The sequence below is a fragment of the Phaseolus vulgaris genome, chromosome 6, assembly GCF_000499845.2.
Source record: "Phaseolus vulgaris cultivar G19833 chromosome 6, P. vulgaris v2.0, whole genome shotgun sequence".
Classification (NCBI taxonomy): Eukaryota; Viridiplantae; Streptophyta; class Magnoliopsida; order Fabales; family Fabaceae; genus Phaseolus; species Phaseolus vulgaris.
In genome coordinates this window covers 17,678,727-17,748,747 of record NC_023754.2, presented here as the reverse complement: position 1 = coordinate 17,748,747, position 70,021 = coordinate 17,678,727, and the positions used below count along the sequence as shown (strand labels likewise).

The window sequence follows — 70,021 nt, the reverse complement described above, 5'->3', positions numbered from 1 at the left end:
CTTTTAGGCTGGCCCAGAAATTTGCTATTTGCCCTCACTCTTTTAGAGCAAATTCTCCTTGCACCTCAATGCTATTTGCTATTTGAGGGTTTTGGCCTTGTTTGGGTCACTTCTTTTTAATTTTGAGCTTTCTCTGTCACTGTTTGTTTTGCAAAGAAAACAATTCAAACAGGATTTGAAAATATGATAATTAATCACATTTAATCATACGCATGTAGATTTATTTGTTTCCTTAATCATAAGATAATTTGATCATTTAATATAAATCATTTCTAAACATGGATAATATAGTCATTGAAGAAAACGTTTTGAACACTTGTTATTATCTAAAAAAATCTTTGATTGCTACTTCTTGATAATGGCTTAAAACTAAGTTAATGGTTTAAAACTAAGTTAATAAAACAATCTATCATGAGACTTGTTCTACGCACTTTTAAATAATCTCAAAAAAAAATTAAACCTCCAATATATAATTGTTATAAAATAGAAAAGAAAAATTAATCATTTTAAAAAATTGAAGTGAAAAAAAAAACTAAAATTTGTAACTTTTAATAGATTTTTGGTAATAGACAAAGAATATAAAAAAGAGAGTATTAGTGGTAATAGATAAAGAATATAAAAAAAGAGTATCAGTGCTAGGATTCCTCTTTAAAAACAGTTTACATGAATACAGTAAAATTCTTTTCAATTAAGAACAATCAACCACTATAATGGTGATGAATAACTGACTGTTCAAGATGAACAAAATCAATCAATTATCTGGTTAATTGTTCTTGAACTGAAAATACTTCTAATAATTTCAATATTGTTTTTCTTATACATTATATTGAATATGCTAAATATATATACTATATTTACAGAGGTGTGTGAGAATCAGTATGATTCTACATGTTTTTGGTCATCTCCCACTGCAACTCTGCTTGTAAGAGAAGGCCTCATTGTGACAATTGCTGATTCATTAGCCCCAGCTTTAAGAGCAGCTTTTGCAGCTTCCAGGAACCTCTTCACTGCATCTTCTGCATACCTGTTTGCTTCTTTCACAGTCATACTTTTACCAATGTTTGGGTAAGAGTTGAGTACATAATCACCATTGAGCTGGGATGCAAGCTGGATCAATTCCACTTGGAATTCTGAAAGACTTGAGTTTTCTCTTGGTCCATGATCCCTTAGGGTCTTCATCTCCGGAAGAGTTTCTACATAAATAACCATAATGCATGAATTAAATAAATCACTTGCATCAAACAATTCTTAATACGAAATGACAGATGAAAAGCTTTGTGTGCTCTATTTTGGATGCACACTGTTGGTGTTTCAATATACTTCCAAATCTGGTTTACATATAGACAAAAGTGGCAACTTACTAGTTTTTTCTCAATGCAGCTACATAGGAAATTTCCAAGACTGCATTCAAGCATGGCTTGCCTAGCACTAGACTATTGTCTATATTAGGTTTACTACAATGGATGGAAATTTCAGAGTGTATTACAAGTATCTTGAGTTTGCCAAAAGAACAACAAATTGTGAAGTTTTTGAGCTTGTAAAGTTATGAAGCTAGCTTTTGAAGATAGACCAGATTTTCACACACAATCATTTCTGGTCAGGAAAGGGTTGCTTTAATTGGATGCTTGGATAAGAGACTAACAAATGAATTCAACAAAGCATGTAGTAGTTCAAAAGGCATTGATTGCTACCATAACAGAGTACCAAGAATGCTGGAATCAGATGTAAATATCAAAGAAGTAGATGCAAACCTGGACAATCGTCACGAGGAGTATCTCGAAAGTGAAAGTACTTTTCAAAGGTACCAGCCCATGCATCTCTCTTCGTCAAGAAATTGGATTTTAAATTGAAAAGCTTCTTTACTGTGGCTGGAATTGACGAATGCTCGTACTGAGAATATGGGGTTGGACCCTCTGCTTCATGAATCACTGCAAAAAAATAAAAAAATAGCATCTCAGAATCAACCTTTTTTAAGTGGCTATGGATCCTTGACCAAGAGACTTATTATTTTTATAACAACATGAAGAAAACCAAGACTGATGAATCATCCTTTTTTAAGCTAATTAGCATCATCAATGGTCTCACATGCTCTGAGTTATGCAGTTTATAAAGAAAACATTTCATCCAGCGATAGATCAAACTTAGATTCCTTTAGCACAATATGATAAGGAGCTTCTGGTTCAGATCACATAACAAATTCATTTCATGCCTTTTTTGAGGATTTTTGTATGTTGCGTGGAGTAGAACTATTTCTCATCATTATCACATATTCCATATTTGGCCTCAAGCAATAAGCTACTATCTTACAACTCACAAACCTACGAGCATATGAGAAGTGAGAACTACAGTATACACAAAGATTATCAAAGCTTGTTCTCAGCATATTACGCAAGTACACAGGAGCATAAAATTCAGTACATCATTTTGAAGTAATACAAAAAAATTCCCATTGATACTTATAAAATGGTACACACACATAACTCCATCAAGTGCAAAAGTGAGTAGATTCATAAAATAATATCTCAAAACTCCAATATCAGTACCCACATACAAGCCAATTAACTCTATGTCAAGACCCAAAATGACATCAACATAGGCATGTACTGTACAAATCCAACTAAAGCAATCAGATATTAATTAATTGATGTCCTTAAAACTCCATCACGAACCAAATAAACCTAAACTTCATGCACGAGTATACTTGAACCAAGCCGAAATGTACAATACAATTCAACTACCCAAAACAAACCAAACTGCATCACAATTCCAAGACCAACAACAAAACACACTCAGCAGCACGAAGTCAAAAATCCCCGAGCAACCCAACAAAGCCAAAACGCATCAACAAACTGAATCAATAAACCAAAACAGAACTATCAAGAGCCCAAGACCTTGTTTGATTACTGATTTCTAAAATTTGTTGTCTCAACACATCTGCCATGAAATTTGTCCAACATTTTAATATAAAATTAATTAAATTAAAAACATGACTGAAATTTCATCTAGTTTTGAGTTAAATCAGATCCACATCTGAAAGTGTTTGTCCCACGATCACATCTCTATTTTCTAAACATTTGTTCCCTGAAAACAAGACGAAAAAATCTACCTATTTCCGTTCTTAGGATTTTAAAACACTCCTTCTAGAAATAATATTCAAATATCATTCAAATAACAGTTTTTTAAAATCAGACAAAACCAAATCATCTCAATTATCCAATACACCACAAAAGCTCAAATACTTATATAAAAGTTGTCCCAAACACTAGAACAGGTAAAAAAACAGTTTTTCAAACAAAAGGCAAGATTCAGTTCACCACCACAACCTCTGGATGAGAACACTACAGATATCAAAGTTCATTAAAACAGCTGATTTACAAGCAATTTCAAATTGCATAAAAATCATCATAAAAAAAACAGTTTTTTAAGCAAAACCCAAATCATCTGAAATCGGAATTAACGAACTAAACTGAAAAGCTCAAAACTTTCCACCACATACCAGTACCCTTCTCGATCCAAGGTGAGATAAGAAAAGTGGGACCCTGACCCCCAACCTATCAAACCCAAAGTAATAGGGGGAGTCCAATGATCCCATCAGGGTTAGGCACACCCTCCACCGCGTAGCCACATGATCGTAAAACCCTCCATGCTCATCATACGTAATCAACACTGCCATCTCCTTCCACTGAGGACTCTTCCTCAAAATCTATACACCTCCTTAACAAACATCTGCCCCTCCGCCACGTCATGGGAGGGGTGGTCGTCGTTGGCCGGAAAAACCTCCACATCGAAGTACCTCTGTTCCACCACCACATAGTTCGGGAGATTCCCCCTCTGGGCGTGCTTCCTGAACTGAGAGCGGTAGTCATGGAACTGACCGCGTTCTTGAGCTTGCGGAGGCTCTTGAAGAAGAGCGTGGCGGGGATGTTCTGGTAGTAGATGCCGAAGGTGAGGCCGTTCTCATTGAGGGAGTCGAAGATGGTTTTCTGGGGGAAGCCAAGGACGAGGTTCTTGCGGACGTTGCTCATGGCGCCGTGGGAGGTGGCGGAGTGGACGTAGAACCGGTCGGTTGGGTCGAAGCCGGAACCGAAGCGAACCACTTGTCGAAAACGGCGAAGTGGGTGGCGAGTTGGTGTAGACGGGGAGGGTTTCGGGTTTGAAGCCGCTCATGACGGTTTTGCCCATGCCAGGGAGGATGGACCGGCTTGCTGCGCGAAGCCGTTCATTGGGGCCGGATTAGTGTCGTCTCGTTGGATCCGAAGATTTGCTCGCGGATGGCTTGGAACGAATGGCCGGGGTCGGCGTCGATGAAGAGGGCGTCGTCGGAGACGGTGACGGCGGGGGAGGCGGCGTCCTCGACGGAGAGAGGGTTCGATTCGGAACCGGTGAGGCCGTCGATGTCGGGGCGCGAGGGTTTGAGCCAGCCGAGGACGTGGTCAAAGGAGCGGTTCTCCATCACTATCACCACCACGGTTTTGATCGGACTGGAGAATTTGTGCTTCTTTCCGACACTGACGGAGACTAGGAGGAAGAGAAGGAAAATAGATACGAAAACTTGCCGGAGATCCATCTCCGGTGACCGGAATTAGAGAAACAGTGAAGAAAAAGTTTTAGTAATAAGTTAAAGTTGCTTGGTTGAGGTGATAAAGGAGTTGCAGTTAAGTTACTTAATTAAGAGGCGGGTGAGAGTGAGGGGTAATAATGGAAAACACGACACTGCATTGGATATGCTTTCAAATTAAGGATCTTTTGTTCCTGTCTTTGTCTTTTGCTTTTCTACGAAACACCCAAGAATCTGGACCTTTTATTAATTTTAATATCTTTTTATATATAAATTATGACAAATGTTTAAACATATACTCTCTGCTTGTTTGTAATTGGATATGCAATTTTGTGTGAACAAAAACAATATATTCTTGGAATAATTCTAATTATAACCATCACAGTTTTGTTGTTTGTGAAAAAAAAAATATTTTACTCAAGTCTTACTTGAAAGTCAAGAGAAAAAACAAAAAAAAAGGAGGATGACCATGATGTACTTTTTCAATCATTTTGAAATTAAAATCATGTCTTATGGGTGTATAAATAAATAATCTGTAAAATGAAATGAAGTGTGGATGTAGAAAAAAAGTATTCAAATTTCATTGAGAAAAGGTGTTGTTAGGGTTTGGTAGAAAGGGACCTATATATTGCAATAAATAAAAGTTGAAATTTCTGGTAAACAATAATTTGATCATGTTTGATATTGTGGTGTAATGTTAAAATAGGCATTTGTGTAAAATAAGAGGAATAGTTGGACCAATAAAAACTTAAGATTTCAATAAATGTTAAAAAAATCTTAGTTTAATCTTCCAAATTTACATCATTAGCTCTTTAAAAAGTCTCGTACTAAATTAATTATCTAAAACTAATTATCATTTCAAAGGGATTGTAAATGGAAATTTAACTTAGACTAGATTGAGTTTTATGAAATTATATATCACACTACAGGTTAAGTCTAATTGATGTGTATCCTTTTTAGAGGCTTAAACCTAGACTTTTAGTAAAGCTTTCTAAATAAGTCAACAATAAATTAATTAATCTAATATATATATATATAAGTATTTCAATATTTTTAAGTTGTTAAATAAAATACGTAAATATATAATTTCAAATTATTATATCTTAAAAAAAGTGATACAATGATACTTAAATACGTTGATAACTATTTGTTATTAGCAAACTGACCTAAGTATAGTCTTTTTTTTTATTAGAATAATATATATATTTGTTAAAAATTTCACATCAATAAATGAAAACATTTTATATAATTGGGTATAAACCTTAGCTTATCAACTTTGTAAGGTTGAGTTATGTTTAAAGTCTATTTCTTAAGATATCATAACCATTCAGAATTTATCATAGTGAGAGTTTCTTGGACTTATCCGATCATTCGTTATCGAGTCACTATTATCCATTTTTAAGTATATGGTTTCGCACACAAATTTGAAGATTTTGGTGTGTGTTAGAGATCTCACACCTACGTAAGGACATTCCACAATATATAAGTGGATGCAAATTTTACTTTATAAACTAGTTTTGTAAGGTTAAATTAGACTTAAAATTTACTTCTTAATATAATATATAAAAATATTTCATTTAAAAAATTACTATTGAATAATTTGTTAACTTTTTATTAACACTATTTGCTTTTAATTCTTTAAATAAATCAGATTTAAAGAATGAACCTTGATTATTTGGTAAATGAGTTTAATATTGTTTACGAACTAAGTATGTGAAACACCTTTAAAATATGAGAGTTAATGAAAATTATAGGTATAAATACCGACAATCATATTTATAAAATAAGATACGTATATTTATTATTTATTTGCGAATCATGAGAGTAAAGCTCAAATCTAAATTTAGAATATTATCCCAATGAATTAAGTGTTAAGAGAATATGACCATTTGGTAAAAACCAATGAAATTTTAAATTGATATAAAGTTAAAATAAATTTGAATATTATCCAATGGATTAAGTGAATTATAAATTGATATAAAGTTCAAATCTAATTTAGATATTAATCCCAATGGATTAAGTGTTCAGATAAAATGACCATTTGCTAAAAAACCTATGAAATTTATAAATTGATATAAAGTTCAAAATCTAATTTAGAATATTAATCCCAATGGATTAGTGTTAAGAGAATAATGACCGTTTGCTAAAAAACCTGTGAAGTTATAAATTGATATATTTTTTCTCTCTTTACTACTCAACAACAAATAATTCAACCATTTAACATTTTATAATACTGTCAATATATTGGTGGGGAAACTAATGGTTCCTTAATCAACCATAATATAAATAATCCAAAATTAGAAAAAATTATTAACATTAGATTATTCATACATTTGCAAGAAAAATACCAAAATATTTGTAAATAACATATCATTATAGTTTTTTATAATAGGTATACAACTTCATATTGCATAAAATATCTGATTCAAATTAACTTTGTTGTATGAGTAAAGTCATTTTGTATTTGAAAGAATACTTTTAACCTATTATATAAATAAATCTTCTTAATCTAAGTCTTGTTTGGGTTAAACATATGAGAATTGGATTTAATTATTTGAAATGAAAGTGTAAAAAATTAATTTTATTAAGATATTTAGAGTGGATTTGTAGAAAAAAATTATTAAGTTGGTGAGTAACATAATGGATATGATTGATTTTTAAGTTTTTTAAATATTAAATTTATAATTTATAATTTATTATGTGTTTTAAAATAATTATAAATAAATATGAGATAATTCAATTATTATAAAATCAGTCAAGATATATTGTATGAGAAAATTAATATTAAATATATATAATTAGAATAAATAGTATTTTTATGAGTATATATTAATTAGTCCAAAAAACAGTAAAACAATGAGTGTGCTAAAAGGAAGGATAGAAAGGTAAAACCAAATTTATGTGACTTTCACTAAGGGTGTGTTTGGATTAGGGGTGTGGGGGAGAGGTAGTTGAGGTGAGTGAGAGTGGAGTGTGAAGAAGTGGGAAAAGTTGAGGTTGTTTGGATTGGGGTATGTCAGAGGGGATGTGTGAGGAAGTTTATTGAAATTGTGAGTGAAGTGATAGTTGTAGAATATTATAAATTATTTTGATAGTAAAGTTTGTGAGTTACAATTTTTACCTTGTATATAAAAAGATAAATATGATTAATCATATTTCATATTTTAGTTATTTATAATTTAAAATTAAGTATTAATTATATTATTTAACATTTTATTAATTAAGTATTTTATTTAAGTTAATTTATTTACATATTTTAATATTATAATGATTTTATAAATTATGTTATGTTATATATATACAAATATATAAATTAATTTTATAATAATTTTCATTATTTATGAATAGCAAATGAATATATTTTAAAAGGAAATAGAAATTTAGATATAACATGAATATTAGTAGGTGTCAAATATATATATAAAGTCATTACATGAAGAACATAATGTTGATTTGGCTTAATCCCAAGTCCATCGGTGGGTTCATTGTTTGGGAAGGAGGTTTGAGGGTTATAAATTAAACTCTCCTCCTTCACTGATATATATCCCAATTTGTAATATTCTCTCTCATAGTAATAAAGTGAGCTGTTTTGCTATGCTCGGAGATTAGGCTAACAGGCGAACTCCGTTACAATTTTCGGGTGTGTTCTTTCCTCTTTTCTCTTTTATTATTCCGCTTTATTTATTAATTTATTTGTCGGGTAGCTCTGTTAGGGTTTGTTTTAGTGGGAAAATTACCCGTTTTTCCAACAAGTGGTATCAGAGCCGAAGGTTCGCCTTGGGTTGTTTGAATTATTTGTAATATTGATATTATATTGTGAGTCTGTAATGGCAAATTCGGATCAAGAAGGGAGGCTCTGCAAGATGCAATGTTGCAGAAAGCAAAAGTGATGTGTTGATTGTTCGCTTTCAGCATCATTGCATCCGATGAGTGGATATTGGTTCAGGTTGTACCTATCATATGTGTCCCATTCGGGAATGGTTCTTTGATTTTAAGAACTTGATGGCGGGGTTATTTACATGGGTAATGATAATCCATGTAGACAGTCGGGATAGGTTCATAAGTTGCGGAATCACGATGGATCCACCAGAATTTTGCGGGATGTACGGTACGTGCCAAGTTGAAGAAGAATCTCATCTCATTGGGGGGTTTAGATCTAAAGGCTAGTTGTGACGATGCGAGATGGATTTCTAAAGCAACTTCAGGAGCACTGGTGATGTTGAAAGGCGTGAGGAAGAACAATTTGTATTACTACCAAGTAGTACAGTGGTGGGACAGTAGCGGCAACAACTTCTAGCACTAAGAAGGATGCTGAGGCAACGAAGTTGTGGCATATGAGGTTGGGACATGCTAGAGAGAAATCCTTGCAAATTCTTACCAAGCAAGGATTGTTGAAAGGTACGAAGGCTTGCAAACTTGAATTTTGTGAGCATTGTGTTCTGGGAAAACAACGAAGAGTGAAGTTTGGCACTGCAATTCACAATACCAAGGGTATTCTGGATTATGTGCATTCAGATGTGTGGGGACTGCCAAGACTCCGTCAATCGGAGGTAGGCATTATTTTGTCACTTTTGTTGATGATTTTTCCAGGAGAGTTTGGGTGTTTACTATGAAGAACAAAAATGATGTGCTTGGAATTTTCCTTAAGTGGAAAGCTCAAGTTGAAAACCAGACAGGAAGGAAGATTAAGGTTCTCCGAACAGATAATGGAGGAGAATACAAGAGTGATCCGTTCCTGAAGGTATGCCAAGATTGTGGCATAGTTCGGCACTTCACTGTTAGAAAAACACCACAGCAGAATGGGGTTTCGGAGCGTATGAACAAGACACTTGTGGAGAAAGTTCGTTGTATGTTGTCTAATGCTGAGTTAGGCAGAGAGTTTTGGGCTGAGGCTGTGACATACGTTCAACATCTCGTCAATCATTTGCCATCATCTGCTATAGATGGCAAAACCCCGTTAGAGGTATGGTCTGGAAAACCTGCAACTGATTATGATTCTTTGCATGTTTTTGGTTCTATTGCATATTATCATGTGATTGAATCAAAGTTGGATCCACGGGCAAAGAAAGCTCTTTTCATGGGCTTTAGTCCTGGAGTGAAGGGATACCGTTTGTGGTGTCTAGAGGCAAAGAAGACGATTATCAGCAGGGATGTTACCTTTGATGAATCTGCCATGTTAAAGAAGGTAAATCCAGAAGGAGCTGATAGTACTCCGCAACAGGTGGAGTGTGCCCGGAAGCAGGTGGAGTTTGAGCCGACAGTGGTGATCCCAACACGAAATACCACAAGTGACTCTCCTATGGCAGAAGAAGAGTCAGATGAGGAAGAGGTTCCTACCCAAGAATCTCAACAGCAATCAGTGCCAATTGCAGTTAGAAGACAGAGACGAGATATTCAGAAGCCTGCTCGTTTCATGGATATGGTTGCCTATGCACTTCCAGTTGTTGATGACATTCCATCCACTTACCCAGAAGCCATTTTGAGTTCAGAGAGTGGTAATTGGGCAGGTGCGATGGAAGAGGAGATGCAATCTTTGAATAAGAACAAGACGTGGAAGCTGGCACAATTACCAAAAGGTAAAAAGGCAATTGGGTGCAAATGGGTATTTGCAAAGAAAGAAGGATTTCCTAATAAAGAAGATGTTCGCTACAAGGCAAGGTTGGTTGCTAAAGGTTTTGCTCAGAGGGAGGGAATTGATTATAATGAGGTATTTTCTCCAGTTGTTAAACATTCCTCCATTCGAATTTTGTTGGCCTTGGTAGCACAGTTGAATTTGGAGCTTGCTCAACTTGATGTAAAGACCGCGTTCCTACACGGTGATTTGGAGGAGGAAATCTATATGACTCAACCAGAAGGATACAAGGTTGATGGTAAAGAAGATTGGGTTTGTAAACTTAGCAAATCGTTGTACGGTCTGAAACAATCTCCGAGACAGTGGTACAAACGATTTGATAAGTTCATGAAGGATCAGAAGTACAAGAGAAGCAAATATGATCACTGTGTGTATTTGCGCAGACTTGAAGATGGTTCCTACATTTACTTACTCTTATATGTTGATGATATGCTGATTGCAGCAAAGAGCCAAGTTGAGATTGACAGGTTAAAGGCTCAGTTGAGTAAAGAGTTCGAGATGAAGGATTTGGGGGAAGCCAAGAAGATTCTCGGCATGGAGATAAACAGGGACAGAGAGAGGGGAAAACTTTGGCTGTCACAGAAGCAGTATTTGCAGAAGGTACTACAACGTTTTGGTATACACGAAGATACAAAACCTGTAAGTACCCCACTTGCTCCTCATTTGAAATTGAGTAGCCGTTTATCTCCGACGACTAATGAAGAACGAGAATACATGGCGAAAGTCCCATATGCAAATGCAGTTGGAAGCTTGATGTATGCAATGGTGTGTACAAGACCAGATATTTCACAGGCTGTGAGTGTTGTTAGCAGGTACATGCATGATCCGGGCAAGGGTCATTGGCAAGCTGTGAGATGGATTCTACGGTACCTCCAAAATACCTTAGATGTTGGATTGACATTTGAGCAAGATGAATCACTTGGTCAATGCATAGTTGGATATTGTGATTCTGATTATGCAGGTGATTTGGATAAGCGACGGTCTACAACTGGCTATTTGTTCACTTTAGCAAAAGCGCCAGTTAGTTGGAAGTCTACCTTGCAGTCTACGGTGGCTTTGTCTACGACAGAGGCAGAGTATATGGCGATTACAGAGGCTGTGAAGGAAGCAATTTGGCTTCATGGGTTGCTTAAAGACTTGGGAGTTGGTCAGAAACAACTTGAGTTATATTCTGACAGTCAGAGTGCTATTCATTTAGCAAAGAATCAAGTCTTTCATGCACGGACGAAGCACATTGATGTTCGCTATCACTTTGTGCGTGAGATTCTCGAAGAAGAGGAGATTGTTCTCCAGAAGATTCACACTACAGAGAATCCTGCAGATATGCTCACCAAGGTGGTTACAAGGACCAAGTTTGAACACTGTTTAGACTTGGTTAATATCTTGCACATTTGAAGTTGGCGCCCGGAGGCGCAAATTTGAAGCACTGTAAAGTTTGTTTTTGTTATGGTTTGAGAAGATTTGTTTTAGGTGGGACTTGAAATTAAGCCAAGGTGGAGATTTGTTGATTTTGGCTTAATCCCAAGTCCCACATCGGTGGGTTCATTGTTTGGGAAGGAGGTTTGAGGGTTATAAATTAAACTCTCCTCCTTCACTGATATATATCCCAATTTGTAATATCTTCTCTCATAGTAATAAAAGTGAGCTGTTTTTGCTGTGCTCGGAGATTAGGCTAAACAGGCCGAACTCCGTTAACAATTTTCGGGTGTGTTCTTTCCTCTTTATCTCTTTTATTATTCCGCTTTATTTATTCAATATTATTTGTCGGGTAGCTCTGTTAGGGTTTTGTTTTAGTGGGAAAATTACCCGTTTTTCCCAACACATAATAATGTTAATTAGAAAATATTATGTTAGTAGGCAAAAAACAAGCATAATCGATTATGACAATAAATAATCGATTATGACCCTTTTTCCACACTTCAGATAATCGATTATGGGTTGAAATTTTTACAGATAATCGATTACTAACTTTGCTTAATCGATTATCTTCACCATAATCGATTATGTGACCAGTTCTAATTCAGCCATAATCGATTAAGCACCATTCAAAGACATGGTCTCACCTCAGAGGAACCCACAGATGAACCCAGATGAACCACGGAGATGAACCCAGGACGTGAGATGAACAAGCTATACGTAACTTAAGCCCCTACCACAAACTATGATGGCTTACGAATCTTTCCAACCACACTACACTACACTCTCTAATGGCTCGCTTTTTCTTTGCTTTTCTGTGAATGGAGGAACCACCTTCATGCTTCGCTTAATATAGCCAGCTTCATTCCACACCCACCTACCTCACCCACTGCATTCACTCACCTTTCACACTTTCACACGGTCAAACGATTCCTGAGCCAAGTCAGGAATCTGATGCTTTCATGTGGCATGCATGCAGGGGCACTGTTCAGCACAAAAGCAAGGGCACCAAAGTAACTTACTATGAATGACGTGGCACTCCCTCTCCTCAGCTCAACTTTCTCTTCATCTTTGGAGAGAACCGAAATTCACTCCCATTTCTCTTTCCTTCCACCCTCACTCGCAACAATTCATGGATCCAAATGGGGTGGTGTTGTGACTTCCGTCGTCGACAACAGGACCACCCCTGGAAGCAAACAAGCCCTAAATTACTAATACTTCGTGTATGTGTGAGAGAGGAGTCCATTTACTCACAACCTCTTTTTTCAAGCTCACACTCTCTCTAAGCAAACACACAGTGTAAATGTTCCTTTGAAAACATGCATTTTATTATCAATTAAAAGTTAAAAAAAATACAAATTTGAAGTGATCTCATGAGTTTCTATACGATTTTATGATTTAATGAGAAAGAGTGAGTTAGATAGTGATATTTATATCTATTTTTTTGTTTTTTAATTAGTCAAATATGAATTAAATTTGGTGGGATGGTAGTGGCATTTGAGATAATAACTACCCATACACTAGAATTTTTTCTAATATTTTATATATAAATATTAATATTAAAATTAATAATTTTATTTATATATAAAAATTATAAAATTGATGAAATGAAATTAAATATAGTGCATAAGCTTAAAAGTATATTAATGAATTTAATATAAAATAACATAAATAAATAAAAATTAATGAATAAATTTTTGTGATAATAAATATATTACAATACAATAACAATACAATACAATAATTTGAACAAATATATTATATAAACAATTATCTAATACTATGTTCCCATAATGTATTTATAGTGAAAATGAAGTCCTCTTCACTAACCTCATGTTATCTTCATGCTGTAGTTTAATCCGCAAAAAAACTCTCAGAAAAATTATTACAATTAAAAAACAAATTCATTATACTATACCAAGTACAACTATTGCAAAAAACTATCAATGTGTGTTTCTTCCATAAACATATTGTAAGCAAAATCATATTATAAGAAAGAGTGCGGTGATATTTATATCTATTTTTTGTTTTTTAATTAGTTAAATATGAATTAAATTTGGTGGGATGGTAGTGGCATTTGTGATAATAATACTGTGAAAGTTTGTTTGCACATGAATAACCCATCAACCAATTGGCCATTGATGAATATCCCATTATGAGGAGGTGGATTTAGATATGAGGTGACTTCTTCAATAAAACAAAAAAAATTCTTTAATAATTTTTCTTTTATATTTCAAAGAATGGAACACTTTCTTGTTCATTCTCTTGTCCAATAGCATATTCCTTCTTTGGATTTTGGTGGGGGAGATGTCACTTCATCAACCCTTACCTCAACATTTTAATATAAATGCAAAAGGTTATCCTCATTTCATTAATATATATATATATATAAACTTTTATTTGTGTATATTTTAAATTGTTCATTGATATTTAAATTTTTGTCACTACTTGATTTTATGTTATTTTAACATCAAATATCGTTTTGTGTAATTTCAGTCTCTTTAATATATGATATTTTATTTTAATCTTAATCTTAATATAGGTCAATAATGATAGGTTTAACCAAAATAATTAAAATTAGCAATGAATTTTTTTTTATATTTTTTGGAAAAATATTATAATAAAAATTATATTAAAAAAATTTAAAACATATTTAAAGCCTTAAAAAAATTATAAATTTATATATTTAACTATGGATAAATGTATGTCATATTAGGGAAGAGTATGAAAAGGATGTTGATAAGTCCTTAAAGTTTTCTCAACAAAATGAAAAATCTATGATTGGAATATATTATTGTCTTTATGATTGTTGTTTAAATCATATGTGATCTTAGGTAGATACGTGATAAAGTGTTTATCTTTGATATAGTGTTATAGAATCTTGACATGACATGGAGAAATATTAGACATTTCAATTATGTTACCAATAACAACAAATCTTGAAGAAGGGGTGAACGATCATTTAGAGAAGATGTACATAAAGTTGGTGAACAAAAATTTGAAAAATCATGTGTATGATGCTTTTAAGTCTGAGCAACAATTATACCTAAGATGTAGTAACTTACACTATTATTAGCAACTTTAAGATTGTTTATTTTAAAAAAGAAAGAAATAGATCGATTCACATCTAAATTTTTATTATTAAAGGTTTAAAGAATCACTAGCTTACCCTACTTTCTACTTTTTGTTGTTTTTTTTATAGATTTAATTACCTTATTTATTCCTACATTTAGGGTCAATATTCAATTTTGTACAGTGGTTTTAAAAAAAATCAATTTGGTCTCTATGTTTTTTAAAATATATCCAAAATGGTCATTTTCGTTAAGTCTCCAAAATGACGTACATAATTCTTGAAATATGTGTTATTTATATTACCTTCGTGGACTTTCCTTAATGGGCCAGATTTAGGAAGTTGGACCGCGTTTAGGGCTACATTACCTAACTCTTAGTCGCAGATTAGTTTCATTAACTTGGTTTAAGCGTAACTGAATTTCAAATGTCGTCGACCCACTTCAGTGAATCATGATATCGATCGGCTCATTAGTGAAAAACAAGACATGAAATCAGTCGTACAGTTCTCACCAATACAAAAATTAATTATAAGACTCGTAAAAAGTAAAGATTCATTCAGTGTAGCTCCATTATCTAGTTTCAAAATTTAAACATTTTCTATCTTATTAAGACCACTTGAAACATATACGGGTGATAATGATGGTGAATCAACAAGGCATTGGCATGGAATTTGGTACTAAAATTCAAACTCATCATTTTTTTAAATTGAACCACAAATAAATAAACTCCATGTTAATCATAATAACTTCCTCAAAACTACAATCATATTATTGAAGTCAAATAATAGATTCTCGCTTTTATAATATAAAAAAATAAATTTTCACTGTTTATTGTTTACAACAGACTTTACAAAACACCCCAAGCTATCATATTATACAGAATAGAAGACAAAACTAGCATACCCTGAAATTCAAGCTGTGAGTTTCTCTTAACTTGGCAATCTCACCCATTTGGGTTGCAAGCAAATCACACCTTTCCGTCTCAACAATCTAAAACCTTGAGAATTTCAAAATGGAAGAGGGAAAACATTGTGAAACTAACAGCTTCAAGAAATTAACATGATACAAACAAGAGTTGTAGTGGACATGTGTTCACTATTTGAACAATCAATGAACAAACTTTCAATGTGAAATTGGTTATGCAGATACAAATTTATAGCCTTTACCATCTTGAATACCATATGTCTTATGCCTATTCTTCCTGCCATCTCTTCGAGGGAAATCTGCAGAATGGTGAGAACCATTATGAGTACGAGAAGATGCTCTATCTGTAAAATCTTTGCGGATTTCCCACAGAACCTCTACACAACTCTGCATAGATGGCCGTGATCGCCTCACTGGTGCAAGGCATTGGAAAGCTAGCTTGAGAACCTTTTGTACTGCTTTGTTTGAGGCTGGATTTCTCTTTAGTCTTTGATCCATGGCAATCACAATTTCTCCTTCTTTCAGCATCTGCATTGCCTGCATTGCATGTAAACTATATCAGCTCAAGGTTCATTGAAGTGTATTATATTCTCACAATTTCAATGCAATGATCACTATAAAACACAAAGCAAGTGGCATGCTGTGGTCTGCTTTCTATGTTGTTTGCCCATCTAATTCAATTTCATAAACAAACAAACTAATAGCTTCGCAGAAACATGAGGTTAGCTGATCAAATTTAGCAAGGATCTATGGATCTAATATACTCTTTGTTCAACAAACATTGCTCTACCATAATTTCTTTCCATATCTTCAATGATGATGCCTCTGCCTTGATGAATATTATATATTTTACAAGATGGATTCTGGTTCAAATTGAGGATAAGATTAAACTTAATTATCAAAACTAGAAAGGTATACCCAGTCATGGCCAATACCCAGTAGAATGATTGCATAATCAGACTCCCATGTAGGACTTCAAAACACAAAACTTGTGCCTTAAACTTTCTTGAAGAGAATAATTATCAAAACATCAATAAATGAAAATATAAGTCCACTGATAGGGTAATCACAGTAAGAAACTTGCTGTGAACAGAGATACTAATTCAACTTCTTTGGCATTAGATTAGTTTATCTCTATGCTTTTCATTAATTAACTGCACACTTACAAACAAAATCAACAATGCTTTTAATAGTTCAAAATGCTTCCTGGGACAACTTAGTTACTTGATACATACTTCAAAACAAAAAGAAAAGCAAATGTCAATCACAAGCTCTAACATCTATTTCTTGAATAATCCACTAACCACACTGTGCGTGCTTAGAATAGGGAGGATGTGCAAAAAAAAATTATGTCTTCTAAACTCGCATGACACATGTTCTTATAACTTGGTCTTTTTGCAATGCATTTGGTAGATTGGACCAACTTACCCATTTAATTGTAACTCTCTCACTAAGAGGTTTCTTTGGTTCAACTGGATATCGTCCTGTCATCATTTCAACAAGCAACACACCAAAAGAATAGACATCACTCTTTTCAGATAGATGTTGCGTTCGCATGTAGTCAGGATCTAAGTAGCCAGCTGTTCCTTTGATTTGAGTTGAAATATGGGTTGCAGCAGGGTCTTCTGCACCCTTCCGAGCAAAACCAAAGTCTGCTACTTTGGCCCTTAGTTTATCAGTGATTAAGATATTTGATGCTTTGATGTCCCTATGAATAATTGGATGATCTGTCAATCAAACACATACATTCAGGCATTAAGAGCACAAACAAGGCTAAATTATTACTTTATCAGGAATACATGTAGATACAGTGCAATAATTAAGCCATCCAAATTTGTTGTGACATATTTCTTATTTTGTAATCTAATTCCAATGATACATACCTGTGTACATGTGAAGGTAAGTAATTCCATGAGCTACATCAATGGCTATGTCCAGACGCTCACCAATTTCTAGTCCATTTCCCCGAATACCTGCATTAACAAGTGACAATTTATTTGTATGTCAATATTGGCCACATATTAAGTTCATGTTTTGCAAAAACAACCAGTATCTTGCTTCTACAAAAACTAAGTTTTTAGACAAAATTTGACTTTTGAAGACAGCCAAACATGTCACAAAGTTGAGTTTATTCTTCAAACTGGTTTGGAACATCCACACCGAAAACCAAAAATTGCTTATAGTATTTGATAACTGTACCACATGGCAGTATATAGACTATGAGGAGGGATTTCTGAAATCATTAGAGTTCCTTTATAAACTGGGCTTACCATCTAAATGGTCTCGAAGAGTTCCATTACTAACATATTCAAGAACAATAATCTTTTCATCTCCATGCTCCAAATACCCACGCCACCTTACAAGGTTCCTGTGCTCAATATTTGACAAGGTTTTTATTTCATTCTTGAACTCAGCTACGTTCTTGTTCTGTAAATCCTGCCAAAAGAACTTCCCTACATAAGGCTCATTGATGAAAGCTAAAAAAAAAAATATGATCAGTCCTACATATGATGAATATGCTTCTCTTACATCAACTTCAATCACAATTGAAAAAGGTTTAGAAATGTGAAATAAGAAGAAGATGAACATCATTATGTCATACCTTATTGGCACGCTTCACAGCCACGAGGGATCCATCGTAAAGCCTTCCCTTATACACTGTACCAAACGCGCCTTCCCCAATCTTATTGTCTGGAGAGAACTTTGCTGTTGCCTTGTAAATTTCCTCAAAGGTGAAGTTCCCAATTCCAAGGTGACTACTTGAAGTGCCAGATGATGGAGAGGATTGAGATAATACCCCTTTTGATGAACTCCTAGAACTATCAGAGGATACATCTGTGGAAGCTGCAAATTTCAATAAATTTTAGTTTTGGAAAAACACATCAGAACGCAATCTCACAAACACATGATCATGCCCTAACCTAAATAGAATACCCTAAAGCATTTTTCAATTTTTAGATAAATAAAGGGTTGACTTGACCATGAACAAAAACACGGTGAAATCAATTCACATAACCAAATTGCAGAAAAGAAAGCACAAATCTTCATTCTTCAAACTTACACGATACCCCTCCAACTTTGTGTGTACCCTTTCTGTCATCACTTTGGGGGGCTTCTGGGGCAGATTTTCTTTTCCCAGATAGAAAAGATGAAAAAAAATTCTTGAAATATGTCAGAAAAGTATGGTTCTCAACACTGTGCCTCTGTGTGCCATTTCCTGCCCCTCTCTCTTGGACACCAACATTCCTTTTTCTTTTATCAGATTGATGCAAACTGTGGCCTGGTGTTTTCTTCATTTGCAGAAGCTAATGCTATTCCATATCAGCTCTTATAACCAAATATTAAAAGGAATATGATCTCATTGGCTTCCCTTTCAGGCATTTTGTTCTTCCGATGTGAATTTCCTTTCTGCAACTTGAAGTTATTATTATAATAAAAAAACCTACCTTTTTACATCCCACTAGTCAAAGGATCACCTGCCAAGAAAAAAAAAACCATTAAAACCATTCTAAGTCCATGGCTAGCTGGAGTTTGACCGGAATGTGCCAGTCAGAGTCACCACGCGGTTTTTCTTTGATCCTTCCTAATGAACAAATTGTTATAAACTATTGCAATGTTTCTCATATTATGTGTCTTTTAGAGGTAACATGACCATGAAAGATTCAAGTTACTGACTATCATCAAACGAATTTTTGTTATTAAAAAAATCTTTAACAGTGAATCTGGTTTTTTTATTCTGAAAAGTGGTTCTGTTTAAGTATTTGGATGAGATTTTAGTAATTGAGAAATGAATAATCAACATTTCTTTATTTCTAATGTGCAAATATTTTGAAATGAATACTTATATACGTATGAACAAAACAAATTACCAATTAGGTCACTGTTTATACAGATGGGTCCAGTCTGCAAAAGTTAGAAGTAGTAGTAGCAGATGTTACATGACTAAGTATTATTATTGGTGTTTTGTTATTGGTATTCATAATTTTGTTGATTTGAAAAGAATGATTCTTTTTTCAGAAAGAAAAAACTGAGACCAAGAAACTATTGATGCACAAGATGAGTTGTTAGTCAGAAAGTATGACCATGGTTGTTCTTTGTCTTGTAGTGGAAGAAAAGATGTTGTTTGAGGATTCCAGGAAATTGACAGACAATTTCTAGGTACGAGGAAGGACAAAAACATTGACGGAAGTGAATCTTAAGACCCCAAGAATGACATGTGATTGATTTACAATATCACTATACAAAAGAGCCTCATCTAAACAGTGACTAAGTAACTAGATCATCACCAGTTTTGAATTGCAGCGTTGAATATGCTTCTGATTCAAACAAAACGAGAGAGTTATAAAACAGAAAAAGTCACTTACGAAATTCAATCAGAAAAAGTCACTAGAGAAATTCAAACAGAAAAAAGTGAATAAGATAAACAATATTTAAAGATAAACAATGTTTGAAGTTAGAGTCTTAAAGTTTATTCACTATCGGTGTCGAATTATCAGTGTAATTAAATATTGGAAACTAGTAAAATACAATATTTTTTCTTCCTTCATGTTTTTTTAATACCAGTAATAAAAGAAACTATTGTTAATTGTGTGAATTAGTTAACGGAAGTATACTAAATTAAAAGTTTTGAAGTTAAATTCTAGATAATGAAGAAGAGTTTTATGGTTTATAATAATAATCCTATGTGATTTCTTTTTTTTAATAATGGGATACCTGCAAAATTATTATGAAGTTTAAGTTAATCTGATAATGATCTGAAAGTTAAAAAAAAATTGTGATTGTTTCCCTTATTTATATTTTTTGATTGAATCTTTAGTGTCATAAGTCTGATGTAGAGTCAAAAAAAGACTCAATCATGCTTTAATCATCTTTTACAAATAATATGACATACTATGACTAATGATGTTTTATGATCTTTTGTAATTTATGTTAGTTATTTCAAAAGATCGATGGTGTTATCGACTTATCAGTCTTTCATAACTTAACAAAAATATTTCTTATAAAAAAATACATTTAATTGTGTGATTAAAGAATTCATTTTTCTTGAAACTAATTTACACACATAATTGCATACAATATGATATAAAATTAATTTTATAAAAATCGATTCTATAAACAAATTAATTAAATTGTTAATCCACAAGAAAAATCTTGATTGTTAGCTTTGAGTTAAGGTATCATAATATCTATGACAACAAAATTCTTAAACACTTGTTGAATCTATGAAGCGCGACAGTTTGAAAGCCCATGGGAGGGGGTTGAACTTAAGTTATGGATTGTTCATTAGAACAAGTGTCACTTCAATAGAAAAAAAATCGAAACTATGTTATTGGCATGACTCACCTATGACCATGTGTGAACCCTACTCACTAATTTAAAGAAAAATTCATTAATACTATATTTTGTAACATTTTTATAAGTATGTTTCTTATTATTCAAAATTATTAAAATTACAGAAAACATGAGAAAGACACGAATTTGATTTAGACCTATCTATTCTCTTCATTAACTTCAACGTAACGTTTGGGGATAATTGAACCGCTTTGGTTGACATTTTTTTGCTTAGACCACTATATGAGTAGTTATAATTTTTTAATTAATAGGCCATTTATTTAATTTAGTCTTATAGCCAAGCAACTTTGTTCATTGTTGAACATTCAGATAGTTTATAAGTAAAAAATAATATTACTTTTCTAAATCGATTTTCTTGAGTTAAATTATATCCAAATTCGTATTTAGTATAGGTAATAATAAATATTAGTTCACAATTTTTTTAATCTATAGTTAATATATATATTTATTCAAAACAGACCAACTTTATTGTGGTCCAACGGGCCAGAAGGACAAACTGAACCATAAAATAGATGTGGCTTCTTCCTGCACATCCATAGGTTCTTACTGTACCCATAAAATTTGTAATTCTTCCAAAAGTATTCTTATGTAACAAAATTGAAGTGTTTAAAGGTTTGGTTATGGCGATTTTTTTTTATATTTTTAATTATATAATTCAATTATTTTTTAGATTAAAAATTCTGGAATTAATTAAAATATATGTGCATCTTATAGATTAGTCAATTTAAAACTTGTTCCGAACCCAGTAAAATATTATGGATTAATATATTATAAATTGCATAATTCTAAAACTAATTTATGATTGTTTTGTAGATTGTGTTTTCCAGATTACATATCCATAATCTTTAAGTATTTTTAGAATAATTTTTAAATTATGTAATTTAAATTGTGTTTAAAAATAAATCACGTTCAAATGAATGACAAATGCAAAAAAGCTGTAAAATACAAATGAAAAACCAATATTTTCTACAAATGCAATATTACTGCACCACAAACGGTATAAAGAACCACTTAAAAAAACCTTCAACGAACACAAATGGAGTGCTAAAGACTGAGGGGTGCTGTGGAGAAAAAAATTTAGGATTTTTTAATATTTTTACTAAAAAATAACGTAGTTTCATTTGACGTATGCGATGCTAGAAATTATGGAGGTGTAGAAAGAAACAGTCTAAAACAGATAGGGACAAAAGAAATTTGGACCGATCCAACAACTCTTTAAACCCAAATCTAATTTAAGATTAATCAAATACTCCTGAATCATTTATCTATTATGGTTTTTTTTCTAAAACTGGTCAATTTTTTTATTTTCCCAAAATGGAAAAAAAAATTCTTAAAAGGAGTAATTAAAAAAAAATAAAAAATCACATAAACAATTTCTAATATTATAATTTAGAAATAAAATAAATAAAATCTTATTTCTGAAATACGATTTCATTATAAATGTTTTCTGTATTTTAATAAAAAATAATATATATTTTCCTATATTATAATATAAATATTAAAAATATATATAATAACTAATTTTTATATATGTGATATGTTTATAATATTTAAATATATATATTTTTAGTATTTAAAATTAAAAATAATATAAAAATAAATAAATTTAATTTATTATATAACAATTTTTATATATAATTAAAGAAAATTAAGTTTTTATTAAATATTTTTTAAACTAAATAAGTTTTCATAAAATATTTCATATATTTTAAATACTGTTGAATTTTATCCTATCTAAAATTAAGATTATTAGCCTATTTATGTAACATCGAATTTCATTCAAAATCTTACATAAAAAATCAAACTAACTAACAATTAATTATATACATAAAAAAATTAATTAACCTTTTTAAATAAAATTGAGCATATGAGTAATAATAGAATATAAACTTTTGAACATATCAAATAATAATAATAATAGAATATAAACATTTGAATTATTTTTGAACTTTTATGACAATAAGTTTTCAATTAGCATTCTCCATCTTAACTTTCCATTCCGTTGAGTTACTGGTTTACTTTAACATTTCAAATTTAGAATTTTACTAACTTAATTTTTCATTATAAATTAAATTTACTTTATCTAATTTCTTAAAATTATTACTTATATTATTTTATAATATTTTTTAATTTAAATAATAATAATAAATATTATAAATATATCACACATACGAATTCACGAATTCAGTTCATTATAATTTATATTATATCAGAAAACGTAATGTATATTAATTTATATTATAATATAAGAAAGATGAAATCTTATTTCACAAATACAATCTTAATTTTACTATTTTTTTAAACTTTATATATTAAAATATATTATGATATTAAGAAACGTAAAATACGATTTCTTTTTTATATTGTATTTCATATATACGATTTTTAAACTTTGATACAATTTTAATTTTAGTACTTTTTAAACTTTATATATTAAAATATATTACAATATTAGAAAACGTAAAATACGATTTCTTTTTTAAATTGTATTTCATATATACAATTTTTTAAATATGTGTATACAGTTGGCGATTTCTCTTTATTAATATCCTAGTTTCATTCCATGTTGTCGATTTACTAATTTCGAATATAATTTTGTTTTCCTATTTTTTGTAAAATAAAAACAAATTTACAGCAGTTTTGTAAAAAAACCTCTATTGTGCATCACCGCACCATAAACAACATAGCAAGCATAATCGGAATAAAAATAGTTCAATATTATACTTTCATTCTTGACAACTAAATCTAGAGAATAAATCTTTACGCCACAACATGAACAAAACAATACCCTTCGTTTAACTTCAATTGAACTTGCACAGGTCTCGTTCATACCTGCACAGAATATGACCAAAGTTTACAGGTATCCATGAAGTAAACATCACATGAAATTAGCAGAACAAGAAGTTTTACTCTAAAACACAATGTAATAGATCTAACAATTCTTCATCCTCCGAAACCGTAGAGAGTCCTTCCTTGTCTTTTGAGTGCATAAACAACATCCATAGCAGTAACAGTCTTCCTCCTAGCATGCTCAGTGTAGGTAACTGCATCACGAATTACATTCTCCAAGAAGATTTTGAGAACACCTCTGGTCTCCTCATATATCAAACCGCTGATCCTCTTGACGCCACCTCTTCTTGCCAACCTACGAATGGCAGGCTTGGTTATTCCCTGGATGTTATCGCGAAGCACCTTCCTGTGCCTCTTGGCACCTCCCTTGCCCAAACCCTTTCCACCTTTTCCACGACCTGACATTTTCTCAGTACAGTTTGGCTACTAACTCAGATTTAGGGATTTGTAGTTTTGAATTCAATTGCAATGATCATGGAGAGGAAATTGGGGGTATTTATTGGAGCGGGAAGAGAGAGCTGGCGTGCTTTTTGAAATCTAATCTCTGACGTTGGATTTTGAATTGATCGACGGTTACACTTTGTGATCCGTGGGACGATAACTCCACAAATAAGGACCGTCGATAAGTTATTTCAACGGTCAGATATTGTTTTATAACGCGTATGCGGATTGCGACTTTATTTTGGCGGAGTTTTGGTGGCGGCACTTTTTAGAACTTTTTAAAATAAAACAGAGTAGAAACTACCTTTATTCTGTATTTAATCAGTAATTATTACTCAGAAAATAAAAACTATTTTTTAGATTAAATTGTTTTCTTATAATGTTATAAATCTATTAAGTATATATGTAATAAATTATTTAATATTCTCTCAAAATGGGTTAATTGCACTCAATAAAACCAGCCCCACTTATAAATAATTTGGTCTTACCTTTGTTCACTTAATATTTAATTTTAAAAATATTAGTTCGTTCAATCTAACCCACCTTAAATAAGATAAATGAGTAAAATAACTTAAATTTAAAAGAATTATTTTGAAAAAACATTTTTAATATACTTAATAAATTGCAATATATAAAATTAAAACTCCATAATTAAAAATAGTATAATACATAATTCATAATAAATTATAAGTAAACATATCAGTTCACTTTTTAATTTTTAAAAACATCAAAATTTTAAGATTTCAACATTAATTTTATTAATCTTTTCACATAACATATATACATAATAGAATAAAGAATAAAATTTTTAAGTTAGTTTTATTTTTATAATGACATATTCATTATAAAAGTTCAATCTCCAGAAAATGAAAGAAATGACACTCACTAGCTCTTCACCTTCCTGCTTATATCTTCCATAACTTGGAAGGCAGACTTTTATTATTCTCTAATGGAGACTTCTGTGAATTTTAAATGAAATTATTTCTTAATTTTTATTTATAGTTATTTTTGTCTTTATATTTATATTTTAATTAGTTAACAATATAAATTACAAAAGTTTATTTAGTTTAGTAGTTTGATTCTATTTTTCATATAGTACAACTAAAAAGATATTTTTGTAAAATGCAAAGAACATTGTTTTAGAAACAGGCCTTTAGGAATATAAATTATTCATGTCATTTATTTATAGATTATAAATAGGTGTAATTTAAAGGTCTCGAAGAAAAGATTAAAGAATTCTGTGAACTTTTAATGATATTATTTCCTTAATTTTTATTTATTTTTGTCTTTATATTAAATTAGTTAACAATTTGAATTAGAAAAGTTTATTTAGTTTAGAAGTTTGAATATTTTTTCATAGAGTAGAACTAAAAAATTATTTTTGTAAAATGGAAAGAAAAACAATACTTTTGAAACAAGCCTTTAAGAATATATATTATTCATGTCATTTATTTATAGATTATAAATGGGTAATTTAATGGATCCTAACAAAGGTCTCAAAGAAAAGATTAAAGAATCCAATCCATGGCGTAAATATGAATTGGTGATATCATTGCACAAAATTCAAGTTCAGCCTTAGAATGCAGTCTAATGTATAAATGTATTCAGTTTCTTCTTTAGGAGTAGATTTTGTGTTCTCCACTATCAATTAAAGAAAGGTTGCAACAGTAATTCCAACAAAGAGAATGTTAATCCATATAATTTCAAAAGTTTCACATTATGTATCAGACGTAGTAAAACCAAACAAGTCCCTATTACAAAAATAGAACCCTAGAACTAGAAACATTCATAAGAATGGAACCATAGAAAAACAAAAGAAAGAACTGTTCAGCCTCCAAATCCGTAGAGAGTCCTTCCCTGCCTCTTGAGCGCATAAACAACATCCATTGCAGTTACAGTCTTCCTCCTTGCGTGCTCGGTGTAAGTCACTGCATCTCGAATCACATTCTCCAAGAATATCTTGAGCACACCTCTAGTTTCCTCATAGATCAAACCGCTGATTCTCTTGACGCCTCCTCTTCTAGCCAATCTACGAATTGCAGGTTTTGTGATGCCCTGAATGTTATCGCGGAGCACCTTTCTGTGCCTCTTGGCGCCTCCCTTTCCCAAACCCTTACCACCTTTTCCACGGCCAGACATTTTTCAAAGAACTTTCCAACAAACTCGAATTTAGGGATTTGAGGTTTCAGATTCAAAATGCAATGAAAGAGAAGAGGAAGATTGGGGTATTTATTGGAGCGGGAAGAGGGTGCTGGCGTGTTTTTGAAATCAGATCTCTACCGTTGGATTTAGGAGTAATCGACGGTTGTTCTTCATGATCCGTGGACTAATAAATGAACATTTAAGAAACGTTGATGAGAAAGTTTCTACGGTCAGATATTGTTTTGTAACCAGGTGCGGATTAGGACTAGTTTCGGTTGCTGCTCCTTTCTCTTATGTAACAAGGGTAGTTTTGCCATTTACTACTCGATGTAAGAGAAAATAAGTTTGGTATAAGAAAAAAAAAACCTCGACACATTTGTTAAAGAAATTGAATAAACCTAAGAAAAAAATCCTCATAAATCTAATTTAAAACAAAACAATTGAAATATTAATTTATTTTATATCAATAAATTTCTGAAATTCCATAATTGTTCTTCATTACAGAAAATCTGGAATTGAAAAAAAAATAGAAAAAGAAATCCATGATAAAGTTTCTGTAGTACAAAATTTAGTACAAATTCATTCTTATATTTTAAAAAATTAATCAATTTACCTTTTATTTTGTTATAATTAATAATAATATTTTTATATAAAATAATTATTTTATATAAATAATTCTATTTATTTTTATTATAAATATTTTTATTTATGTATTTTTAATAATATTATTAACTATTTGATATAAATAAAATAAAATAAAAATAATAATTAATAATAATATTATTATATAATAAGTTTATTTAATTATTATTAATTCATTTGATTTATATTCATTATTTTTATTCCTAAAATTGTTTAAATTAATATTATTATTTTATAAATTAATTCTAAATATTATTCTTATTTTAATATTTAAATATTCATATTATCAATATTAATATATTTTTTATTACTATAACATATATATAAATATATTTCTAATATTGTTATATTATATAATTAAATTATATTATTATAATTAATTACTTTAATAACTATTATAAAATTTAAATATCATAATCGATTAAGTTAACATATGTATGACATAGAATTTATATCCATAACCGAATATTTTAATTTTATAATAATTGTATTTATACTTTTATAATTTAATTGTATTTTTTATGTTTTATTATATGTGTAGTATAATTTTAAAAAATATAAATATGAAATGTGAATAATTTATATTAAATATTGTGAATAAAATATGAGGGTATATAAGTCATATTATATATTTATATATTTGTGTAAGATTTTTTCTCGTTTCTTCTTCATTTATCTACAACTTCTCCCGCACTTTTTCGCCCTCCCACCCTTTCCCATCTCCTAATTCAAATAGGGGGTGCACCCTTGCTTCCATATGTATGAACAGTGTACCCCATAATCCAAACATGTTGTTATTATCCTTTCAAGGATTGTTCGGTTTGTCGGGGAAAGGTTGTGACCAATGTTGAGTGTCACTATTGTCATAGGCTATTTTGTGCAAGTACTTGGCATGGAACTATGAGGAATTTCAAATGAATAGAGATCATAGAGATTGGATAACATGTTTTTCAAGTTGCACAAAGAGAAAAATTGCCAAAAATGACAGAATTATATGAGAATAAAATATCGATGTATAAACGAATCTCTTATGCTTTGTTTGGATTAAGAGGGAATTTGTGGAAAGAGAATGATGTAAATTTGTGAGAATTATAGATGATGTGTGATGATGTATGAGATTGTTTAGATTGATTGATGATAAACTGGATTTGTGATGATACTTTATTGAAATTTGTGAGTGATGTGGTAGTTGAAAGGAAATTTATAAATTATTTTAAATGTGTAAAATGTAAGTTTACAAATTTATATTTCTTATTAAAAAATATTTGAATAATGAATTATGATATTTTTTTTATATTTGACTTAATTAAATTTTTTTAATATATAATATTCATAATTTTGTGTTAAATTGAAAAAAAATATTAAATATATTAAAATCAGTGAAAATAATATTTATTATTGTATATTTTTGTTATTTTATATAACTATATATGTTTTGTTGATATTATAATTTTATTTTACTATTTTCATTATTTATAATTACATGTTGTTACTAATGGTATAATTAATTATTTTTAAATTTGATAAATAAATTTATTTAATGTTTATTTTTGTATATTGTATATATATATATATATAATTATGTTTTTGGAAATGCATGCACATGGATATTTTGGTCAAATACAGTAAACTTACGTGAAATTATTGTCAATCTCTTCATTTGTGTGAATAATAAAAAAAATGGTCTCACTCTCTCCCTCGTCCTCTCTCTCACTCTCAAAATCACTGAAACAAACATAAAAAGTTCTCACTCGTCTCTCCCTCCTCATTACACTGGAAACAAACACAGTAATACTTGACTTCTCAGACAATAATAGAGTTAACGTTACCCATAACTTCTCATGCAACAACAAAGCTTAAGTTCCATGTACATGAAAAAGCAGAACTATGAAATTTGTTATAGAGAATTTCTATGAGACATATAGGTTTGTGATTCAAGATACCTGGTGATCTCGTCTACTAATAATACATTTTGGCCAAACTATTTGTCAATAGAGAGAAAAGGAAGGCAAGTCATTCTTAAGGTGAAGATAAATCAACATTATTGAAATAAGTATTTTTGAATTGTACTATCAAATATAAATTAAAAATCATATTATCATTTGTATATTTTAGTTTAGAGATATTCCTTTAGGTTAGTTTAGCCAGAAACAGTGGTTTCTAGTTTAGTTGTTGTTCTTCCTTGATCAAGTCATATTCTTTCTCTTATATACAATAGTGTTCTCCCCCCTTCTCCTTGTATTTGTTATTGTTTTGAGTTTTATTTCCAAATTAATTATTGTCCCACATATACAATCAGTCTTCGTAACGCCCTGTCATCTTTATGAAAAGTAGATAAGATATTTTTTCATTACTCTAAAGATCAACATTAAGATCGTTTCGCCACATGATTTAGGTCGATCCATGACCTCACAGCTCCCTAGCCTCAGGTGTAAGCCAAAGAGGCTAATAAGTTCACAACCATTAACTCCAGAGATCAACAATAAGAATGTTTTACTACATGATTGGGCTCAGTCCATGACCTCACAACCCCCTAGCCTTAGGCATAAGCCAATGAGGCTAATTAGTTCATAAATATTAACTCCATAGATCAACATTAAAACTATTTCACCACATGATTAGGCTCGGTCCATGACCTCACAGTCTCCTAACCTCAGGCGTAAGCCAATGAGACCAATAAGTTCATAATCATTAACTCCAAAGATCAATATTAAGACCATTTCACCACATGATTAGGCTTGCCCCATGACCTCACAGACCCCAAGCCTCTGGCATAAGCCAATGAGGTTGATAAGTTCATAAACCATTAACTTCAGAAATTGATATTAGAGTTTATGGTGGAGATAATACTCTCAAGATTCAAAGTCTTGCCCAAAATTTTTCATGGTCCGATGTCTTATTCGGGTTGGAACAAGTTATCCATTTTGCTCGGTCCGAAGTAGATTGTGATAAGAAGCGAATGAAAGAAATGCAACAAGAGTTAGAACAAGTTTGTCAACAACTTGGCAATTGGAATCCAAACTATATGAGACATCTCAAGATCAAGACGATGTATATTTTAAACTTCAATGTACTTAGAAGACTATACGAAGCACCAAAATGAGCATCGAGCATATAAAGTTGCTTAGGATACTATTGAGAGCATGCTTCACAACAAAGTTCATACTTCACAACAAAGTTCATACTTTGTGCTTTAGAGGCTGCTAAAGATGAGATCGTCTGAGGCTTTGTGGATGGTTTTAGTGTTGTACTTGAACAATTTCAAGCAATTTATCCAGACCTCGATACTTCTTTTTTCGATCCTTTCAAAATTGTGGTGGATGGTAAAATCATTGATGAATAGCCGAAACATGTCCCTATTTTGTTTACTTTCCTAACTTATTCTAGTATTTTGATAAACTCACACTATTATTGAACTGGAGTTTTACTTATATTTTGAAAATGCATTATGTAAGATTGAACTAATAATTATATTTCTCTTCATATATTAACTAGTTTCTATTTATGTAGATTTTGAATGTATTAGCATTTATCTGTCACATATTGACTAGTCTATACATCATTCTCCCTTGTATACTTTCCCAGTACTCCATACAAACATCTATCACATGATGCTTAAATAATTAAACAATCATAATAAAAACCAAAATAAAATGAAACAACATTTTCTAATATAATGTGCTTCTTATTCATCAAACGACCTCTTTAACATTCAAACGTAAATATAGATTTAAATCCTACATGTAGATTCAATTGTATCAATTTTTCGTATGAAATTAGGTATAAAAATCCTAAAGTTTTATGAAGCACCAATATCAAATCACAATATCAATTAAAATGAAACATATTCTTATGTATGTACAATTTTAACAATTATCACATGACTTTGACTTTCGATAGTGGATCGAGCTTAGGCTCGACATTTTTTTTAATTGCAATGTATGTTAATTTTAGACCGAGTAAGATCTTGCTCGATACCATGTCAAGTTAAGACTTGTTCATGGTTTTTATTTCTCTGATAATGGAACAAGTTTGAGCTCGACATTTCCTTCACCTACAATGTATGTCTTAATTTAAAACTCACAAATTGAACCGAGCAAGAACTTTACACCATGCCAAGTTAAAACTTGTGCATGGTTTTTATTTATCTAATAATGGAACAAGTTTGAGTTTGGCATTTCCTTCACCTGCAATTTATGTGTTAATTTAAATTAAACACTGTATCGCGCAAGAGCTCGACACCATGCCAAGTTAAGACTTATGCATGGTTTTTCTTCACGTCAAGTTAAGACTTGTAAGTGACCTTCAATAAATTGGACCGAATGAAATCGCCATCATACCAAGTTAAGACTTGTGCATGATTTTTCTTCACATCAAGTTAAGACTTGTACGTGACCTTCAATAAATTTGATCAAATGAGGTTGACACCATACCAAGTTAAGACTCGTGCATGGTTTTTCTTGACGTCAAATTAAGATTTATATGTGGTCTTCAATAAAATGGATCGAACGAGGTCGACATCATACCAAGTTAAGACTTGTGCATGATTTTTCTCCACGTCAAGTTAAGAAATGTAAGTGACCTTCAATAAATTGGACCGAACGAGGTTGGCAACATACCAAGTTAAGACTTGTGCATAGTTTTTCTTCACGTCAAGTTAAGAACTGTACGTGACCTTCAACAAATTGAACCGAACAAGGTCGACATCATACCAAGTTAAGACTTGTGCACGGTTTTTCTTCACGTCAAGTTAAGACATGTGTGTAGTCTTCAATAAATTGGACCGAACGAGGTCGACACCATATCAAGTTAAGACTCATGCATGGTTTTTCTTCTAATATGTAATTGATAACTTTAACATAATATGTTAAGATGCATAAAAATATACTGTAATTCATAAAAAACAATCGTTGATTACAACTTATAAACAAACTGAAATAATAAGTTTCGAAATTAATTACAATTTCAACTATAATAAAAATGAAGGTTAATTATATTTCATGTTCTCGGTATAAAACTTTTATCTAAAGTTTTACTTGCTTTTCAATGTTTGAAAAGACCTTGATTGCAGCGAGTCGTGATGGAAGCCAAACTGACCAAATTGAGATGAAGATGTTTGGGCGAAAAAGTTGTTTGTAAAATCACAACAACATTTACAATGGAAATGGACATGCTACCAATATTATCGAGATTAGTCTTTCCATTTTATAGTGTAGAGTATATTCACTTTTACTTTTACATATTATTATTTTGTTAAAAATTTATATATTTTAAATATTCACTCAAATAAAGAAATACATTATGCACAATAACTATATATAATCATGCCATGTTGTTGGTACTGTGGTTGGAGACATGTGGTTTTTTTTTTTTTTTTTTTTTTTATCTTAGTACATTGCATTTATCTTACTAAATTTTTGGCTTAAGGGGAATGTAAAGTACTTTGAGTGAGATAGATTTAATGATGAATGATTCATTTGCAACTTAAAGGTAAATGGTGAACAATGATGGAGCATTAAAGTTCCAATTCTATTATCGTCAAGAACTTTATACCAATGTCAATTTCCCAAGATATTTCATTTTTATTTTAAGCAATGGTAGATTTACCCCCTGTTTGCTTCCATGGATGTACTATTCAAGAGGAAGGATGTGAGTGGATATCCATGGTTTGGATCAAGGGATGTGCAGGGAAGTGAAGGAGAGGATATACCTGTGAATAGTAAATATCATCTCCCCTCAAAATGAAAAGATGTAGAGGAAAAGTCATGTCAGCATCCCTTATTTCCAAATTTACCCTCATTTGAATGTATCACAATGCTTCATTTGAATGTATTAGTATTTTAAAAAAGTTATTGTACAATGTTTAAATATATATATATATATATATATATAATATTTTGTACCGGTAGACACCGGACGGACTTGGCCGACCGACTGAATGCATAATAAATGCAGGGGCATTTATGTGACAAGCTAAGGTGGTTAAGATATACCTCCGAAAAATAAGGAATACATGTTTAGAGAAGATATGTTCTCCGGGTATTCCGGGGCACGACTGACAAGACTCATCCATAACCATTCTGAGCCCAAGGGACAGAAAGCCCATTAGACAATTCTATAAATACTGTACTCAAGCCAAAGAAAGGTACGCTTTCATCCACTTACTGAATCACACTTAGAATCTCTCACTTACTTGAGCGTCGGAGTGCCTTCGCAGGTACCCTCCCCCGCCCGACCGAAGGAGACACCAAGAAGGAACGACCGACGAAGGAGAAGAAGATCGACACGTCAGCAATTATACTACGTCAACCGATCAATTTTTGAGGTATAATGGTTGCAACGAGGAACAACAACGACGCTATGGCAGAACAGATGACTATGATTCAAACCCTCTAAACTCAGATGGAGGAATTGCGGCAAAAGGAGATTGAAGATCATCGCCAACACGAAGAGGATAGACGCCGTCAAGAGGAAGAAATTGCCTTATTAAGAGAGCAGAATGCACAACTCCAGCGACAGGTTGATAATCCCGAACGAGAAGGCCAATCTCATACGGCCGACCGAACCGCCTCTCGCATACCTACACCGGCCGACACCAATCCTGCTTCCAGAACTGAAATAGCCGAAAGAAAATTAAGTAAAAGGGGTCATCCTTTTACAGACGAAATCATCACCACACCGCTTCCTAAAAAATGGAGAGGTCTCGCCATCAAACTCTATGACGGCCCGACCGACCCAGACGAGCATTTGAATGTTTACAAGACGCAAATGACTTTCTATACCACAGATAACAATGTGTGGTGTAAAGTATTCCCCACGTCGCTTCAGGGAGAACCTCTTACCTGGTTTACAGAGCTGCCTCCGAATTCCATTGGCGACTTTGACGTCTTAGCCGCAAAATTCTTTACTCAATATGCCACCAGCCGACCGCATCACATGTCCTCCATGTCTCTCCTAGCGGTACAACAAGAAAAAGGTGAATCTCTCAGAACCTTTTTAGATAGGTTCAACAAAGCATGTATGAATATCCGAGGGCTTAAACAGGAAGTTGCATTACACCATTTGGTTTCGGCCATCCGGCCAAGCCGTTTTACCGAAAGTCTCATCAAGAAGCCACCTTAAGACATGGAAGACCTTCGAACTCGAGCAACCAAATTCATGCAAATCGAGGAACACATTGATTATCACCAACAGTTCAAAGCCGTCGGATCCGGAATCCTCAAAGACCGAACCCCGAGCAAAGAAAGAGAAATCGAGACCGAACGAACCGTTCGAACCACTCCAAGGTCCGACCGGAACAGAGGAGGCCGAATCCCCAGGTTTAACAGTTACACCCCTTTAACTGTTCCGAGGGGACGAGCCCTAGATGAAGTACTACAAACGGATTTAATTCCGACACTAAAACGATATCAAACACCACCGAATGCAGATACTGCTAAGCATTGCCAGTACCATCGTAATTTCGGCCACACGACCGAGGGATGTCAAGCGTTGAAGGAAAAAATCGAAGAGCTCATCCAGGCTGGCCATTTGCGGCAGTTCGTCAAGAAGACAAGGAATTCAAGATCCCCACCACGAAGTACCGATCGTCCATCCCGTGGTGACGACCGGTCATACTGTAATGATTACAAACGCCAAACTAACCATAGCCAGGCTTCGCGAAAACTCAGTGAAAGCCCCGTTCGGCGTACACGCGCCCGCAACACAAGTCCCGACCGAAACGCCCGCCCTCGTCAACGAGTACGCGAGGTCATCAATATGATTGTTGGACCCGTTACCTTGGGCGAACCAAACCACGAAACAAATTACATAGCCGGAGGCTTTGCTGGTGGCGGGTGCTCAAATTCCGCCCGTAAGAAACATCTCCGGGACATTCAGTCCGCTCATGCTACTACGAGAAGGCGCTCACACATACCTCCAATCACTTTCATTGATGACGACTTCACAGCCATAGATCCAGCCCAAGACGACCCTATAGTAATCACTGTGGAAATTGACAAGTTCGCAATTGCCAAGACTTTGGTAGACCAAGGTAGCTCGGTCGATATATTATACTGGGAAATCTTCAAGAAAATGCGCATCCCAGAAGCAGATATTCAACCCTATAACGAACAAATTGTAGGGTTCTCAGGTGAACGGGTCGACACTAAGGGGTATATAGACTTGTATAAATGTTTTTTTTGTTATGTTTATATTAATATATTTCTATATATAGTTATTATGTTTATGAGTTATAATTTATTTTTTTATAAATTTGTATAAATTTTTTTTCTATTGTTAATTACGTTATATTTTTGTTGTTGTAGTATTTTTTATTTTTCATTTTTAGAGGGTTTTTAATATTAAAAAATAATATTATTTTATTTATATAAGATTTGATTTATTTTTCTATTTTATTACTTGAAGTTCTGTTTTTATTTAATTTGTTGAATACATATTTTTTTTCTAATTATAGTTTTTATATTATACATATTTACATTTAACATATATTTTTTTAATTATAATTTTTAAATCTACGAAATATGTGAAAGTTTTTCATTTTTAAACAAAAACAACTCATTTTATTATTAATTTTTTTAATAGGCAAGGGTTAATCTGTAAAGTAACATTTCACACCTTTAAAAAAAATTAAAATTCTCTCATAACCATCACATCACTCACAAACTCCCATAAACTTTCCTCACACATCCACTCTAACATACCTCAATCCAAACACCCTCATTTTCCTCACACATCCACTCCCTCAAATCTTCACACATCCTCTGCCTAATCCAAACAGAGCCTTAATGATAAATGATTCATTTGCAACTTAATTCCAGTGGAAAAATGAAAAATAAAATATCACTCGCTAAGAGAAATTACTTTTATTATGTCATCAAAGACATATCTTTGTAAACATTATTTTTTTTAAAATTTTCTTAATTGGTTAATTATGATTAGTTATTTTTTAACATTTTATATTATAAGATGAGGGACTAAATTAATGTTTTAAAGCCTAAGTTGTATAGGACTAAACTCATGCTTTTTCTAAATCCTATTAATAACAAGAACCAACATATACTAATATTATTGTCCATCCAATGTTTGGTGTGAAACTGAATTTTAAAATATTATTAATTTAATTTAATTTTATATTTAATTAAAATAAAAATTAAATTGAATAATCAGTTTTTATATTTGATTTTATTAACAGTTTTACATATTATTTAATTTGATTTTTTTTTTCAAATCAAACTGATTTATTAATAATTTTAAATTTTTAGTATGATTTTTAACATAAATATTATAAAATTAGTGAAAACACAAGTGTGACAATGTCTGTATCTATATTTTTATTTTATTTTCATAAATTTATATGTAGCTACACAAGTGTAGTGTTGTCAAATAATACAGATACACATTGTCAAATATTATAGAATACAAATATATTGTCAAATATTATAGAATACAAATACACATAAGTTTATGAAAAAAATTAAAAAATATAAATACACATAAATTTATATTTTATTGAAATAAATATCAATATACATATAATAATAATAAAAATATAAATATAAAAAATGCGGATACACATCCGCTAGTCATAATAATAAAAATTCTAACATGATAAAATTTTTTTTTTAGTGTAATGTCATGAGAATTAAGTTTGACTCTTTTTCAGTAATAAAATGTTAATAATAATAAAAATGTTAATAAATAGTAAATAATATGTTTATATTTTTTAAATATACAAAATAATTGTTTTTATTTCTATCTCCTGAATAATAATAATAATTTTTAATAAATAATAAAAAATATTATGTCTATATTTTTTAAGTATAGAAAATAATTTTCTTTCTTTGTCATTTTGTTACGTTGGGTCATTTTCAGTTGCGTATGGATAAAAGTTGTTAATTAAATAATTTAATTTTTTTTTACCCATACAAAATACATATTTAAGACAATATAAAAAATAGATATAAAGTATTTTTTTGGTAATAATATAACTATGTATATATATATAATATAAATAATAAATCAGTTTGAAATCTACATCATATTTTATTCTCTTATAAGAAGTATGTCTACATTTTTAATTACATAAAGTTAAATTTGTGTTCGTTGTGTTTTTAATTGTTTTCAATGCCTTTTTCCACCAACGTATTTAAGAAAATATAAAATATGAATGTAGTAAGTTATTTTTTTTAATAATAAAACTAAAAAAAAATATAATATAAATATTAAATTAGTTCTGAAATCAATATCGTATTTTATTCTTTTATACGAAATATGTCTACATTTTCTAATATATAAAGTAAAATAAATAATTTTATTTTTATGTTTTTAATTATTTTTATGTTTTTAATTATTTTCGAATGCTTTTACTCACTAGAACTTTTTAAAGTTGAGAGTCGAAAAATAAAATAAAATATTTTTGTGGTAGTTATAATTGATTTAATAATACATGTTTTTAAAATACTCGAATAAGGTAATTGACATGTAAAAATATTTGAAAAAGATGAAGATAAATCATAAGTTGTGCATAATACACTTTTTTGTGCATGATGTGGTTGTTAGAAAGATGAATAAAAATGCTTTTTGTGCATTGTCTGTTTTTTTTTTTATATATAAAGCATATGCTCTTCGTTTGTGTGTAGAACGGTTCAAAAATACTTATTTCACAATAATAATAATTTACTTTCATTTTAATAATCATTTGAATTTTCCACGGATTGGAGGTGCAAGAGGAAATGAAGTAGGTGCCGTAAGAAAAAGGAAAGACTGTTTGTTAAATTGAATAAGCCCAACAAAAATCCTTAAATGATTTTTAATAAATCTAATTAAAAACACTTCAATAGTATATTGATGTTACTGATCAACCTTACTCAAAACATTAATATAAATTTTTGAATTAATTTTTAAAATAATTATTTAATAAGAGGAGTAAATTTGTTTGTTGCTCTTTATTTTTATTTTTTTTAAGTAAGTAATCTGTTATTAAAATAGTAGTTCTTAAAGTTGTTATATTTTAGAGAGGGTGTTGTGAATTTTGAATTGGAGTACTTTATTTCTGTTGTTAACCTAGTCAATGAACCAATATTTATGAAACAGACTTGCAGCTGATTTTCAGTATTATATATTCATTAATATCAGGATCTCAACAAGATCCAAATTCACACTCCATAATGAGTAATGGTAATTCCTCCAAGAACCTGAGGAATGGTAGTTGCTCCAAGAACCTGAGGAATGGTAGTTGCTCCAAGAACCTGAGGAATGGTAATTGCTCCAAGAACATTCCTTGTTATATATGTTTTGATGACAAGGCAGACACACATTTCTTGGATGGCATTTGTAAGTTTAGAGATCACGCATTTTGCAGTTACTGCATATCCAAGTATGTGGGAAGTGAAATAAACAAAAGTGTTCACGATGTGAAATGTCCATACCCTGAATGTTCTGTGGTATTGAAACCTCAATTTCTGCGTACCATTTTGCCCAGTGAAGTTGTTGAAAAATGGGAATCTCGGAGATGTGAGTATTCGATTGTTGGGTCGCAAAGGACTTACTGCCCCTTCAAGGATTGTTCAGGTCTGTTGGTGAATGAATCAGAAAAGGTTGTGACCAGTGCTGAGTGTCCCTATTGTCATAGGCTATTTTGTGCACAGTGTAGGGTTCCTTGGCATGGAAATATGAGTTGTGGGGAGTTTCAAAGGAAAAATAAAGACCCGGATGCCAAGTTTTTCAAGTTGGCCAAAGAGAAAAATTGGCAGAAATGTGTTGAGTGCAGTATGTATGTTCAGAAACTTGATGGATGTGAACACGTGACTTGCAGGTACTGTTACTCACCACTGATTTTCACATTAAATTTTGTGTTTCTGGGTGATAAAGTAGGTTTATGATTGCTGATAAGATAAGCAATGGTTTTTGTTTGCATTATTTGTATATATATATGAAAGGAAATGAGATTGTGTTTCAGGTGTGGATACCAGTTCTGCTACATTTGTGGAAAGACATGGGACTATGGTCATGAATGCAAGAGTAATTCGATTCTGGAGCGGATACAATCCGCATATTATTCATATACAAGGTGAACAGGTTTGTTTGTTTTTTGAATAAGGAATTTGTACATAAGAGAGAAGAGAAGAATTATGAGCTGGAGAAATGGACCATCTTCTGGTAGATTTCCAATAATTCTTTGTTTGATCTCTTTCTTGTTTTGTTTTTTTATGTTATCTTCTTTCTCTTGTGCTTATTCAAATTAGACATGATCTCTATGCAAGTCTCATTGTTTGGGCCTTTCTTTTTCCAATGTTTTTGCTTATCTTAATGTAACCATCTCACTTTGGTTAACTTTATATTCCTCCATCCACTTCAATTTGTTTGTTATTTACTTTTGCTTCAGTGCCATACTAATTTTTTCTTCTTAGTTCTCAAAATGTGTGTCAAAATTAGAAAACTAATATGTTTTTGCTTTGCGTATAATAGTTGGAATTGAATTGTGAGGATTTTTAGTTTATTTTTATAATATAGGTAATTTAATTTTAATAAATTTAATTCGTAAAATTAAATATAATAAAGAATAAAAGAAAATGATAAAATGTATAAGAAAAGAAATTAAGACATCTTTTTTATATTCACTCTCATCAATTGTTCAACTTTTTACTCTCTTTATTAAAAACATAAATTAATTGTTTCTTCTCAATTTTCACATGTTATGTTCCGTGTTAAGAAAGAAAGAAAAAACACAAATTCATTATTTGTAACAATATCTTATTATAAAATAACTCATTTTTTTACTTTTTTTTTCCATTTATGGAAAAAGGTAACTCTCTCTTGACCAATGAAAATTTCATGGTAGAGTATTTTTTATACATATTTTTACTATCTCTCATAAAAAATAATTTTATTTTATTTGTGAAAAATGTTTGGAATATAAGAATTTGAATAATTATTTTTCACTTTTCACATTCTAACTAATTTAAGTGTTGTTTTTTAAAATGTACTTTTTATTAAATTATTTTGGCACCCTAATTATCGTGTATTCAAAATATATTTATTTATTATTTAAAGAATATAAATCTCTTTTTGTTTCTTAATATATTGAAGATATTCCATATTATATGTTTTGGATAGATTTTAAAATAGTGCATCCATAAATACATTCTAAATTTAAAGGTCTTTGTTATTCATATTCTTTCACTTCTCAACTTTTGATCGTAAGTTAACAAAAACAAGTATAGATTATATATGTATTTTAACTTTCATGTGTATTTTATTAAACGATTTTTTTTTCCAACGTTTTTATCTTCATTTATTTTTTACCTTAGCAATTGAAAACTACAGTTATATGATTTTCAAAACATTTCATTTCCAATTGCCACTTTATATTATTGTACCTCAACTTCATATGTAAATCACTTATTTTGGTCACAAAACAGTTTAAGATTGAGATTTAACGATTACAATAAATTCACAGTAACAGCACCAATAAATTCGCAATAACAGTAGCAATAAAATAAATAACATGATTCTTTCTTTTACTACACATTTTTATTTGCTATAAAATAAATTACAACAGAATCAAACATATTTAAGACTACAAAATAATAAACTATAGAAGAGACAAATTTCTCTTGCAATTTTAATAAATTAATAAATTAGATAAATGACAGACTTTCCTTATAAAAATAATAAACTCCAAAAAAGATTTATCTTACAAAAATAACAAACTCCACAAAAGACTTTCCTTACAGAAATAATAAACTCCGTAAAAATACTTCCTTACAAAAAATAATAAACTCCATAAAATACCTCCTTACCTTATTTTTAATATTTGAACTATAATTTGTATAACTTTTTTTTTTTTTATCAAGTTCTATTTTTTTCCTCTATTCCTCTATTTTCCTTTAACCTCTTCTCTTGTTTTTAAAAATAGTATATCTAAAATAATTATGAAGTGAATTTACTATTTATCTTTCTAATAAGAAAATTATAGTTTATTATTATCATTGAACTGGTTGAGCGAATCATGTTACTCGATATTAGAGACTGTCACATAAAATTAATGCATCAATGTAAAATAAAGAGATACGTGATAAATTAGGTAATGTTATTTAATAGTTCATTACAAACACTATAAATAAGCATAATTATACAAAAATGTACATTTTTATCAATATATTATCCACTCTCACTTACTTGATCGTTGTGAGATAATCTTTTGCAACTCCACTTTTGTTCAGAGCAGGTATTAGGCCTTATACAAATACAATTATTATGCCTATTAATTGTTATTGATATTTTGGAGGTTAAATTTAAGATATTTTAGTACAAAAATAAGTTAAAAAAAATACTTTTAAAATGAAGGAAAAATTAAAATTAAAAATATTTGAATGGGAGACATCATCTTTATATTTATAAAAATCGTAATATACTTCGTTGAAAGTGTAACATCCCTATATTTTCTCACATCTAATAACCAAAATCTGTATGAAATATTAAAATAAATATATAAACATAATACAAATATGTTTACAACTCTTTCATATAATGCTTCAAAACATGTTTCTCTTCATAAGATTTTAAATATTTACATAAAATTAAAACAATTATTAAAAAAGAAAATAAATCATTTTCATAATCCAAACTTCTCACCGAGGAGATCTGACATCTGTAACGTCATATGCTCACGTGTAAATTCATGATCATCATAAATTAAAGAAAACAACACAAAACAAAGAAAATGGTAAGCAATATATTTTTTTAAAACATTGTAATATAAATATAACTTTAAACATCTACATAAAACCATCAATATTCATGCATTTCACATAATCATCAAGTGTCTATCAAAATTCACAATTCATCATTTTCATGTCAAACTTCTACTGACTCACAACATATAGACACTTGATTCTATTTTCGGAAGACTCGTGAGTTGACTTAGACCCAGAGATCTGCACCTGTCATACTATATCACTATGAAATCCACACAGATATGCACATAGTAATCTCAATATCATCACTCTCCTAGTATGTCAGGGTTAATTCATATAACAAGTCAAATTAGTTATCTTTCAAACAACTTACCCATATGAACCTCCTTCGACTCTCACCACCCGAATAAAACATGTATCGTCAGGGGCCGAATGGTCCAAGACATGTTGGGATTCAGTATTGATAGAATCACAAAAGGTATCATGATTAGCTAAAACCCTTAACAATTAGATAGTACGAAGACTAATTATGACAAACACACACCTTAATCTATATCCAATAATAAAATGATTCATCAAATACTATAAATAGATATAACAACCACACCAAACCAGAGTTGAAGCTTAAGAATTAAGAGCAAAGAATGAAGGAAGCGAAACACGACAAAGAAAAATATCAATTGTTCAACCAATAATCATTATTGCTCCAACCCCTCGTAACAACAAGAATCTTTGTTAATTAAAAGGGACACATGAATAATTTCACATATGACTGACTAGCTTTCTCAAATACTTTTTTTCTTTACAATGTCAACACTCCATCCATCCCCATTTTGAACTCTAGAGTCTCACATCATTATACATTAACTAAAACAAACAACATGTCTACTTGTTTTTTTGTTGTTGGCGAATAGAACTCACCCGGAACATAAGATGGGCTTAATGAGATTCGAAAATCTTATAAAGGTATGAAAGTTAGTTCAATTAATTAAAAGGAGTTCCAAATATTAATATTGAAAAGATTATAAATTGAGTGGAAGGTGGGAAATGCAGGGAAGGGCGCTGGGTGGCTTTCACTTTTCGCGGTACCATAACTAACCTAACATGATCCCACCACACTCCCTTATACACTTTTTTCACACTCACTCATGACTACCAAAACGCACCGTTTCACTACCTGTCACCGTCACCCATTCACACCTGTCACCGGTTTCTGTGCCTCCTGTCTCCGCGAACGCCTCGCCGGCATCGATTCCTCTTCCGCCTCGCCGGACCTACGCCGCACTAGGTCCTTTTCCGACCGCACATCCGCCGCTCTCTCCTCCTCCGCCGCTCCGGATCCCCGCCGCAGGTCCTGCGAGGTCCGACTGCCGCCGCCGCGCGGCTCGCTGTCGGTCCTCTTCAACCACGACTGCAAGAGCAATAAGCCAACGAACCGGAACGCCGAGATCCGTTCCAGCATTGCTGGCGTCGGGATTGGAGAGAACGAGCACAGCGACGCGGTTAGGGTTTTTGGCGATGAAGACGCGGAGGGGAAGACGATGAAGGAGTTCATAGATCTCGAACTGCGCAACCGGAAGGGCGCGGGGAAAGATTTCAGAGACATCGCGGCGAGTTTTCGCGGCGCGGCTTCCGAATTCAGCAAGCGATTGATGAAATGGAGACGGAAGCTGAATCCGAAGAGAAACCACCACAACGACGTCGTCGGTGACGACGTCTGTTCGGTCGAGAAGCTAGGGTTTAGGTCGTTGCGGGAGACGCAATCGGAGGTTGGAGAATACGGTTTCGCGTTAGGTAGAAGATCGTGCGACACTGATCCGAGGTTATCCGTTGACGATTCGCGGTTTTCGTTCGAAGCTCCTCGAGCTTCTTGGGATGGTTATTTGTTAGGGAAAGCATACCCTAGGGTTTCCCACATGGTTGGTATTGGTGATAGGGTCTTGGTCGAGGAAGAAGAAGAGGGACACGTGAGTTTGGGGAATGGTGAAGAATGTTGTCCTGGTGGCTCTGCACAGACGAAGCATTACTATTCCGATTGGCATAGGAGGAGGAGGAGTTTTGATAGATCGAATTCTCATAGGAAGTCGATAATGGGGGACGTTGATGAATTGAGAGTGATATCTAATGCTAAGGTTTCTCCGGCCACAACTGAGTTGTTCTATGGAGCGAAGGTGTTGATCACTAAGAACGGTTTGAGGGATGTGAATTTGAAATCGTCTGATAGTGTAATGGGGTCTGGTTCCAAGGTTGATGCTTGTGATGTTGCAATTGGGGATGGTCTGAACAAGTTTCACAAGTGGGGTAGGCTATGGAGTAAATTGGGGTTAGTGCAGAGGAGAAGGGAAGATATGTTGGAGGAAGGGGAGTATGGTGGTGGTGATGGTGGTGGTGGTGGTGGTGGTGTGGTTAAGAAGCCAATTGCAGAGTCTTGGCAGAAGCTGAGGAGGGTGGTTAATGGTAAAGGGAGTGAGTCAGTTAGCCAGAAGCTTATTCGTAGCTATAGTGTTAGTTGTAGAGATCCTTGTAGAACTTCAGGTTTAGTGAATGGCTTTGGGGGTTCTGAGACTAAAGGCCATATCTTGAATGGAAGGCAGAGATTTATGCTTCAGAAAAACCGGAGTGTTAGGTATTCACCAAGTAATGTTGACAGTGGCTTGTTAAGGTTCTATTTGACACCCTTGAAAAGCTACAGGCGAAGCAGGTCTGCAAAGAGTACCTTAAAGAATTCAAATTCAACAGCCAGAAGTTTCTTCTGAGGCTGCAACTAATTGAAGTGTATCTGGGTGTAAAAACATATAATGAAAATTGTTTCTTGTCCTTGAGATTAAGTACTTTACATTGTTAGAAAGCATAACATTGGAAAGATAGTAAGTTCAGGCTGGTTGATGTTGGTAGCAGAATAAAAGCATTCATATATGATACTAATGTTACAGTAATTTCTAATTGCATCACCGCTACGAGTTATAGTCTTACATTCGATGTTGGTAGAATTTATTACAAGAAAGCTTTAAAATGTAGTCAAAGGTAAAGTTTTTAAAGCCTGTCAGATGGCAGGGAGTATTAATTTTTATCCTCCAATTTGTGGTTCAACTATGTAATTGCTATGGATGCATGAAGTAAAAGCTCTTGTAAATCTATATAAGTATTATGGTTATCAGCCTAATTTCTTTTTTCTATTTCAGTATGTAACTTTTCTCTTCATTTTAAATTAAATTTATATGCTTTAAATGAATAAATGTTCTTATTATTGTTATATGAAGTTGAGATTAGAATAAATTAATGGGTTTAAGGCTTTATAATAGAACACTTGATGTAATAGTGAGGGATGATTATGATAGTTTCAGCCTATCTATTTGATTGCTATAATAGTAGCGTTGCTGATGACAGACTGAGAAAGTAGTTTTTTTTACCGGTTTTTTTTTTTTTTTCTAACTTACTAAATCAGATTCAAATCTGATTAACCTGAAATTAACACCTTTAGGATAAATGTCAGTAGAGGTGTTCACCATTATTCCAACTCATCGTCATTGAATTCATCACAAGATCGTGTTTACATTCCATGGTACTGTTACGGTTGGGATTTGGTAATCTATATATCTCAGGTGACTGTGTCCCTGCTTATTCTGGCGTAATGACTTGTGATATCAGGTCTTTGAATTTGTCATCATTTTGTGTGAGGAAAGGTTTCTAACAGATTTGTGAAGCTGTTCCACATTTTGCTAGTCTTCTGCAATGCATAATGAACTTGAAAAAGAAATATCCTCATTATAAAAATGCTTTTTAAGCACATGCTTTGATTTCAATTCGAAGGATCATAGCCGAACTCAAGTTTCACTTTTTTATGTTCACTTAACGGGTCTTTTTAATGATTTGGAATGCTTATTTTTATTTCTCCATCCCTGGTTCATTCTTTACAGGAAAACTAGATTTATACGCATGAGTGGTTTAACTGTGATAATGAAAAAATAGTATAGATATTCTTGATAAGTTGGATGTTAAATAATTTTGAATTGAGAAGAAAAGATCAAAGGAGTTTTCAGACTAATCAAATGGGCTCATAAGTTGGGGGATGGAGGAGTGTCCTGGTTAGAAGACCCCTGAAATTAAATATGCAATCATTCCTAATCTGCTGTCAAGTCCCCCCTCCCTACATTCAATTCAACGACACTTCTATAAATTTCAGTTAAAAAAACAGCTCAAAAGCACATTAAAACCAAGCCATTCTTTCACACGATTTTCTGTCCAGTTGCATTCGAATGTGTTCTAACAACAAAACAAACTCACTATGTCTTCTAAAAAGCCTCTTACAGCAGAACAAGCTTCGGGCAGTGTAGCAAAAAACCATTGCGGCTTCTTGTGGAAGAGAAGAAGAGAGTAAACAACTCTATTCTACTCAAATTCACCATGGATTGCTTGAGGTCGTTCTAGTTGGAGTTGTCGTAGGGTTGAGTGGAAAGTATAGAAAAAGCAATTTATGATTATCAAATTGATGTGTAAGGTAGCTCAAAATTTTGAACAAAAAAGTACAGATTTGATTGTTGTTTATGTGCTGTGCATTGTTATAGTACACTATAATATTACTCTGTGATATTGTGAGTGTTGTAAGACATTTTCAATTAATGATCTCTATAAAAAGCTTATGTTTCGCTTGAGTTTCAATCTTTCAGTTAATGTCTGCGACATTGAATGACTATTTTAAAACTTTGGATAAATGGTAAATGGAAAAACTTCATTAATAAAACAAAATAGAATTACTAAAATTGCTCAACTTGGTTAACACGAGAATATGTCAAAATAAAACAGTACAAGAAAACTACAATAATAAGCCTAACACAAGGGAGATTCATAGGGCAAACACAGACATTCCAACAAACAAATCAGAGCAGACTGATTAGTCCTTCCTTTTATCATCATTCAAACTTTTATCAAACACTTTACACAGCAAAATGCTACTATAAGATTCCTAGCATGTACTACAAATACTGCCTCATAATCAATTCAGTTCATGTATCATGGGAATGACACTGGCCGTTATTCAACATCAAAACCCTTCTCTTTTAATTCAGTTGCGACCTCATTCTTGAGCCTCAACCACAGCTTTTGAGCTTCCTCATCCAAATTCTTGTTCTGCATCTCCTTCTGCTTATTATTGTTTCCATCATTATCACAACCACAAATCTCTTTTGGACTAACAGCGGTTTCAATCATTCTTCCCTTGCCAATGAAATTCTTCAGTGCTTCTTCATGCTCCTTCAACTTTGGCTTCAGTTTGTCCCATCCCAGTGATGAATTCTCAGTATAAAGCCAGAGAGCCCCAAGGAAGGCATAGGTGTAAAACAAGCCCTTCCCAACATGTTTCAAAAAGTAGTAGTCTTCCCTTTCCAATCCAATATTTTTCAGGTATTTCTTGGAATTCATTGAACTTAGCATATGAAAACCTGCATTCAAAGATAATTTTATAAAGAAAATGCAATGAAACAAAAAGAAAAGTTTGACTTCTATTGCAGACGTTTCATCAAACAGCTGATGAGCGAAACATGGGTTCCACTAAAATGGCTCACTAAGTAAAACATAAAAAGGTACCTGTTTTGGGGTCCCGAAAACGCTTAGGGAACATTGTAATAGTTAAATTTCAATTTGGGGTGTTTCTTTGTGGATGATAACTTTCAGAATGCCTCACGGAACCAAGCACGTCGAAATTTTGTGTTCGTCAGTGAAAAGAAAAAGATACATTCCCACCTTTTAAAACCAACTAAATGAAAATCGTCTTTTAATATTAAAATGTTGAATTGTGATATTGAATTGAAATATTTAATAAAAATTAATAAAACGAGTTGTAGATTATATGAAAAAATTGGATTCTAAAAATTATCCCCACCTTTTTTTGTTATGCATTAAGAAAACATTTATTTACAGATTAAGAAATAATTATATTCTCAAAGTAGTTTAATTTTATAATATTTATACCTATATAAAGAGGACTATCCTTGTTTTTTTACACATTCATTTATCATTTTATTTTTATATCAATATTTTATTTTATTATTTTAAAAATATATTATAAGAGACCTTTTATCATTTTATTGTTATCTTTGACATTCCTGCCATTTTCTTTTTTTAGTATTTATTTTTATTTTTCTAATTTTATTTTTTAAAATTTTCTTTATCAAATTCTTCTCACTCTCGTAAGCATATTTGATGTCCACCATGAGACTTAGTAAATCTATTCTTAGACTACAACTCTTATGGTACTCACAAAAAATGAAACTACAACATCAATGTCATCATATTATGGCATGGATTTGCCATCCTGTTACGCCCTAAAAGCCCATATGGAGCCTATCCTCTAAAAATATGAAGAAAATGTCCAAAACATTCACATGCATGCAAAACAAGTTTGACAAAGATAGGGAATTTTTGCATAATAAACATCGTCACAAGTTGTAAACCCACCAAGAGTAGATCACCATATTGCACAAAGATCGAACCACACACTGATCCGAGAAGAATTTGCAAGCATGAATCACACAAAGTTGCTTCTTTGAATTAAAACAAAAAATGAAATATGAGTAGAAGAATAAAAAAATACAATCTACAAAATCTTAGAAATAGAATTGGAAGCAAATCATCTACAAAAGTGCAAAGAAATAGAATTTGAGTCTATTAAGGAAATAATAATTATCAAATTATATGTAATTATTGTATGCAATATTTGATGATATTGTACCCAATTATATGCAATTAATTTAATAATTATAGAATCTCATGATTAGTATTCTACCTAATTAGATTGTAATTTGGGAGAGAGAAACTCCCTATATATTTCCTATACATGAAGTGAAGTGATGATGTAATATACACATAAGATAATAAGAAACATCTCTTCTTCTTACCATTTTTTATCATTTTTATCAAAGCACCGATCTTGGTGCCCTGACAGCCTCTCCATTTTTATTCCCTAAATAAAAAATCATGTCTAATAAAGAAGGCACAGTAACGAGTCTAATAGAAACCTCGTACAACGCTTCAGTGCCGAGCAAATTCAGCAATTGACGAGGGCTATTTACTCGCTCAACTTAGCTCTGTAGGTCTGTTTGCCCATAACTCCTATTCTAATTCTCCTTTTACGAAACCATGGATTTTGGATAGTGGAGCAACCCATCACATTGCATCTGATTCACAATTTTTCACACACACTTCATCATCATTTATTTCAAAATGTTAATATGCCCACAGGCTCAACTGTGTCCATCTCATCTACAGGCACAATTAAATTCAATGACAAAATCACTCTCAAAGAAGATGTTATTTGTGTTCCTTCTTTTAATTTAAATCTCATGTCCATTAGTAAGATAACCAGTTCACTAAATTGTTGTGTCGTTTATGGTTGCATTTTACAGGACTTGGCTACGGGAGGATGATTGGCTCGGGTAAACAACACGCAGGCTTATACTACATGTCCCCCCTCCAAACCAAGCTCACGCATCTCAAATATGACCGATCCTGATTTATGGCACAAGCGCCTTGGACATCCTTCTCCGGCGTGTCTACAACTTGTATCTTCCTTACTACCTATCCCTATCAGTAAAAATCTCATTTCCATTCATAATCAATTTGTCCCAAAGCTAAACCGACAAGGCTACCCTTTCCTTTAAGCACAATAAAATCTCATTATCCATTTAATCTATTGCAGTGTGACATTTGGGGTCCTCATAAAACCCCAACTCATTTTGGAAAACGTTTTTTTCTCACTATAGTCGATGACTATACTAGATGTACTTGGCTATTTCTTATGAATCACAAATCTGAAACCCAACATCTCTTAGAGTCATTCATTACATTTGCACAAAATCAATTTCAGGCATCTATTAAAACCATTCGCGTTGACAACGAACTGAAATTTATTTCATGATTTTTTTCTCAAAAAAGTATTGAATGTCAACGCACTTGCGTTTACACTCCTCAACAAAATGGAGTAGTAGAACGCAAACATAGACATGTTTTAAACACAGCACGAGCCCTCCTATTTCAGTCCAATTTACCATTAGAATTTTGGGGAGGATGTGTTTTAACCGCCACATATATCATTAATCGCTTGTCATCACCTTTACTAAAAAATAAATCACCTTTTGAGCTACTATATAATCAACCACCTTCACTTTCTCACCTAAAAACTTTTGGTTGCCTCTGTACGCAACTGTTGTTTCACCTAAGCAAAAATTTGATCCGCGCGCCCGACAATGCATCTTCAGTAAAAAAAACATACAAATTATTTGATATAGATGCAAGCACTTTTTTTACATGTCATCTTCCATGAAAGTGTTTTCCCATTCTGCCAACAATCACAGACACAATCCTCACCTCCATTACAAGGTATTTTGCCCACTATTGACATTGACTTACCCACTCCTGTCCAACATTCACTCGATCAACCTTCTTCTCTTACTCATCACAATGCACCTGAACCTTCATCAAACCAACTTTTTTCTCCTACTCGTCACAATGCACCTGAATCTCCATCAAACCAAATCTCTTCTCCTACTCGTCACAATGCACCTGAACCTTCATCAAACCAACCTTCTTCTCCTACTCGTCATAATACACCTGAACCTCCAGTAGACCAACCTTCTTCTCCCATGCCAAGAAGTTTAGCACCCATTTCCAAACCTTCTCCAACCGACCTTCCTGTTCGACGATCCAGTCGCACATCAACCCAACCTTCCTGGCTTCAAGACTACGTAACGGGATCCCAAGCCAATCATTCAACCACTGCCCAAGACCGACCGAATGGAACCAGGTATCCTATGCATAATTTTCTTTCTAATTCACGATTTTCTTCTACACATAGTGCATATCTTGCTAACATCACAACCACCAAAGAACCTCACACTTATGCTCAAGCTATCCTTGATACAAATTGGCAAAAAGCAATGGACGAAGAGCTTTATGCCTTGCAGCTAAATCAAACGTGGACCTTGACACCGTTACCCGCTGGGCAGAAACCCATAGGATGCAAATGGGTCTATAAAATAAAGTACAACTCAGATGGTAGCGTCGACAGATATAAGGCGCGCCTAGTCGCAAAGGGGTACACTCAGATTGAAGGTGTCGACTATTCCGAAACTTTTTCACCAACATCAAAATTAACAACTTTGAGGTGTCTCCTCACCATTGCAGCAGCTAGAAATTGGTTTACTCACCAGCTAGATGTGCAAAATGCCTTCTTACATGGCACATTGCATGAAATTATTTACATGGACTTGCCACCCGGGCATCATCGACAGGGGAGAACATTGTATGTCGACTCAACAAATCCCTTTATGGTCTCAAACAAGCATCTCGAACATGGTTTTCAACATTTTCTCATGTGATTAAATCTGTAGGATTTCAACATTACTCTCTATTCACAAGACAAAATAACTTATCATTTACTGCCTTTTTGATTTATGTGGATGACATTCTTTTGACAGGAAATGATTTGACAGAAATTCAGCGTGTTAAAATTGTTTATTACAACAATTTCGCATTAAAGATCTTGGAGACCTAAAATATTTTCTAGGGATTGAATTTTCCCGTTCCAAAGTTGGTATTTACATGTCCCAAAGAAAATATGCGCTTGATATTTTGCAGGATACGAGACTCACAGGTGCTCGTCCAGAGAAATTTCCAATGGAACAATACCTAAAACTCACACCAGACGATGGAGAGTTATTAAAGGATCCAGTCAAATACAGGCGACTCGTGGGACGACTGATATACCTCACGGTTACTCGGCCTGACATAACATTTTCGGTTCGGACCCTAAGTCAATATATACCGGATCCACGGAAATCTCATTGGGATGTCGCAATTCGAGTCCTAAAGTACGGATCACCAGGACAAGGATTGCTATTGCCATCCGAAAACAATCTAACATTGACAGCTTATTGCGACTCAGACTTGGGAGGTTGTCAGACAACTCGGAGATCAGTATCTGGATATTGCATTTTTATTGATTCCTCTATTATCTCATGGAAGTCAAAGAAACAGACAAACGTATCAAGATCATCAGCGGAAGCAGAATACCGCGCAATGGCCAATACTTGTTTGGAGATAGTTTGGTTGCGATATCTGTTGCAGGATTTAAAAGTGCCATGTAACTTGTCATCTCAACTTTTCTGTGATAATCAAGCGGCATTACATATAGCAGCAAACCCAGTATTTCATGAACACACAAAACACATTGAGATAGACTGCCACATTGTGCGAGAAAAATTACAAGCTGGGATAATCAGTCTTTCATATGTACCGACACAGTATCAACTCGCAGATATTACGAAGGCATTGGGCAAAGAACGATTTTTGACGCTACGACACAAGTTGGGGGTTCTTGATCTTCACCTACCAACTTGAGGGGAGTATTAAGGAAATAATAATTATCAAATTATATGCAATTATTGTATGCAATATTTGATGATGTTGTACCCAATTATATGCAATTAATTTAATAATTATAGAATCTCATGATTAGTATCCTACCTAATTAGATTGTAATTTGGGAGAGAGAAACTCCCTATATATTTTCTATACATGAAGTGATGTAATATACACATAAGAGAATAAGAAACATCTCTTCTTCTTACCATTTTTTATCATTTTCTTATAGAGTCAAAATAGAAAAAAAAAATGCGGAAATTCTAGAAAGTTGGAAACTAATAAAATGTGAAGAATATCTGAATCAAAATATAATTTCGAGATCCTCGGAGCAAAGAAATGAAAAGATGTAAGCTTAAGGGAGAAATCATAAAACTTCGCGGCGAAATAGGTCAAAAAACAAAGCATCATAGTTTTCTTAATTTTCTTATTTTCTTCTTTGTAATTCTTTTATTTTTCCTTCGTATGACAGACTAAACTCTTTTGGATTGATTCTCTTGTGATTTCATGATGAAATTTGAGGTTTTTGTTCAAAAAAATTTTGTTCTTAAATTCTCTATAGCAGATTGTACTAGACGGTCTACTTTGTTTGAATGCCTGTAAACTTGTTTTGAACTATAAAAAATGTTATTTTAGGGTTACACAAGGCATCACCTTAGGCCACATAATTTTTGAAAAAGGCATCTAAGTGGACCCTGCTAAATTGAATATTATATCACAATCCTCTTATCCATATTCTATACGAGAGGTTAAATCTTTTCTTGGACATGCATGGTTTTATCGACGGTCATCCAAAATTTCAAGTGGATTGCTCTTCCTGTGTAGAAGGATATTTCCTTTACATTTGGAGAATAATGCAGAAAGACATTTGATTGCCTCAAGACAACTATTTTCACTCCTCTACCTTTTGACCACCTAACTAGACGCTTGCATTTAAGCTCATGTGTGATGCTTCTGATTATGCATTGGAAATTACTCCCTAACCATTTACAATATGGGAGGTGGATATACTTGACCCATTCTTATAGACAAAAGGGCAAGTGAATTTTTTAATGGTGGCTATTGATTATTCCACTCAATGGATAGAAGTCGGGCCATTGACGACCATCACTGCTAAAAAAGTGCATAAATTCTTTTGGAAGAATGTTATATGTAGACATAGTTTACTACATTGTATCATCATTGATAATAGTCGACAATTCACAAATAATGATTTGAATATTTTTTTGCAACAAGTCCACTTCAAACATCGAGTTTCATCTATGAAACATTCTCAAACCAATGGTCAAGTAGAAATAACAAACAAAGATATAATAAACAAGCTCAAGAAGAAACTCAAACAAGTAAAAGGTCACAGGATAGATTAGATGTCATGGTTCCTGTTGAACTAGGAGAAGACTCTTGACGAATTTTTTTTTTTTCCGAGCACAATATAATGGTGACTTAAGAGTTGAGCTCAACCTCATCCATGAAATTCAAGAAGACACTCGAAAGGAGAAGAAGAAGCAAAGACTAAACCTGATGTGGTGCAAACTCGAAGATCGAAAGGACAAACATGATGGAAAGCTAGTGCCTAACTGGGATGATTCATATTGTGTTGTTGACTCACTTCAAAATAAAGCTTACTCAAAAGAGTTGAACGAAAAACTCATATCAAGGATGTGGAATGTAACTCGTGCATGACAGTTAAAGTCATTATAGAAATTTTATTGTAAAAATAATAATGTACTCTTTTTCCTTATTTCAGATTTTATCTCTAGGGAGGATTTTGTCAGACAAAATTTTAATGAGGCACATTCTTTAATAAAGTTCATTTATTCATAACAATACTATTATATCCATAGGTCATTTGAAAATAAATGACTAAACACATCAGATACCACAATCAATCGTTTGAAAATGAAGATTCACATCGAATCAAAGTAATCCTGATATCCAATAGGTGTTGGCAAAGAACAAGACTATTAGTGAAGGAAACTTCCAATGTGATGTATAATGAAACTACTTCCAATGTACAGCACCTAAACCAACATTTCAGCGCAGAGTTCCCACTGGTCTTTTGTATGTATACAACATGGACACTAGAAGGAATGCTATCAAGTTCAGAACACTTAGCAGTGACAATAGCCAGAAGAAATAATCTATGTGGCCAAAGTTTAGATTGTCAGGTATCCACCCTGGACTTCCATTCTTAGTACTAATCTTTGTCACAATTGTCACAAGTAGAGAGCTCAAGTACTGTCCCAGAGCCACTGTGGTGAGTGAGAGAGCAGAACAAAAACTTCTCATGGCATCAGGAGCTTGCTCATAGAAGAACTCCAACTGACCAATGAAATAGAAGACTTCTGCACAACCTATGACAAAATATTGAGGAACCTGCCAAAATATTGTCATTGGTACCTCCTCAAGTTGATAGTAGTTGTGCCTCCTCACCATTTTAAGCCTTATGAGCTCCAATATTGCTGCAGCTACCATGGAAAATATGGATAGGAAGAGGCCAACTCCCATTCTCTGGAGCTGAGTTATGCCATTTCTGTGCCCGGTGAACTTTCTTGCAACTGGCACAATGATCCTGTCATACACTGGGACCCAAAATATGACACTGAGGGTGTCAAAGATAGAAAGGGATGCTGGTGGGATTTTGAAACTGGAGTTGCCAACATGAGTATTCATGGTTTGCCCTTGCAACACAAATAAGGTGCTCATCTGACCATAGACAGTGGAAAATATGATGCCAGTTGCCCATACAGGAAGTAATCTTAAAACAGATTTGAGCTCTTCCACTTGAGTTACAGTGCAAAGTCTCCAAGGGTTTGTTGATTCTCTCACTTTATCTGACCGTCCTACGACTGCTGCTTTGTCAAAAAATCTATTTCACAGAATAAGAAAAGTGTATCAAATTTAGTCAAGTCAACAGGCTAATATCTAATGAATGACAAAACTTAAATAAACTTCAAATCTACGGTTTTCTCCAATCAGAATTTAAAATTAATCTTTAATCCAGTTAATAAAGTTAACATTATGAAGCAACAAAGATTACTGAAGTGAAACTATAATTTTGATTAAAGAACAACACCAGAAACACTCCAGAAATTGCATCTAAGTTTTATCTAGTGTCTAATAGATCAAAGGAAACACTAGTGACAGCCCTATATATATTGCAAGGGTGATACTTTTAACTTCTCAGGGAACAATTGAAAAACTAGCGATCATAATATTGTCATATTCTAATATGATTGCATGTTAAATGGCATGAATGTGGACTCAAGCGTTGCTTCTGTATACCATATAATGTAAATGTGACTTCAAAATTGCTTCTGATCGGATTAAGCAAAAAAGAATTAGTTGGTCGTGTAGAAATTTGTTGCCATTGCTTAATTTACCTTAACTCGTTTGTGTGATCAAGCTTTCGGCTTCCTTTTATAGCAGATTCATCTTCACTAGTCTCGTATAAAAGAGACGTGTCAGAAGGTACTTCAACATGGTACTTTCTTATGGATGCCAAAACCACCTGACAGATTCTAGTGAGGGCGCTGCCTCCAGGCTTCTGATTCCTATACAATCTAGTGCCTGAAAAGAAACTCACCACAGCAATTGCCATGGCTACAGCAGGAATGCCAAAGCCCCATCCCCAACCCACATTGTCTTGTATCCAGACTAGCAGAGAAGAAGCAATAAGAGCACCAATGTTGATTGAGAAATAGAACCAATTGAAGAAAGAACTCTTGTGTTCCTTCTCAACTGGGTCAGTGTCATCAAACTGATCTGCTCCATAGGACGAGACACAAGGCTTAATCCCTCCAGTGCCAAGAGCAATAAGGTAAAGAGCAAGGAAGCAGATTGCACTCTCTAGAGTAGTAGCACGACAATTTTCATCTCCATGACATGCTGGTTTCATGCCAGGAACTGATGCAGACAATGTCAAGAGTGTCATTCCCTATTGTACATCAACAAGACTACCTTTTATTAGATGTTGTTTAACAGACTACAAGACACCTTCACAAAAATGTTAGACCAGTTTTCACACCATTGTAAATTTTAATGTCGAATGACTTCACAGCATAAATTCTGAAACATTTTTGTGGGGCTGTTGTGGTGATCAAGGAAATATGAATATGTTACGAGATATATATACAGTACAACAGCAAAGTTTATATATAATTATTGTGATATTCTGATTACTTTTGACATAAAGTTTGAAAAATAAAAGTAAAAAGCTATAAAAATGCATCTAAAATTATTTGAAGTTTCTAGGCACTGTCTGGTTTGGGAGAAACTATTACATGATTTAGAACCATCATATGTCTATGTTTCGACCAATTTCGGCCAAACATGTAATCAAAATTTTCAATTTACAAGATAGAATCAATAAAACTTAATTATATATCATGTGGAAAATGGTCTAGATGAAGATAGTCCAGGACCATGTATTAAATTTTCCCAGTAAAGACAGGTTGAAGAGACCAAACTCACAATAACATATATTATTGAGAAACCGGCAATTGTCCAATATCTTCCGAGGTAGGAATCAGCCAAAAATGCTCCAATCAATGGTGTGATATAGCATGTTCCACTCCAGTTAGATACATTCTTAGAAGCAGTAGCACTGTGCTGATGTAGGCGATTCTTAAAATAAAGCACCAGGTTTGTGCTCATCCCATAATAAGCCAATCTCTCACAACATTCATTTCCTGTAAATAGAAGCTTAAAATGATAAATATTTCACACACAACACAGTTCATACACATGTCATCCCACCTTGGACTTAAAAAACACCAAAAAAAATTACCTAAGATAAAGGGGCAGGCTCTCCAGGTTCCAGTTTCCTTTTTATTAGCTGGATTTCCACAGTAATCTACTGTTCCATCTTTGGTGTATCCATCATCCTCTGCCATTGTGGTTCAAAACTCGTCCACACTGACCAATTATTCGCTTGCAATTGCAACCAACCAACCAGCACAGAAATTGACAAACTGAAACAGCAACAACAGAGAATAACAAATTACAAAGGTCAAAATTGAACTCAGTTAAATAAAACACAAAAAGACGTTTTTTTTTGAGAAATCTCAGTGATCACCGCGCCGCAACACTTTGCTGGTCTTTGCCTCAAGAACAAAAGGTTCCAGAAACCAGTTTTTTATTCTAATGTTTAGTTATATTCGTCCAATAAAAAAAAATAACACCCTTTTCAAGAATAACAGAAAGGTTCAAGATTCAAATACACAAATCCATAAATCAGTAGAAGTTAAAAGAAAACACCAACAAAAAAGACTTTAAATTTGTCTGCAAACCGCTGATAAAATCTCATAATGATAAACCCCAGATCAGAATTCAAAAGCAAAGCATGAAATCAGAGAAGTGCATCTCTAACCTTAAAGTTGGCAACTCAATCAAGCATCACCTATCATTGTGCAAACCATAGTGAATAATAATGTATGTATGTATATATATATACACACACTTTTCAGTACAGATGGGCACCTACCTCTTGGTCTAGCTGGCCGGCCATGTCTGTTGGATAGAGTGAAGATAGGTTACACATCCTGTGATACCCTTTTTTTTTACCATAAGTTAAAATTTATTAAAATCATATAATAGTAAATAAAAAATGAGATTTGCACAATTTATAATATTTAACTTATGTTAATGAGTATCTAAGAGTATGATATTATTCCTCATCAGATATACACCACAAAGTAATCTGCTGGAGAGTGTTGACTTGTCTCACGTGTGTTGTGATTAGAGAAAGATGCAGAAAAAATCTTGAACATGTGATCTTGGGATTTACCCTCTTTCAGTTGCACGTAGCTCTCTCTACAGAGAAAAATTAGGCAAAGTTGGACCTTAAAATTCTCAATTTGCGTCAGCTTGACTTTTGATTGCTGAGTCAAGCATTACTGTTCTACAGCTAATAATATCTTAAATCTGTTGTGAAAAAACTGAAAACAAATGAGAATGATCCTTTGAGAAGAACAAAAAGAAAAGGGAAATTAGTTTTTAATTTGATTACGCAAGCTCGATGTGGATGAGTTTCCAACCGTGGGAACACAGCGGTGCAAGAAGCCAAAGCAGAGTTCCCATTATTGTTTACATATTATAAACATTCCCATGATTGTGTGAAAAAAAAAGCTTCTTTTGGATAGGCATTCCCATGACTGTTTATAAAATGTTTGCTTTTTAAAAGAAAAATACTCATGGTAGTGTGTTCAAAAAGTAGCTTCTTTTAGATAAGTTTTCCCATAATAATTACTCAAAAAAATATCATTGAGATTTAACAATTATGTAAATTAATCTTCTGAGCAAATAGAAATATAAAAGTAAAACATAAACATATATGATTTTTAAATAATTTAAAATAGCAGAAGTTGCATTTATCTTTATTATATGGTACTTGTGTTTCCTCTAGTTTTAAAATAGGTATTTATTTATTTTTCTAGTACTTTTAATAAAATGATAATCACATCTTTTCTAGTTCTTTTATATTAAAATTCACATTTTTTTATACTTTTAGAAAAGTATATTCTTATATTTTTAAGAAAGCAATGATGTTTCCCTTTTTTCTTAAAAATACTATCTTGGTTAAATTTAAATAAAAATTATGAAAATTAATTTATAATTATTTTTTATAAACAAAAGCTTGAATGATTTTAGTATTATATATTGAAAATATTGTAAGAAAAACATTTTCAGTAAATTTCAAATTGTCTTATAAAAATATAAAAAAGTTATATTTTTTAGAAAATCTTATTAGCTTATTATTATATTTATATATGATTTTAATACAGGTATAATTATAATTACATTGACAATCAATTTTAAATACACTTGTATGAATATAGCTCCATAATGTGTAAATACTATTAAAGAAAACTTTAAAAAGATATGATGTAATATTTCTTATAGTTAAATTATTCAACTTTTTGCTTGTAAGTTATATATATTAAAATTTTAACTTTTAATTTCGATACACTTTCGTTTTAATATATTTTTTTTAAATGAAAAAGTGAATGTCACTTTATTTCAAAATTTTCATCAGTGTCATTTTATTAAAATAAAATAAAAATTGAAATTTTATAATTAAGATCAAAGGAGGATGTGGGTATAATTTAGACTTGAAAGAATAATAATGTAAATATAATTTGAAGTTTTTTTGTCACGATGTGGATGACTTATAGGTTATATACTATATACTATATACTTATTAATATGACTATAACTCATATTAATATTAATGTGAACATGGTAGCTAAGTTTCAACTTTCAATTTCAACTAAAAAACAAATAACACGTCACTTGAAAACAGCTAGACAATACGCAACAAAGCAATGTGTACAAGTTTCAAAATTCAAAGAAAGCTGTGGTCATGGTTGTATAAAGAAGATTCTGAATATTCTTTGTTAACATTACAAATAACTCTTAATTTATCTATTCAATGATTAACTCAAGGACTTTGAGTCAAGATTAAAATACAAGTTAAGTATTATCCTAATATTATAACCACAATTAATTAAACGAGATAATACTTGTTTAAAAGAATTCTAAACATCAATTCACTTTGATAATCTTATACTTTTTATTATATTACTTTTAGAAAAAACAAAACAGATAAATCTGATTTGTTTTGGCTCGATTTGTCATTGACTCGTTAAAAGTGTGACAGCTTAATCCGTCAAGGTTATATGAACTAAAATTGATAACCTCTTTCATCATAAGGTGGGTTGGCAGGTTGATCTCCACAATTTTTTTGTTTTTAATCTATTTATTTAATTATAGTAATTAATATTATTTTCTGGACAATAAAAATACAAGGAAAAATAATAAAATTGAATCAAACTCTAATATTCTAATCAAAGTAGGTTTAATGTTCAACAAAATAAATTAAACATAAAAAATACTTCAATGAAACATATAATGTATAAAGAAAATAATGTAAATTGTTTATATAAAATATTGATTACCGCAAATTTTAATTACAAAAGCATGAGATTCATCTTTAAAAGTGTAAAAAATAAAGAAGTAGTATGCCCCAATCCGTATGTAACTAACTAAATTAGCGGATTAAGCAAATCAAACCAATACAAACTAACGAATTCAAAAGATCGATACACCCCACCTAAATGATGGCAGATTAGGAAACCGACCCACTTTTGTCATCCTAATTAATTATTTATAACACATTTAATGTAATTTTTATCATCACATCCTTTCATCCTTTCATAGTGTCAATTTATTTAAACTCTAATACCAAAAACGAAAGGATCTAAATATTTAATATAAAATATTTAATCCATTAGTTATTTTTAACACAAGATTCCACACAGAAGATGTATAAGAATGAGATGTTATCAAAGATTAAGTCTATATCTTTGAAAACATTTTTTTACTAGTGCAAAATAGTTTTTTTCACAGCCGTTGTTTTGACCAAACAATACTGATTATATATCTAACGGACCGTAAATGCATGTGACATAAAAATGGACTATTTTACATTTGTGGTACAAATAACATAATTAATCTTTTCTACATCAACATGAAGACTGACATAAAATGTAGAGTTTTTTTTTTTATAAAAAATACAATATTTGTTTTAACACAAACCAAAACCTATAAAAAAAAAATTAACAATTATAATTAAATAGTTTAAACGTAACAAAAAAAAACAGTTATAATAATTAAATTATCTATTTCAATATAAAATACTTAATATTGCAAACAAGATAGAATTGAAACTAAAACCTAACAACTAAATATGTAAAGAATATGTTGCTTTTTTTTTTTCAATATCTCGTCCTAAAACATTTGACATATGATAATACTCAAATTATTATAAAAATAAATATGAAATTTATTCTCACGATATATTATTTGCAGTATATATTATTTTTATCCAATAATAAAAAAAATATAAATTTATTCTCACGTATATAGTATATATTATCATTATCAAATAATCAAAATATTTCATTACCAGTGACCTTCATCCACTATATGATACATAAATTACACTCTTTTTTTGCAATATAACGAATATTTCTTTTTTATTACAATAAAATGAAGAGCAAATTATAAAATTATTTTAAGGTTTATAAATTAATTAATTAGTGTATATGCATGAAAGAGGTCACTTGCCTTAGAAAAATTATAACAGGATGTTCATGCAACTCACCCGCTTAAAAAAAATTAGGAACAATTAAGACCTTAATTAAATAAAATAGACATATAAGTTAATAACATAATTTAAAATGAAATGAAATATGATTGAAATTTTTTAAAACTTACATTATGACATAAATGTTTAACATATTAACTTAAAATATTTGACAATCAATTTTAATTCAATCCCTGTGTTTCATTATTTTAAATTTGTAACATTTTAATAAATTGTATTATAATAAGAGACAAATTAAAATAAAAAAATTAAATTCAAAGAATAAATTAATTTCTGAACAAAATCTTATTATCACTCCAAACATAAATTACCTGCGGACATTATTTACTTTAAATATATTATTTTAGAAAAATCGTATATATTTATGCCTCGTCGCAAATCAACATCAACCACATAGAAAAGTAAAATTTGATAACAAAGTGATGTAGATGGTTAACCGATATTTATTTTTATATGAAAATTTGATTGATTAATAATTTGTAAGTACAATTGAATCCACTTCAACAAAATTATTAAATAAAAATTAATTTTAAAAATTAAACTTAATTAATTATTATATTAACTAAATTAAATTAAATAATACTAAAAAAGTTTATTAATATTAAAATTAATTTATATTATTAATAAATATTTTTAAATTAATATTTAATTAATTATCAATTTCATAATCTAACTAATCGAAAATACTAAAGCTTAAGGGATTTTAAAGGTTAACTAATTTATTTTTTAGAGAATTTAAAATATTTTATAATAAAATGTATTTTTTGGATAGAAACTTTGAAAGAAATTAAAAAATTTAAAATTATGAGAGTGATTTAATTTAATAAATTTTGATAATTTCAATTTTTCTTTAAAAGGTAATAATTTAAAATTTTCATACTCTTTCTTCTCTTATATTAATGTTTTTTCTTTATATTTTTTTATTCTTTTCTCAACTTAATAAATGTATTCTCGGCTTAAGTTTTGGATATATATCACTGACAATCCATAGTGTTTATTTATTCATAAAGTGAATTATATTTTTGAGGTCAAATATTCAAGTTAGTATTATTTTTCAATGAATATTAGTTAGAATTCTTTTTGTGAACATTAATATTTATCTATTGAACTCAACCCAATTTTTTAATTGAAGTCTCACGAGGTTATTTTAGCTTATGTCAAACAGTAAAAATTAATTTTTAATTGACATCTACCATAGTTTTTTTTTTAATATAGGTAGAAAAGAACTTTCTTAATTAACATGGACAAGACTATCTTTTATTGATGCTAAATAGAATTTTCTAGGGATTGTAATAAGAATAACTTTTTATCTATATCTACGTTAGAGTCTTTAAATAATATATTGATAGAAATTGTTTTTTTTTACTGATAATACATATTAAGCTTATTCTTATACTAGGCTTATTCTCAGACAAATATTCTTGAATATCAGTTTTCTTGACCTAATTAATATATGAAAGCAAAGAAATTTATTTACAACAAATCACAGGAAAAATAAAAGACTGAGTTGGTTCATAGAGCAGCATTGAAGATTATACTGATTGGGAACTAATCATCATCAAAATGTCAATTTAAAATTCATGCTTCAAATTTTCTATATAATAAATAAGCAAATTTACTGTAATTTTAGCCTTGGACTCTGCATAAGAAATCTTGGTCTAACCCACTGAGATACTCATTTTCCATCATACACCCGAAAAAAAAAATCTAATATATTGCACGATTAATAAAAAAATAGCCTTACTTTTTGTGGAGAAAAAAAAACTAATTGTGATGATTACAACTTTTTACTATTTTAATATACATTCAATTTTGTAACTTGTACATTTCAAATATTAATATTATATATATTGTTTTTAGTTAAAAATGTCACATATGTTATGTTATGAAATATAAATGTATAATATAATTTATAAATATTTTTTTTTATTTCAATTGAATAAATGAATAACTAAAATTTAAAATTATAAATATGTTCGAACGTGCAATTACTTATTAAACCAATTTTAAAATGTTGTCTACTGGATAATTTTATAAATTAAGATTTATGTCAACAATTAATATATAAAATGTTATCAAATGTATTTTATAATTTGTCACATTAAAGAATGTTGTCTAAAAATATAAACAATATGTAAATAAGTGTTGTTTAAGAAGATAAACATATGTAAATAAGTGTTATCTAAAAAGATAAACAATATGTAAATAAGTGTCGTATAAAAAGATATGTTTAGAAAGATAGACAACATGTAAATAAGTGTGGCCTAAAAAGATAGACAACGTGTAAAAAAAACAATGTATTTACAAATGACAACATTTTGCAAAATGATTCCTAAACACTAAAAATGTGTTGCATAAACATTATTAAAAAACTAAAAGTTTTTTTGAAAAATATTGCTTATTCTACCAATATAAGACAACAACTGCAAAAAAAAAAAACCGTTGTCTAAACCTAATCCCAAGGCTGCATAGTCTACATCTGAAAAATCATTATCAAAACGTTGTCTAAAGTTTTTTTTTTATCAACAAAGAATAATATTAGATTATAGCATTTAAGGGATGCTCCATCCCGTATAAGACCTATTAATTTTTGCATTAGTTCCACCAAACTACAACACAATTTTGACTAATATATGTTGGATTAGGATTCCTCAATCATATAATGAAACGAGAATAATGATTAGATAATACCTGGTAAACCCGTGATCGCATGGCTGAGGGACAAAGACATGATCTTGATCGGGTTCCCCTTTAGGGTGTATCGCTTAGAATGGAATTATGTGAGCAGAGAGACAAAGAGATGGAGGCTCGAAAATCCCTTTAGGGAATGAGTTTCGACCGTGTGATGTTAGAATATGAGAGTGTCTCTTTAGTTGTCTAGTAATCTCTATTTATAATACACCCAAGGGGAAACCCTAATTATTTATGGTAATAGTAATTACGTCCATCAAGTAATAATTACCAATAATATAATAGGATAATTATGGTAATTGATCAATTAATAAGATAAATAATCGTGAGGTGCCACATAATATTCTTACATTCTCCCACTTGGCCAAAGGATTATTTATTATGAGCATTAGATAAGTCTGGCCAGATTTTAATACTCATTTTAGTCCTAAACTGTAATTGTAGCAGAGAAATACATTCTTTGAATCAGTATTCAACTCAAGACCCCCATTAATCATACTACAATACAAATTTAAAACTTAAGTAAATTTTAGGATCAATTGATAAGTAAGCCCTTTAGACTTTGATTTGTACAGTTAGTGTCTATGTATATTTAGGCATGCATAAACATATTTAAGGACACACAAATCAAGGTAAATGAGGAAATTTTATTAAACATAAGTAAGTACAAAATATGCTAAATAAGGTCTTTAGATAATCCCATCTTCGAAACATGTTCTTCGAATACTTTAGGTGGGAGACCTTTAGTCATCGGATCCGCAAGCATATTTTTAGTACTAATATACTCAACACAAAGCTTATTTTCCTCAACTCGCTCACGTACGAACAAGTACTTTGTATCAAGATATAATCCAGCGCCACTCGAACTGTTATTGTTCGAAAAACTAACGACAGCTGAGTTATCACAATAAAGCTTCAATGGCCTGGAAATGGAGTTAATGACTTTGAGTCCAGCGATAAGATTTCGCAACAACATTCCATGACAAGTTGCATTGTACACTGCAACATATTCTGCCATCATTGTTGAGGTTGTTGTTAATTACTGCTTATGACTCTTCCATGAGATAGGCCCGCCTGCTAACATAAAGATATACCCAGAAGTGGATTTCTTGTCATCTTTGCATTTTGCTAAACCCACCACTTCTAAACTGTCACTTCTCCTATAGGTCAACTTATAGTCTTTTGTGCCTTGTAGATATCGAAGTACTTTCTTAGCTACTTTCCAGTTATCTAGACCAGGATTAGATTGATACCGGCCTAGCATTCCAGCAATGTACGCGATATCCAGACGAGTACAAACTTGAGCATACATAATGCTTCGAACTACAGATGCATAAGGTATCATCGCCATTTGCTCTTTTTCAGCCTCTGTTTTCGGACATTGAAAAGAACCGAAAACATCTCCCTTAATTACTGGAGCCACAGAAGGAGAGCAATGCTGCATGTTATAACGAGTGAGGACACGGTCAAGGTAGGCCCTTTGGGATAATCCCAAAATCCCCTTAGCTCTATCTTGGTATATTTCGATGCCAATAACATACGCGGCCTCTCCGAGATCCTTCATGTCAAAATTATGCGAAAGTATGCGCTTTGACTCATGCAACATGTCTATACGATTACTTGTCAATAGAATGTCATCTACGTAAAGGAAAAATATAGTAAAGTTGTTCCCACTCATCTTGAGGTAGGTGCATTGATCCACTTAATTCTTAAGGAAACCTTGTTTCTTCATAACTTCATCAAACTTTATGTACCACTACCGTGAGGCTTGCTTCAGCCCGTAAATGGATTTCTTCAGCTTGCAGACTAGGTGTTCTTGACCTTCAGGTTTAAAACCTTCTGGTTGTTGCATGTACACGTCTTCATACAAGTCGCCGTTAAGGAAAGCGGTCTTGACGTCCATCTGATGTAGCTCTAGATCAAAGTGAGCTACGAGGGCCATTACGATCCTTAAGGAATCTTTTCGAGAGACAGGTGAAAAGGTCTCTTGATAATCAATTCCCTCTTTTTGAGTGAACCCTTTTGCAACCAATCTTGTTTTGAAGCGTTCAATGTTTCCATTCTGATCTAGCTTGGTTTTGAACACCCATTTAGATCCTACGGGTTTTACTCCGTCAGGTAATTCTACTAGATCCCAAACATTGCTTTTCTTCATGGAGTCAAGCTCATCGAGCATGGCATTATTCCATTCAGAAGACTGATCACTAGTAATGGCTTCATTGTAAGAGGTAGGATCAGTATACCTTCTGGCATCCATTTCTGCTTCAGTCAGGTAGGTTACATAATCATCAAAATTAGTAGCAGTTTTAGTTCTAGATGACCTCCTGAGCTGATTAGCGGGTTCTGCATTGTACTGATGTTTGTCGTTCAAGGTGCCTTCATTCTCGGATGGATCCAGAGTAGCATCAGGTTCTGAGCGTGGAGTAGGTGGTGCAGTGACGCGCGGAGTGGGTACAAGAGGAGTGATCAGAGGCAAATTAGTAGTCGATGTAGATCTCCCCCCGCCTCTTGTACTTCTAGTAAATCCAGGTAAGGATTATCACTGCTCCCACTAATATTGAAATCCTCTAGGAAATGAGCATGCTTGGTTTCTACAATGCGGGTGACGTGAGAAGGACAATAAAATCTATAACCCTTTGAGTGATCGGGATACCCGATGAAGTGACAAGTTACTGTTTTCATGTCAAGCTTCTATAAGAAAGGGTTATAAACTTTAGCTTCAGCAAGGCAGCCCCATACTTTCATATATCTAAGACTCGGTTTCCTTCCAGTCCAAAGTTCATAAGGAGTTTTAGGGACAAATTTGGAAGGAACTCTATTGAGTATATGAACTGCTGCTTTTAATGCCTCGGTCCAGAGGAATAAGGGCAAATTGGAGTTGGCTAACATACTACGCACCATGTTCATTAGGGTCTTGTTTCTCCTTTCAACAACACCATTTTGTTGAGGAGTACCGGGCATGGTGTATTGGTTCACAATCCCCTGGCTTTTACAAAACTCATAAAATGGACCAGGGGCTTGTCCCAAATCAGTATGTCTACCATAGTATTCACCTCCTCTATCTGATCACACAACTTTTATTTGAAGATCAAGTTGTTTTTCAACTTCAGTTTTATAATCTTTAAAAGTTGTAAGTGATTCAAATTTTTCCTTAATGAAATACAAGTACATGTAACGAGAATAATATCTATAAAAGTGATAAATGAATTATGTCATGTTATTCCAACGATGCTGTAAGGGCCACTAATGTCAGTATGAATAAGTTCTAATAATTTTGAACTCCTAGTGGCACCTTTCTTAGTCGTGGATGTCATTTTGCCTTTGAGGCATTTGACACATGTTCCAAAATAAGTGAAATCAAGAGATGGTAAGACTTCATCCTTCACAAGTCGAGATAAGCGATCTCGTGAAATGTGGCCTAAACGTTGATGCCACAACATGGATGAAGTTTCTAAGTCTCATTTTCTCTTGGTCTTTGTTAAGTTCTCATCAATATTATATGATAACAAAGATTTGGAGAAGCTATCATCTAGTTCTAACTTATAGAGACCGTTATCCAGAAAACCAGTACGAAACAATTGAGAATTTAAAGAAATAGTAAGTTTGCCATGACCATGGGAAACATAAAAACCATCAATGTCTAACTTTGGTCCTTATACAAGATTTCGAGTAATCTCGGGAATATATAAGGTATCATAAAGTTTAATACATTTTCCAGTTTTCATAAGTAATTCTAAGGTTCCCACAGCTTCGACAAATAGTTCTTGTCCATTCCCCATCTTAAGTGTTCTTTGGTTTCTTTCCAGCTTCCGGATTGTAAGTGTTGAAGCTGGAGGAAGCTTCTTCCCTACCAAGGCTTGATATGTGTTTGATGAAGAAAATGGCTTGAGTGCTTTGAAGATTGTAATAGGTTTTTAGATTCATTTGTAACTAGGCTTGTAATTGTGTATGATTGCCTTTTGTTGTATAACATATCCTAGATGCCTAACCAAGTCTAGATCAAGCACATGATGTGGTTAAATGGTTTTTGAAAAGCTTTTGAAAGTGCTATTAAAAGTTTTAAATCAGTACAAAAATAAATCTGTTTTATGGAGAAAGAATCGGTTTATTTCTTCTCTGTTAAAAGGTTTTTCTAAAATTCTGTTAGGGCACCAAGGCAAAGCTTAGTTATTTATTTCAGTTAAAGCTGAGCTGGCCTGCTTGTTATACTTTAATCTGTTTTACTGTGAAAGAACAGGTTTATTCTTTGGTCTGCTGAAAGGTTTTTCACAAGTTAGTTAGGGCACCAAAGGTACAACTGAGACAGTTATTTCAGTTAGCTGAGTTGGCGGTTTTCACAAAATAAACCTGTTAAGTTCAAAAATGAATCTGTTGTTTTCATAACTGCTTTTCAACTGGTTTTTGAAAAGAGGTTAGAAACTGTTTTCTATATAAAGAAAAGTCTCTCTCACATGAAAAAAAGTGTGAGCAATTACGTTTTTGACAGAGATCAAACATTTTCCATGTGAGAAGAAGGATTGAAAGATTTTTGAAAGGTTTTCCAAAGAGATTTTCAAGTGTGCTTGTTCTAGGAAACCTTTGATCTTGGTGAAGGTGTTGGTGCAGTTCTGCAGCAAATTGAACTACTGGTTTTGAGTTCTTGCATCTTCTTTTCAGGTGTAATCCTTCCTTTATTCTGTTTTGTAAAGGTGTAAGTGTTAGTCACTCCTTGATAGGGTTTCTTGGAGTGCAAGGTGTGCTGAAATAGGGTTTTTCAGCATTGTTTGTGTTGTTCTTGTAGTGTTCAAGAACTGCTGTGTTTGTAAGTAATTGGTACTGTTTTTTAGTGGATTCCATCATGGGGTAAGGTGAGACTGGATGTAGCTTTGTATGAGTGAACCAGTATAAAAACTTGTGTGCCTTGTCTTCTCATCCCTGCACTCATTTCTGGTTTTGCTTAATTTTGTCAAGAACTAAATTTGTTCTTTTGAAATTGAATCTGTTAATTCTGGGTTTAAGTAAGAACTGTTCTTCCTGATTTGTTAAAGCTTTCTAATCACAAACAAGGCAGTTGCATATGATGGCTTAAGTGATCTGTGAACAAACAGTCTAATCATTAAAATCTGAGGAAGAATCATTCTCCTTAAAACCTTGTGTTGAGTAAATTTGTTTGATTTCTAAGCATAGATGTATCCTTCATCCTCATAATATTCAGCTGATCTGACTCTGCTATAATCCTGTGTTGATCACAATTTCATATTGAACAAAGTCAAATTGTGCTAGAATGCTCTGAAGAATCAATCTGTTCTTTTTGTCTCTGATATACTGTAAATTGTGTGTTCTTGCGAAAATTTTATAAGCTCAATTCACCCCTCCCCTCTTGAACTTAGACACTAATAGACCCAACAATTGGTATCAAGAGCTAGGGCTTGTATTTTGCTCAAGTGTGTGTATGATGTCTGAGTTTAAAATGCCTTTTGCTGAAGGTGCGTCTATTAATAGACCTCCTATGTTTGGTGGTGTTAACTATGCTTTCTGGAAAATCAGGATGAAGATCTTTATGGAGTCTATTGACATGGGAATCTGGGATGCAGTGGTCAGTGGACCTTTTATACCTATGCAGGTTGTCAAAGATGAAACAATAAAGAAGCCTTGGTCTGAATGGAGTGAAACCGAGAAGAAGAAGGCCCAATATGACTCCTTAGCCAAGAATATCATCACCTCTGCACTGAATATGGATGAGTTCTTTAGAGTCTCTCAATGTAACTCAGCAAAGGAGATGTGGGATGTACTAGAGGTGACTCATGAAGGGACCGATGATGTGAATCGGGCAAGGAAGCACTCACTAATTCAGGAGTACGAGCTGTTCAGAATGCAATCTGAAGAAAGTATTGCAGATGTGCAGAAACGATTTACACACATTGTAAATCACCTCACTGGCCTTGGTAAAGTCTTTGACAAGGAAGAGCTTAACATTAAGGTATTAAAATGTCTTGATAGGAGCTAGCAGCCTAAGGTAACAGCAATCCCAGAATCCAGAGA

At 32.2% G+C, this 70,021-nt stretch overlaps 6 protein-coding genes and 1 pseudogene across 10 annotated transcripts; 1 reads left to right on the top strand and 6 right to left on the bottom strand.

Annotated features, from left to right (window-relative positions):
* Positions 1–738: 738 nt before the first annotated feature.
* Positions 739–4,698, bottom strand: LOC137831458 (non-specific phospholipase C1-like; annotated as a pseudogene).
* Positions 4,699–15,445: 10,747 nt separating this feature from the next.
* Positions 15,446–19,415, bottom strand: LOC137831457 (calmodulin-binding receptor-like cytoplasmic kinase 2). The gene is made up of 6 exons (XM_068639138.1): positions 18,663–19,415; positions 18,204–18,445; positions 17,872–18,037; positions 17,485–17,574; positions 17,030–17,328; positions 15,446–16,138 (listed from the first exon to the last, which is right to left on the bottom strand). The coding sequence occupies exons 1-6, from the start codon at positions 18,895–18,897 to the stop codon at positions 15,815–15,817; spliced, it is 1,356 nt and encodes a 451-aa protein (XP_068495239.1). The 5' UTR covers positions 18,898–19,415; the 3' UTR covers positions 15,446–15,814.
* A 4,311-nt stretch (positions 19,416–23,726) lies between these two features.
* LOC137831462 (histone H4) lies at positions 23,727–24,288 on the bottom strand. The gene is made up of 2 exons (XM_068639146.1): positions 23,864–24,288; positions 23,727–23,785 (listed from the first exon to the last, which is right to left on the bottom strand). Exon 1 carries the CDS (start codon positions 24,206–24,208, stop codon positions 23,897–23,899), a length of 312 nt encoding a protein of 103 aa, XP_068495247.1. The 5' UTR covers positions 24,209–24,288; the 3' UTR covers positions 23,727–23,785; positions 23,864–23,896.
* A 1,627-nt stretch (positions 24,289–25,915) lies between these two features.
* LOC137831455 (histone H4) lies at positions 25,916–26,441 on the bottom strand. The gene has a single exon (XM_068639137.1). It carries the CDS (start codon positions 26,381–26,383, stop codon positions 26,072–26,074), a length of 312 nt encoding a protein of 103 aa, XP_068495238.1. The 5' UTR covers positions 26,384–26,441; the 3' UTR covers positions 25,916–26,071.
* A 16,282-nt stretch (positions 26,442–42,723) lies between these two features.
* Positions 42,724–44,663, top strand: LOC137831454 (protein OCTOPUS-like). The gene has a single exon (XM_068639136.1). It carries the CDS (start codon positions 42,876–42,878, stop codon positions 44,481–44,483), a length of 1,608 nt encoding a protein of 535 aa, XP_068495237.1. The 5' UTR covers positions 42,724–42,875; the 3' UTR covers positions 44,484–44,663.
* A 1,815-nt stretch (positions 44,664–46,478) lies between these two features.
* LOC137831448 (uncharacterized) lies at positions 46,479–47,474 on the bottom strand. The gene is made up of 2 exons (XM_068639127.1): positions 47,311–47,474; positions 46,479–47,165 (listed from the first exon to the last, which is right to left on the bottom strand). The coding sequence occupies exons 1-2, from the start codon at positions 47,342–47,344 to the stop codon at positions 46,759–46,761; spliced, it is 441 nt and encodes a 146-aa protein (XP_068495228.1). The 5' UTR covers positions 47,345–47,474; the 3' UTR covers positions 46,479–46,758.
* A 6,462-nt stretch (positions 47,475–53,936) lies between these two features.
* On the bottom strand, positions 53,937–58,277 carry LOC137831446 (protein NRT1/ PTR FAMILY 8.1-like). Of its 5 annotated transcripts, XM_068639124.1 has the most exons (8): positions 58,151–58,277; positions 57,929–58,065; positions 57,626–57,693; positions 57,512–57,541; positions 56,930–57,113; positions 56,614–56,831; positions 55,524–56,077; positions 53,937–55,009 (listed from the first exon to the last, which is right to left on the bottom strand). In XM_068639124.1, exons 5-8 carry the CDS (start codon positions 57,033–57,035, stop codon positions 54,175–54,177), a joined length of 1,713 nt encoding a protein of 570 aa, XP_068495225.1. In that variant the 5' UTR covers positions 57,036–57,113; positions 57,512–57,541; positions 57,626–57,693; positions 57,929–58,065; positions 58,151–58,277; the 3' UTR covers positions 53,937–54,174. The 5 variants fall into 5 exon arrangements, with proteins under 5 accessions (XP_068495225.1, XP_068495227.1, XP_068495224.1 ...); XM_068639126.1 differs by lacking the exons at positions 57,512–57,541; positions 58,151–58,277 and having other exon boundaries at positions 57,929–58,072; XM_068639123.1 differs by lacking the exon at positions 58,151–58,277 and having other exon boundaries at positions 57,626–58,036.
* Between the last annotated feature and the right edge of the window lie 11,744 nt (positions 58,278–70,021).

What these genes read in the sequence shown, in the direction of transcription:
- LOC137831457 (XM_068639138.1), bottom strand. Translation starts at nt 18,897, where the DNA reads ATGAAGAAAACACCAGGCCACAGTTTGCATCAATCTGATAAAAGAAAA. An exon ending in CTGTGAAGCGTGCCAATAAG is followed by an intron (nt 18,038 to 18,203) that starts GTATGACATAAT and finishes TTCTTTTGGCAG; the next exon opens with GATTTACAGAACAAGAACGT. An exon ending in AGAGAGTTACAATTAAATGG is followed by an intron (nt 16,139 to 17,029) that starts GTAAGTTGGTCC and finishes CATGCAATGCAG; the next exon opens with GCAATGCAGATGCTGAAAGA.
- LOC137831462 (XM_068639146.1), bottom strand. Translation starts at nt 24,208, where the DNA reads ATGTCAGGTCGTGGAAAAGGTGGAAAGGGTTTGGGCAAGGGAGGTGCC.
- LOC137831455 (XM_068639137.1), bottom strand. Translation starts at nt 26,383, where the DNA reads ATGTCTGGCCGTGGAAAAGGTGGTAAGGGTTTGGGAAAGGGAGGCGCC.
- LOC137831454 (XM_068639136.1), top strand. Translation starts at nt 42,876, where the DNA reads ATGACTACCAAAACGCACCGTTTCACTACCTGTCACCGTCACCCATTC.
- LOC137831448 (XM_068639127.1), bottom strand. Translation starts at nt 47,344, where the DNA reads ATGTTCCCTAAGCGTTTTCGGGACCCCAAAACAG. An exon ending in TTTTCGGGACCCCAAAACAG is followed by an intron (nt 47,166 to 47,310) that starts GTACCTTTTTAT and finishes CTTTGAATGCAG; the next exon opens with GTTTTCATATGCTAAGTTCA.
- LOC137831446 (XM_068639124.1), bottom strand. Translation starts at nt 57,035, where the DNA reads ATGGCAGAGGATGATGGATACACCAAAGATGGAACAGTAGATTACTGT. An exon ending in AGCCTGCCCCTTTATCTTAG is followed by an intron (nt 56,832 to 56,929) that starts GTAATTTTTTTT and finishes TTCTATTTACAG; the next exon opens with GAAATGAATGTTGTGAGAGA. An exon ending in GATCACACAAACGAGTTAAG is followed by an intron (nt 55,010 to 55,523) that starts GTAAATTAAGCA and finishes TCTGTGAAATAG; the next exon opens with ATTTTTTGACAAAGCAGCAG.